Source organism: Harmonia axyridis, chromosome X (assembly GCF_914767665.1).
Source record: "Harmonia axyridis chromosome X, icHarAxyr1.1, whole genome shotgun sequence".
NCBI lineage: Eukaryota > Metazoa > Arthropoda > Insecta > Coleoptera > Coccinellidae > Harmonia > Harmonia axyridis.
This window is the reverse complement of record NC_059508.1, coordinates 675,313-746,634: the sequence shown is the minus strand read 5'-3', so window position 1 is coordinate 746,634 and position 71,322 is coordinate 675,313. Positions and strand designations below refer to the sequence as shown.

At 32.7% G+C, this 71,322-nt stretch overlaps 8 protein-coding genes across 12 annotated transcripts in view; 5 read left to right on the top strand and 3 right to left on the bottom strand.

Annotated features, from left to right (window-relative positions):
- Positions 1 to 32,414: 32,414 nt before the first annotated feature.
- LOC123685753 (transmembrane protein 199) lies at positions 32,415 to 33,715 on the bottom strand. Its single transcript, XM_045625611.1, has 2 exons — positions 33,163 to 33,715; positions 32,415 to 33,095 (listed from the first exon to the last, which is right to left on the bottom strand). Exons 1-2 carry the CDS (start codon positions 33,713 to 33,715, stop codon positions 32,851 to 32,853), a joined length of 798 nt encoding a protein of 265 aa, XP_045481567.1. The 3' UTR covers positions 32,415 to 32,850.
- LOC123685754 (biogenesis of lysosome-related organelles complex 1 subunit 5) lies at positions 33,461 to 34,471 on the bottom strand. Its single transcript, XM_045625613.1, has 4 exons — positions 34,320 to 34,471; positions 34,175 to 34,257; positions 33,935 to 34,123; positions 33,461 to 33,884 (listed from the first exon to the last, which is right to left on the bottom strand). Exons 1-4 carry the CDS (start codon positions 34,369 to 34,371, stop codon positions 33,723 to 33,725), a joined length of 486 nt encoding a protein of 161 aa, XP_045481569.1. The 5' UTR covers positions 34,372 to 34,471; the 3' UTR covers positions 33,461 to 33,722.
- Positions 34,472 to 34,630: 159 nt separating this feature from the next.
- LOC123685751 (trafficking protein particle complex subunit 8) lies at positions 34,631 to 41,870 on the top strand. Its single transcript, XM_045625606.1, has 10 exons — positions 34,631 to 34,938; positions 35,025 to 35,475; positions 35,534 to 35,813; positions 35,870 to 36,144; positions 36,209 to 36,457; positions 37,123 to 37,579; positions 37,648 to 38,352; positions 39,039 to 39,412; positions 40,518 to 41,315; positions 41,400 to 41,870. Exons 1-10 carry the CDS (start codon positions 34,782 to 34,784, stop codon positions 41,662 to 41,664), a joined length of 4,011 nt encoding a protein of 1,336 aa, XP_045481562.1. The 5' UTR covers positions 34,631 to 34,781; the 3' UTR covers positions 41,665 to 41,870.
- A 2,249-nt stretch (positions 41,871 to 44,119) lies between these two features.
- Positions 44,120 to 53,108, top strand: LOC123685752 (casein kinase II subunit alpha). Of its 4 annotated transcripts, XR_006748352.1 has the most exons (9): positions 44,120 to 44,273; positions 44,330 to 44,530; positions 45,210 to 45,481; positions 45,737 to 45,987; positions 46,174 to 46,533; positions 46,593 to 46,741; positions 49,604 to 49,708; positions 51,742 to 51,785; positions 51,964 to 53,108. XR_006748352.1 is itself a non-coding variant. In XM_045625610.1 (8 exons), exons 2-7 carry the CDS (start codon positions 44,458 to 44,460, stop codon positions 49,699 to 49,701), a joined length of 1,203 nt encoding a protein of 400 aa, XP_045481566.1. In that variant the 5' UTR covers positions 44,120 to 44,273; positions 44,330 to 44,457; the 3' UTR covers positions 49,702 to 49,708; positions 51,964 to 53,108. The 4 variants fall into 4 exon arrangements, 3 of the variants coding, with proteins under 3 accessions (XP_045481566.1, XP_045481564.1, XP_045481565.1); XM_045625610.1 differs by lacking the exon at positions 51,742 to 51,785; XM_045625608.1 differs by lacking the exons at positions 51,742 to 51,785; positions 51,964 to 53,108 and having other exon boundaries at positions 49,604 to 50,656.
- Positions 53,109 to 57,046: 3,938 nt separating this feature from the next.
- LOC123685750 lies at positions 57,047 to 60,616 on the top strand. The gene is made up of 4 exons (XM_045625605.1): positions 57,047 to 57,826; positions 57,883 to 58,219; positions 58,446 to 59,081; positions 59,994 to 60,616. Exons 1-4 carry the CDS (start codon positions 57,432 to 57,434, stop codon positions 60,105 to 60,107), a joined length of 1,482 nt encoding a protein of 493 aa, XP_045481561.1. The 5' UTR covers positions 57,047 to 57,431; the 3' UTR covers positions 60,108 to 60,616.
- Positions 60,617 to 61,410: 794 nt separating this feature from the next.
- On the top strand, positions 61,411 to 65,000 carry LOC123685749 (ankyrin repeat domain-containing protein 17-like). The gene is made up of 3 exons (XM_045625604.1): positions 61,411 to 61,837; positions 61,925 to 62,134; positions 63,763 to 65,000. Exons 1-3 carry the CDS (start codon positions 61,504 to 61,506, stop codon positions 64,710 to 64,712), a joined length of 1,494 nt encoding a protein of 497 aa, XP_045481560.1. The 5' UTR covers positions 61,411 to 61,503; the 3' UTR covers positions 64,713 to 65,000.
- Positions 65,001 to 66,966: 1,966 nt separating this feature from the next.
- LOC123686115 (lipoprotein lipase-like) lies at positions 66,967 to 68,533 on the top strand. Its single transcript, XM_045626097.1, has 4 exons — positions 66,967 to 67,120; positions 67,245 to 67,895; positions 67,955 to 68,204; positions 68,281 to 68,533. The coding sequence occupies exons 1-4, from the start codon at positions 67,066 to 67,068 to the stop codon at positions 68,357 to 68,359; spliced, it is 1,035 nt and encodes a 344-aa protein (XP_045482053.1). The 5' UTR covers positions 66,967 to 67,065; the 3' UTR covers positions 68,360 to 68,533.
- Positions 68,534 to 68,720: 187 nt separating this feature from the next.
- LOC123685959 overlaps positions 68,721 to 71,322 on the bottom strand; it is a 5,702-nt gene continuing 3,100 nt past the window's right edge. The window contains exons 1-3 of one of the 2 annotated variants that reach the window (XM_045625859.1): positions 69,309 to 71,188; positions 69,126 to 69,256; positions 68,721 to 68,952 (exon numbers count right to left, since the gene is read on the bottom strand). In XM_045625859.1, the coding sequence (XP_045481815.1) occupies positions 68,767 to 68,952; positions 69,126 to 69,256; positions 69,309 to 69,441 (450 nt within the window). In that variant the 5' untranslated portion in view covers positions 69,442 to 71,188 and the 3' untranslated portion in view covers positions 68,721 to 68,766. Of the gene's footprint in view, positions 68,953 to 69,125; positions 69,257 to 69,308; positions 71,189 to 71,322 lie in introns of those variants that run through there. The other variant, XM_045625860.1, reaches the window with a different exon arrangement.

Below are 71,322 nucleotides of genomic sequence, written 5' to 3'. Positions count from 1 at the left end.
AAAATGACCGAATGCAGTTTTTCAAAGAAAACACGCTGGAATGTGAAATTATCTGGTCTTTTTGATGCACGAGTGTAATTCAGGGGAATATTTCCCGAATAAACTGTTACATTACTTGTCAAACTAATGTAGAATGGAATTGCCATAGATTCGAACTGTGTAAGCTGCATAGAAACTATGCATCTATGAACAGAACATTTATCACAGTGCTGTTTAGCTTCCTACAATGCAATTATCGTAAGTAAGTGCACAAGTGCATCATAATTACCGATAATTTTGCATGACAGCGTGTTGTCATAAAAACTGCATGAGTTCATTTTCATGGGTGTCCGCTTCTTTCCCCCAAAACTATTTTTTGGTGAACCACTGGTAGTTTAGAAAAATGTAAGAAGAAACTCTGGTCCAGTACTACACTTTTTGGTTTTTTGTACTTTTTTCGTATCTGCTATCGATTTCGAGACAAAAAATTCAAACAGCTCTCTAGTAATCCACAGGAGAATGCAAATTATTATAAAAACCAGTAAGAACGCTGTGATGAACAGATTCATTATGAATTTTGGTACGTATTTACCCACTATGTAGCGAAGATTAGTAAAGATTCGATAAACTGATATAAGATTCACTAAAAACTACGACTAAAAGAAACGCCCTGTATCTCGTAAACAAAGCGTTTGCGGGCTCATGTTTATGGAAGTTTTTATTTTTAAAATTATCCCAGGAATATCTCAGTTTCCTTCGAAACACCAATTTAGGAACACCTAGTATAAAATGAGGTAAGAAGTACGAACAATCGAATTGGTAATAAAAATTTATTTCGAGTAATTTGGTAAATCCGCCACTGATCCTGCTAAAAAAAATGAAATATCTATTCGAATCTGATATTATCATTGTCGAACCGAATTCGTAAAACACGATACTGTTACTGTATTTGCAGGTGAAGCATTTTCCATAACGCTCGCTATATTCGTTCAAAATTAATGATGTTTCCAACAAATTCCAATGTGGAACTTCATATTGCAAATATGAGAATCTGGTTACACATATGCGAAAGTTAGGGTTGTTTTGATTGACAATTCGAAATGCAATACTATGGATATCCCATTTATGAAGACCAAATCAATGCGGCCATGAATCAGAGTCAGATTATTCATGACGAATAAATATAATTATCGACAGTTATCCATCAAATTCGACGTATGTGGTTAGAGATATTCAAAACACTGAACATTTCGTCGAAATACCGTCGGATAAACATAATCGTTATTACTGTCAAAATTTCAATATTCGTTCATCGACCGATTTTTCCGGATTGGACAAATTTCAATGAACCTGCATAATTTGATACCGATATTTATTGACATCTACCAATAAATTCGAACCTTTCAAGCATCATTCTAATAATATACTTCTTCTAAAAAAGTGATAAATGAAGTATTGAAAGTATGTATAATCTTCTATGTTTTCATGGAATGTATAGACTAGGAAGTATCCAATTAATTATAATAAAGTTTTATTGAATAAAAATCTACATGAAAAATACAATGAAAAAATAACTGGAATACGAATCTATTGTAGCTCGAAATTATGATCTATTAATCTTTCAAACACCATAAAGATATGCAGGATATATACAGGGTGTTTCAAATTAAGTGGCTAACTCCGTTATTATTGATGCTACGATATCGGTTAAATGGGCAAACTAATAGTATTTTTAGTGGTCTTCTCGATGCCGAAAACAACAAAAAATTGACAGTCGCGTTGTCATAATCATATTCCATGAAATGATATTTTTTTCGATGGACACCCTATATTTTTTTATGCATTTCGATTCGTAATAACATTGTCAACAACAAAGCTCATTTGCCTTTTTTTTCGTAAAGGTGAAAATAAGACAGTTGTATTAATAGGAAACATTTATAACAAACTGATTTGATAAAACGCTATAAAATATCGAGTAAATCGTCAAAAACACCGCCTTCTTGTTGAATACATATTTGGGTCCTTCTATCGACACTATTGATTCACAAAATGAATGCGGCTAGCGAAATGGCTATAAGATGGAAATGATCGTTTTTTATCAAATAGCTTAGTGATGTCAATTGAGTGATGCTACATGATGATCACGGGTTTCACGAGTTCACATCCCAGCGCACTTTTTTCTTTTTACTGTCTTATTTTGCTATTAGTAACAAAATATTGTCATTCGTATAAGTACAAAAAATGGTTGTTTGAACAATCATGAGGTTTATTCGCCAAAACAAATACATTTTTTGTACTAGTGAAAGAAATAAATATTTCAAAATAAGTCGCTCATTTTCCACTTTAGGAAGAAAGGTGATATGAGCTTTGTTGTTGAGAATGTTATTACGAATCGAAATGCATAAAAAAATATAGGAAATTCCATTGAAAGAAATATCATTTTATGAAATATCATGACAACGCGACTGTCAATTTTTTGTTTGTTTTCGGCATCGAGAAGACCACTAAAAATGCTACTAGTTTGCTCATTCAACCGACATCGTAGCATCAATAATAACGGAGTTAGGAATGGTGCCGACTTAATTTGAAACACCCTGTATATAGGTTTTCCTATAGGAATTATACAATTTGAAATGGTTATAATAGCGATATTGTGTGTTATTTTTTGACATTTGTTATGTCATTTGTGTTCAGAGGATTATACCATTCAATTGAGATACACGCTTCAACAAAGTCATACTTTATGTTCCTATTCAAATATCAGCTTTGCTGAAAATAAGTTTTCATTTAGGGAATGATTCCGAAGTTTCCGTGTTGCAATGAGAGACTCTTTTTATTATCGCTCATTTAATAACTCTGTGAAATAATATTTGAATCATAAAGCTCTGAATTTTCTCAAACCGTTTAAACAATATTGAATGAACGAATATTTTTCATTCTGAATGAGAATGAGACGATTTATTGTCAGTACTATTGAAAATTGCATTTAATGTACTCAGATTTAGAGTCGAAACAAATTTTCCATAGAAAATATCTTCATAATTCGATTAACAACATTACAATCATCAATAATTGTCAGCTCTTATTTGAGGTTGAATGGTTTAATGTAAAGAATTTCCACTTCCTGTTGAAACTGATAATGTATATAGCTTGCATCAGCTATTCACGTACAAGTTGTTCTCTTATCTTTATTCACTTTAGAATAATACATGAGAATTTTATGTTGATGTTGCTCAAAGAAATAACCGGTGAACGTCTTTTGTATTTCACTAAAAAACAAGTGGGTGTATACAGGGGGAGTCTTTGCCTTGTACCAATATTTCAAACGAAGATTCTTGAGGCCAAAAGAAACACTTTTTTCCTTAACTATTTCTTCCGATTCGATGTTTTTTCTCTCTTAGTACAGCGGGCATTCTGGAGTTGAACCGACTTTGATCAAATTTTATGTTCTGAAAAGATTCATCCCATCAATAAAACGAGATATAACTATAAATATTACTTTTTTTAGGTATTTTCAACCGCCTCTTTATTTTCAACCGAGCCGAATCAGAAAAAATGGTAAAGAAAAGAAGTGTTCCCTTTGATTGAAATATATATACAAATCAAAGACTCTCCCTGTATAATATACAGGGTCTCAACTTGTATAATATTCAGGGTGAGTCAAAAATGTATACCAAGCATTCTGGGGGTGATAGTACATTGAAAAATAAGTATAGTTTGATGAATAACCTTATGTCCCAAAGATAGATATATCCTTCGAGAGTTGATTGAATCGAAAAAAATTCTCCACATAACTTCTAAACGGTGAATGCCACCAGATTAAAATTTAGACGTGTTGATGTGTTTTCTATACATTTCTTTTGTGATTGTTTATAAAAATAAATATCAATTATCATTAAAAATATTATTATTGAAATATTCGTACATAAATGTATGTTGTAAACATAAATATTTTTAATACTCTTCTACATTTCTGGTATTGTTATTAATGGTGTTTTTAGAGGGACAGTCATGATTTTTTCAAGACAACTCCTTTCGTTGTATTCATTTTACTGAAAAAGTAGAAGCATTCGATGGTGCGAAGAAAATAACATGAAAAAGGTACTTCTATCCAAATACAGAAAATTGAAATGTTTTCGAGATATTTGAGTTTTTGTATTCACATGATGTCAGCAGATTCATTCGATAACCATAGAAGTTGTTCAAAAAAATCTTGACTCACCCTCTAAAAAACACCCTTTATAACAGAAATGAAGAAGTAATATAAAAATATGTATTATAACAACATTCATTTATGTACGAAATTTCAAACTGGTGGCATTCATCGTTTAGAAGTTATGCGAAGAAATTTTTTTAATGTTATCAACTTTGATAGGATATATTTCCCTTAATATGCATTGTGGGCCATAAGTTTATTCATCAAACTATACTTATTTTTCAATGCACTATCACCTCCAGAAAGCTCCGTACACATTTTTGATCAACCCTATATATCATTCATAATTTCCATTATGTTTGAATTCACCATTCAGAGACCACTATACTAGTGTTTTATCATTTCCAATAATAAACATTGTGGCAACAAATATTCAATCCCTCTGAAAATTCACAGTTTTGAAACGTGTAGAATTCAAAAATCGAATGAAAAATTTTATCATTCCTCTTCGAAAACATTGACCCTCCTAGCTTGAAAACACAATCCATACATTTTGAGGACAATTAATCAATTCATCAATAATTCTCATCATTCTATCCAGAAGTTCATGTAAATTACCGAGTATTGAAATATGTATTTGAGAACTCCAATTTCGATGGAATTTACCTACAAATAAATATTTTGAAAGTAATACGACAATACATTTGAATTTTAAATGTTTTCTTGTATTCTTTGCTCAGACTTAACTTAATAAGGGTCATATCATTGAAAATATGTAAAATGTTATCATCAATGATAAACATTCCCATTATTTCGAGCTATCTATTCTTCACTCTAAATATGAATGTAGAAACAAAAAAAAATCTCATATGAATCTATTTGTCAAATAAAATCATGTTCATACAATACAAACATAAATACCTACTGTTTGAAAAGCGAATAAAACCCATTCAGAGTAATAAACTGAATTGATTTCTAGTTTCCAATTTGAACGAAATTAAAATCAATCATTTATTCAGAGTTGAAAATAACTAGCGAATTCATTTACCTATCAGTTCTAAAATCAATATTTAAATACACAATTCGCGATATTGACTGAGCCTCTGATTGTTTCGTTTTCAATTAACAACTGGAATTTTACATTATTTCTAATGGAATGTTCATTGGCTACATTCGAAGGGAAGTCTCTATAAATATATTCGAAAATAAAATACATACAATATTAGCATTAGTAACATTTCAATGCGAATTCCAGCAGAAATAGAACCAGCTCTATTAAATCAGCTCGATAGAATCCAGAAAATTCTAATGTTCCAATGATTTTTACCTATGACTAGTGAGATAAGATAGGTGAAAAATAAGTTAGACTCTAGGTCCTGGCCCTTTACACAATAGATGACAAACTAAATCTTACTTAAATGATGTAATTGGGTTCGCAAGAAACTTTATGTCATAACAAAATCTCCAATAATTTTGTAATGAATCCAAGAAATTTCATTCGATATTGAAAATAAAAAACACCGGGTTCAAACCCAGATACAATCTTTTTTTACTTGGAGATATTTTTCGAATAGATCTCACGAATAAGATCTTACCCTATTTAAATTTCTAATCTATTTGATATATTAAATGATCGAAACTTGAATTCCCAATGAAGCAAAAAAAAATAGTTTCCTCGTACCTAACTAGAAAACGGGGAGTTCAGATTCAACATAAAAAGAACGAAGTCAAAAACAATAGATACTAGATCAGGAGTACCACAAGGACCTGCCATAGGTCCCTAGTATTATGTTTGTTTCAGTTATCTGAGAGCTACGTTTTAGGTTTGAGAAAATACGATAGGGGGATCAGTGATGGAATAAATGGGTTAGCGTGGCTCAGGGCCGAAAAAAATTTTTCGGCTTCAGATGAGTATTACTGTATATCGAATTTTGAGTACTGGTGTTCCTCCTTATTTGAAAGCCAGGTTGGTCTACAGGCGAGATGTTCACCTTGTTGCTTTAAGGCATGGGCAGAGGCTCATGCTGCCTCGATTTGGTTCAACCATGTTTCAGCACTCTTTCACCTTTAATGCGGTGAAATTGCATAATGAGATGCTAATTGCGTGTGGGGGTTCTTCTTTGAACTCATTGAGAGAAGAATTGAAGAATGTTTTATTTTTGAGCCAGTTACAGATTTTGTAGATAAGTTTAATTTTTGGTGATATTCATAATGTATATTATTTATGTTGTATTTCCTTTCATTAATTTTTATATTTGTTTTTTCTTCTTTATTTGTATTTTGTTGGGGGTTGAGTGGAGTAGCCTTAGCTAGACTTCGCCCCCAGAATTTGCCAAATAAAGACTCTATTATTATTATTATCATTACTTTACTGAAGTTGCTCAGACCATATTTTGTCATTTTTTTTCAAACAGGGCAGATTCTACCCTCTCTCCAAATTATAGGGAAACATTGCACAGAAAGAGATAATCTAAAAATAAGTGTCAAAGGTCCAGCCAGAATAATCTCGCAGTCTTTCAACAGGAAAGATGGAATATCATCTGGTCCCGAAGTCATATTTTCCTTACATCTTTTGTATATGTAAATTCGTTAGTATAAGCTCCAGCATTCTTCATCTACAGCAAAAGAAGAATACTGGAAATCTCGGTCAAAATTCGTACGAAACGGAAATAATCCAGAAAACACACAGTGGCTAAATAGGACAGGAGACAGGAGGAAGTATTTTTCGTGTAATTTGCAAAATGAGTTCCATCATTGGTTTTGCTTTCTAAAGCAGCTGAAGCTTCATGTTGATTTACAGGGCTCAATTCTGTTGTAATTGATAATTCATCAGGATGGTGAGATGTCAATCACCACAATCAGCATTCTGTGAAGACCAATCAATTACGTTCGAGGCAAACACAGGCAATTTCTACCACTATAATACATATAACATTGACCATTGTAATTGAATCGTTGTACTCCTGAAACGTCACACTGGCCCAATCTCCAATTAAATCATTCAACAATGATGTAATATATCAGTTCGTGTTGGTTGAATCTCTAAATGAATAAATGTATAAAGAAGTTCGAATTGAACTTCATTATTCACTGTTGAGATCCATAAATATAACACATATTTGAATTGTTTACTGGCTTTGATTCCACTACCTTTTAGAGTAGATTATGCCCTCAATGGGATTCGTTTTTCCAAGTTTAAGTTGGCAGATTTATTGCTGTATGATAAGAGGTCATGCTTTATTCGTACTGGTATAACTTGAAAGCACTAAGCATTTCGCAGATATACCTAATTGTGAACAGGTAGGACCTTTATGCATTATTGGCAAATATACGTTTCGATAGGCTAAATATCTAGAGCGAAGAACAAAGACTCGGGTCTTTCCTACTGTTGTCCAATTGGGAGAATTTTCTCCCTTCTGCATGTCACTTCTTTCTTCTATTTGCTTTTTTGAAAGAGGTTTTTCCTCTTATCCGTCTTTCTTATTGGAATTTGTATTATCTTTCATAATTCCCTATTCTCATGCTCTTTCATCGTCTCTATTGTCCTTTGTTTCTTTGTTTGTTAACTTTTTCCTCAATAGTTTCAATTTTCAATTCTTCTCTGATTTGTTGGTTGCTTATTGCATAGGGCGCCAACAGCTGTTCTGATTTCTGTATTTAATGTACATTGCAACTGATATTTCATTTTGTCTTTCGTATAATACCAGGTTACTCCTGCATAAGTATGCTTGGAATTAGCACTATTTTTATTATCTTCAACTTATTTTCTAAGTAAAGTTTACATTTTGGGTTGATTAGCGGGTAGTCTCCCGTGCAATTGTCTTCCCTTTTCTTTTTTTTTTGTTTCCTAAAGTTCATTCTTTCCATCTAGAATTACTCCGAGATATTTTGCTTCCTTTATCCATTATATCGTCTGATTTTCTATTTTGACGTTTCCTGCTTTCTCTTTCTTTACTGTTGTTCTTCAGAAGTAGATTGCAACTTTTTTCGTCGTATTCACTTTGAATCTCCATTTCTTGACATATTCCATCAGTTTATCTAGGTAAACTGTAACTGCCTAGTAATTGTTTTCTGCATTCTACAGTGATAGTAAATAGCAGTGTCATCTGCATCTATTCATTTTTGGTATGTCTGCCATGTATAAATTGAACAGCAGCGGTCCTATCACCAATACTTGGGGAACTTCGGCTTCAATTCCCCTAATCGTCAACCTAGTACTGTACTATCGATATTAACTCTAAATTTTCTATTTGTCAGGTACGATTGTATTAGTCTCGTAAGTTTGGTTGGAAATTTTATCAACTTCATTTTGTATATCAGACCTTGATTCCACAGTTTATCAAATGTCTTTTCTATGTCCAAAAATATTGCACATCTGCTCCTAAATATTTTCAGTTAGTCGTACCAGTTAGTGGATCCTCGAATACTCTTTGCGAAACACAAACTGGTGATCTGGAATTATTTTATTTTCTTCTACGAAATCTGTTAATCTTCTTTGAATTAATTCCTTTATCACTTTACTAATTGCCGATAATAGGCTTATGGGTCGTTAGTTCGTTGGGTCTTTTCTGTCTTTTTCTTTCTTCCAAATTAATATTGTTTCTGCCATTTGTTTGGATGATATCCTGTTTTTACTATGGATCTGGATATTTCAACGATTTTTTTCTCGAGTTTTTAATTGCTTGATTTTGTATTCCGTCTATTCCGGGTTTTTTTCTTATTTTCAATGTTGTGATTTCTTCAATTTCTTCTCATCACTTCTTTTGGATCTTCTTCCATTTCATTGTGATCATTTTCTGTTATATTTCCATGTATTTCAACTGATTGGTTAAATTGGTCATTGATTTTTGGATTCGGCTTAAATGGATTTTCTAGTGATTCTGCTAACATTTCTGCCTTTTCTTCATTTGTAATAACTACTTGTTTTCAGTTTTGGTATCTTCACTTTCGTTTTTCTTTCAGTTAGTGCTGTCGTCATTTTCCACAGTGATTGGTCTTCCTTGTCCCAGTCTTTATTCTCCTTTTTCTTCTCCTCTAACAATATTCTCACGTTTAAAGGAAGCGGACTCCCAGGTTAGAAGAAGTATTGCACCATGGTTTCATGAAAAGAAGATCATGTTCAACTTGCTCAATTATATTTTCGCAGTTTCGAATTTATGAGATATTTGATTTGAGTGGTCAGGTTGATGTTATATACATTGATTCGCAAAAGGGTTTCGATAGAATTAACTATTACTGTTTTTTTTTTTTTGAGTTTTGAATGCATCAACTGATCTTGTTGAATCCTATTTGAGTTATAGTCTGCAGTTTGTTCGAATCGAAAATTGTAGATCTAGACAAATTGCTGTTACTTCAGGAGTACCTCAGGGGTCTAACCTGGGACCGCTATTGTTCGTCAGTTTATTAATGACCTTATTCAGATAAACAAGAATTTAAGTTAGTTTATGCTTCCTATCCAGTCTAAACTTTGTTCAAAGGAATCCAGCTTCGAGTTATAATCTACGTCGTAGAAGCATCTGAAGTTACCTACCGCACTAGTAGACGAAACGTCAGATGAAACTAGATCACAACTAAAACGCTTGGAATTTTCCAATTCTATTATGTAGGATATTTTTTCTAATACATTTTTTTTTCGTCAGTTTTAATGATTGAACAAATTGCGCGAATGTTCCCCTTCATTTATGGTAAACACATCACAAATATTTGCACCTTTCAAACGGTTTTATTCTTCCCGAGATAACTGCCTGCTAAGATAACAACAATGATTCTGCTTTTCCTAATAAGGCAACTTAACATTTTCGTATGATAATTTCTATCGGCAGCCTTGATGAAAGCTAGCACTACCGCATGACTTCACTTTGACGCAGGACTTAACACTAGATACCAATAGTCAAAACATTTCGCAAGGTTTTCCGAAAAAGGATATAGATGAAAATAATTACACCAAAACGAGTTTTTCGATCTATGGTCAACGATTGGTTCAGAAAATCTTCACGCCATTAATGAGTCTACGTTATTTGGTAATATTGTTCTTGGGAAAGGTTCAAACCTACGTTGGTATAATGAATGTTAACTGAATGTAGTTAAGAAACCTACGCAACTCTTAATAATTTTGATTTATGAAGATTTAAACATCTAGATCATCAGGTAATGTTCAAGTTCCATCATATAACCATTCAAATCTAAAGAAGGTGGCCTATAGCATGCAATAAGGCTGTAAGACATTTCATTCAACGAAAATTCTACCTCCAGTAGTCTGGTATTAGTAAATTGGTATATGTTACTCGAATAATCGATCGATTTTCTCACATACACAACAACCCCGTCATTTTGATTGAAATGAGACTCATTATATAAAATATCAAAGTTGGGCAAACTGAAGTCAAGAACGTCCTCAATCTGCCACGTTTCCGTGAGAACAATTATATCCAAATCGTTTACATCCGCTGATTCTATGTATAGTAAAAATTCATTGAAGTTCTTTTTCAAACTTCTGATATTCATATGTAAAATATTACCTACCCCTTATTTTCAAGATACTCTCACTTAGACTCCCGCATACACCTGCCCCCCTCCTTACATCATCCTCAAAGTAATCAAAAAATTCCATAGTTATCAACAATAATAATCAATAGTAACAACAAAATAATATAATTAGTTATTCAATGAAGAACAATTATAGGTAGTTGCTCCTTGAAACTTTTTAATGCTATTGAAACAAACAAACATCAAGATTAAGTATTTACTACAGAATAAACACAAAAAGAACAATATTCCATACCATTGCACTTAAAAATATGAAACATATCACCCTTGTAACAAAATCGCAATATCAGTAGATGCATTTATACTTATATATTTTCCCTTGAGTTTGGTAAAAAACACTACCATTTAAAGTCCAGACGTTCTTGAATCCCAACATTTCCTTTGCTTCCATAAGTAATTTTCTTCTATACATGGTTAGATCTTCTGTAATGAACATCTTCAATCCCTTCAGCTTGTAACTGTTTTTCATAAGTTTTATTTTGATATCATTTTTCGCAAGTTTAATGATTATAGTTTTTGGTTTCGAGTTGAAACCGGATGATATTCCAACTCTGAAACACGATAACATTTCCTCAGCAGTCAAATCAATCTGTAGGTTGGACTTGATCAATTGAATTACACCATTTTTCAAGTCATCGAATTCTTCAGAGACTCCGTGTATACAAATATTATTTCTTCTTCGATCTTGTTGTAAACGATCATTGAATATTTCCATTTTCTTAATTTTTTTCAGAATTATCTCTTTCAACCTGTTGCAAATCCATAATAATACGCTCCTGAGATTTCAATATTTCATTCAATGTTGTTATTTTTTCTCCATCTGTTCCAGTTTTTGCTCCACCTTCATTGTTATCGACTTAGTTATTCTGTCTACGAATTCTTTATTTGAAAACAATTCATTAATTGTGTCTTTCACAATACATTGCAGATCTGGCTTATTTCTGGTATTAGCCATAATATGTTCGATATATATTTCAACTCGAAAAACTTCTCTAGATGAATGTAAACAATCTTTCTAACTGCGGAGCAACTCGGATCGTGCCTACTCATATGACTTCATGCGCAAGTTTCGAATAACGAATAACGAATATAACGATTTTTAAAGGCAAATTCAATTTTTCCCAAATTTCGATTCCAAATTTCCTCAAAACTGGGAGCTCTACGAAGAATCGGTGAGCGGTGCCATAATTGACGATCTCTGATTAGCCGAATTCCTATCTTACCTGAAAAATTTTTTGTCCGAAAATTTTCGTAAAATTTTCCATACCCCACCCTTAGAAAATTTGAAAAAAATAAAAGTTCCTTCATGGAAATATTGTATCATTTTATTAATCGATTCGACTATGTAGATCCCGAAAATGCTTGCGGTTGGCGATCATTACATTATTTCATAAATTATAGGCAAAAATCTAAAATTTTCAAAGAAAAAATTGATAATTTTCCCGAAGCTGCCACTTCTTCTGGACGTGGGCTACGCACTTGAAATCTCACTATGTTTTAGAGAGGAACTTGAAGTTTGAAAAACGTTCTTATTTGAGGGGTCTGTGACGAATAATTCAGGAGATATAACGATTTTTAAAGGCAAATTCAATTTTTCCCAAATTTCGAGTTCAAATTTCCTCAAAACCGGGAGCTCTACGAAGAATCGGTGAGCGATGCCATAATTGACGATCTCTGATTAGCCGAATTCCGATCTTACCTGAAAAATTTTTTGTCCGAAAATTTTCGTAAAATTTTCCATACCCCACCCTTAGAAAATTTGCTAAAAAATAAAAGTTCCTTCATGGGAATATTGTATCATTTTATTGATCGATTCGACTATGTAGATTACGAAAATGCTTGCGGTTGGGCGATCATTACATTATTTCATAAATTATAGGCAAAAATATGAAACTTTCAAAGAAAAAATTGATAATTTTCCCGAAGCTGCCACTTCTTCTGGCCATGGGCTACGCACTTGAAACTCCACTATGTTTTAGAGCGGAACTTGAAGTTTGAAAACGTTTTTATTTGAGGGATCTGTGACGAATAATTCAGGAGATATAACGATTTTTAGAGGCAAATTCAATTTTTTCCCAAATTTCGAGTTCAAATTCCCCCAAAACCGGGAGCTCTACGAAGAATCGGTGAGCGATGCCATAATTAACGATCTCTGATTAGCCGAATTTCGATCTCACCTGAAAAATTTTTTGTCCAAAAATTTTCGTAAAATTTTCTATACCTGACCCTTAAAAATTTTTTGAAAAATAAAAGTTCTTTCATGGGAATATTGTGTCATTTTATTGATTGATTCGACTATGTAGATTACGAAAATGCTTGCAGTTGTGCGGTCAGTACATTATTTCATAAATTATAGGCAAAAATATGAAACTTTCAAAGAAAAAATTGATAATTTTCTCGAAGCTGCCACTTCTTCTGGCCATGAGCTACGCACTTGAAACTCCACTATGTTTTAGAGCGGAACTTGAAGTTTGAAAACGTTTTTATTTGAGGGATCTGTGACGAATATTTCAGGAGATATAACGATTTTTAGAGGCAAATTCAATTTTTTCCCAAATTTCGAGTTCAAATTCCCCCAAAACCGGGAGCTCTACGAAGAATCGGTGAGCGATGCCATAATTTACGATCTCTGATTAGCCGAATTTCGATCTCACCTGAAAAATTTTTTGTCCAAAAATTTTCGTAAAATTTTCTATACCTGACCCTTAAAAATTTTTTGAAAAATAAAAGTTCTTTCATGTGAATATTGTGTCATTTTATTGATTGATTCGACTATGTAGATTACGAAAATGCTTGCAGTTGTGCGGCCAGTACATTATTTCATAAATTATAGGCAAAAATATGAAACTTTCAAAGAAAAAATTGATAATTTTCCCGAAGCTGCCACTTCTTCTGGCCATGGGCTACGCACTTGAAACTCCACTATGTTTTAGAGCGGAACTTGAAGTTTGAAAACGTTTTTATTTGAGGGATCTGTGACGAATAATTCAGGAGATATAACGATTTTTAGAGGCAAATTCAATTTTTTCCCAAATTTCGAGTTCAAATTCCCCCAAAACCGGGAGCTCTACGAAGAATCGGTGAGCGATGCCATAATTTACGATCTCTGATTAGCCGAATTTCGATCTCACCTGAAAAATTTTTCGTCCAAAAATTTTCGTAAAATTTTCTATACCTGACCCTTAAAAATTTTTTGAAAAATAAAAGTTCTTTCATGGGAATATTGTGTCATTTTATTGATTGATTCGACTATGTAGATTACGAAAATGCTTGCAGTTGTGCGGTCAGTACATTATTTCATAAATTATAGGCAAAAATATGAAACTTTCAAAGAAAAAATTGATAATTTTCCCGAAGCTGCCACTTCTTCTGGCCATGGGCTACGCACTTGAAACTCCACTATGTTTTAGAGCGGAACTTGAAGTTTGAAAACGTTTTTATTTGAGGGATCTGTGACGAATAATTCAGGAGATATAACGATTTTTAGAGGCAAATTCAATTTTTTCCCAAATTTCGAGTTCAAATTCCCCCAAAACCGGGAGCTCTACGAAGAATCGGTGAGCGATGCCATAATTTACGATCTCTGATTAGCCGAATTTCGATCTCACCTGAAAAATTTTTCGTCCAAAAATTTTCGTAAAATTTTCTATACCTGACCCTTAAAAATTTTTTGAAAAATAAAAGTTCTTTCATGGGAATATTGTGTCATTTTATTGATTGATTCGACTATGTAGATTACGAAAATGCTTGCAGTTGTGCGGTCAGTACATTATTTCATAAATTATAGGCAAAAATATGAAACTTTCAAAGAAAAAATTGATAATTTTCCCGAAGCTGCCACTTCTTCTGGCCATGAGCTACGCACTTGAAACTCCACTATGTTTTAGAGCGGAGCTTGAAGTTTGAAAACGTTTTTATTTGAGGGATCTGTGACGAATAATTCAGGAGATATAACGATTTTTAGAGGCAAATGCAATTTTTTCCCAAATTTCGTCTTCAAATTCCCCCAAAACCGGGAGCTCTACGAAGAATCGGTGAGCGATGCCATAATTTACGATCTCTGATTAGCCGAATTTCGATCTCACCTGAATAATTTTTCGTCCAAAAATTTTCGTAAAATTTTCTATACCTGACCCTTAAAAATTTTTTGAAAAATAAAAGTTCTTTCATGGGAATATTGTGTCATTTTATTGATTGATTCGACTATGTAGATTACGAAAATGCTTGCAGTTGTGCGGTCAGTACATTATTTCATAAATTATAGGCAAAAATATGAAACTTTCAAAGAAAAAATTGATAATTTTCCCGAAGCTGCCACTTCTTCTGGCCATGAGCTACGCACTTGAAACTCCACTATGTTTTAGAGCGGAACTTGAAGTTTGAAAGCGTTTTTATTTGAGGGATCTGTGACGAATAATTCAGGAGATATAACGATTTTTAGAGGCAAATTCAATTTTTTCCCAAATTTCGTCTTCAAATTCCCCCAAAACCGGGAGCTCTACGAAGAATCGGTGAGCGATGCCATAATTTACGATCTCTGATTAGCCGAATTTCGATCTCACCTGAAAAATTTTTTGTCCAAAAATTTTCGTAAAATTTTCTATACCTGACCCTCAAAAATTTTTTGAAAAATAAAAGTTCTTTCATGGGAATATTGTGTCATTTTATTGATTGATTCGACTATGTAGATTACGAAAATGCTTGCAGTTGTGCGGTAAGTACATTATTTCATAAATTATAGGCAAAAATATGAAACTTTCAAAGAAAAAATTGATAATTTTCCCGAAGCTGCCACTTCTTCTGGCCATTGGCTACGCACTTGAAACTCCACTAGGTTTTAGAGCGGAACTTGAAGTTTGAAAACGTTTTTATTTGAGGGATCTGTGACGAATAATTCAGGAGATATAACGATTTTAAGAGGCAAATTCAATTCTTTCCCAAATTTCGAGTTCAAATTCCCCCAAAACCGGGAGCTCTACGAAGAATCGGTGAGCGATGTCATAATTTACGATCTCTGATTAGCCGAATTTCGATCTCACCTGAAAAATTTTTTGTCCAAAAATTTTCGTAAAATTTTCTATACCTGACCCTTAAAAATTTTTTGAAAAATAAAAGTTCTTTCATGGGAATATTGTGTCATCTTATTGATTGATTCGACTATGTAGATTACGAAAATGCTTGCAGTTGTGCGGTCAGTACATTATTTCATAAATTATAGGCAAAAATATGAAACTTTGAAAGAAAAAATTGATAATTTTCCCGAAGCTGCCACTTCTTCTGGCCATGAGCTACGCACTTGAAACTCCACTATGTTTTAGAGCGGAACTTGAAGTTTGAAAACGTTTTTATTTGAGGGATCTGTGACGAATAATTCAGGAGATATAACGATTTTTAGAGGCAAATTCAATTTTTTCCCAAATTTCGAGTTCAAATTCCCCCAAAACCGGGAGCTCTACGAAGAATCGGTGAGCGATGCCATAATTTACGATCTCTGATTAGCCGAATTTCGATCTCACCTGAAAAATTTTTCGTCCAAAAATTTTCGTAAAATTTTCTATACCTGACCCTTAAAAATTTTTTGAAAAATAAAAGTTCTTTCATGGGAATATTGTGTCATTTTATTGATTGATTCGACTATGTAGATTACGAAAATGCTTGCAGTTGTGCGGTCAGTACATTATTTCATAAATTATAGGCAAAAATATGAAACTTTCAAAGAAAAAATTGATAATTTTCCCGAAGCTGCCACTTCTTCTGGCCATGAGCTACGCACTTGAAACTCCACTATGTTTTAGAGCGGAGCTTGAAGTTTGAAAACGTTTTTATTTGAGGGATCTGTGACGAATAATTCAGGAGATATAACGATTTTTAGAGGCAAATGCAATTTTTTCCCAAATTTCGTCTTCAAATTCCCCCAAAACCGGGAGCTCTACGAAGAATCGGTGAGCGATGCCATAATTTACGATCTCTGATTAGCCGAATTTCGATCTCACCTGAATAATTTTTCGTCCAAAAATTTTCGTAAAATTTTCTATACCTGACCCTTAAAAATTTTTTGAAAAATAAAAGTTCTTTCATGGGAATATTGTGTCATTTTATTGATTGATTCGACTATGTAGATTACGAAAATGCTTGCAGTTGTGCGGTCAGTACATTATTTCATAAATTATAGGCAAAAATATGAAACTTTCAAAGAAAAAATTGATAATTTTCCCGAAGCTGCCACTTCTTCTGGCCATGAGCTACGCACTTGAAACTCCACTATGTTTTAGAGCGGAACTTGAAGTTTGAAAGCGTTTTTATTTGAGGGATCTGTGACGAATAATTCAGGAGATATAACGATTTTTAGAGGCAAATTCAATTTTTTCCCAAATTTCGTCTTCAAATTCCCCCAAAACCGGGAGCTCTACGAAGAATCGGTGAGCGATGCCATAATTTACGATCTCTGATTAGCCGAATTTCGATCTCACCTGAAAAATTTTTTGTCCAAAAATTTTCGTAAAATTTTCTATACCTGACCCTCAAAAATTTTTTGAAAAATAAAAGTTCTTTCATGGGAATATTGTGTCATTTTATTGATTGATTCGACTATGTAGATTACGAAAATGCTTGCAGTTGTGCGGTTAGTACATTATTTCATAAATTATAGGCAAAAATATGAAACTTTCAAAGAAAAAATTGATAATTTTCCCGAAGCTGCCACTTCTTCTGGCCATTGGCTACGCACTTGAAACTCCACTAGGTTTTAGAGCGGAACTTGAAGTTTGAAAACGTTTTTATTTGAGGGATCTGTGACGAATAATTCAGGAGATATAACGATTTTAAGAGGCAAATTCAATTCTTTCCCAAATTTCGAGTTCAAATTCCCCCAAAACCGGGAGCTCTACGAAGAATCGGTGAGCGATGTCATAATTTACGATCTCTGATTAGCCGAATTTCGATCTCACCTGAAAAATTTTTTGTCCAAAAATTTTCGTAAAATTTTCTATACCTGACCCTTAAAAATTTTTTGAAAAATAAAAGTTCTTTCATGGGAATATTGTGTCATCTTATTGATTGATTCGACTATGTAGATTACGAAAATGCTTGCAGTTGTGCGGTCAGTACATTATTTCATAAATTATAGGCAAAAATATGAAACTTTGAAAGAAAAAATTGATAATTTTCCCGAAGCTGCCACTTCTTCTGGCCATGAGCTACGCACTTGAAACTCCACTATGTTTTAGAGCGGAACTTGAAGTTTGAAAAAGTTTTTATTTGAGGGATCTGTGACGAATAATTCAGGAGATATAACGATTTTCATATATTAGGCATTGGCCTATACTCATTCCCTCAAATTTTCATGAAGATCCATGCAGGCTAATATAGTTAGGACATATTTCGAGCACTGATTCAGACTCACCAAAATGTCCTGCATCTGCCCTGAAGGCCTGTACAATCATTCGTGAAACACCCTGTATATCAAGGAAAAAGAGAATAGTATCACAAAATTGTCTAGTTTTCATAATTACCCTACAGAAAGTGGGGAATTACTATTTATACCTACCAATACACAAAATAAGAAAATTAAATATGTCACATATCAGGACATAAAATTATTTAACCATTTACCTTCCCATATTCGATCTCTGATCTTGGAGAATTCAAGGCGAGTGTGAAAGCTTTATTGTTAAGAAATTGTTATTATACTGTTGGTGAATTTTTAAACGATACATTTGATAATTATTTGTGTTAACTTTTCTTTTTTTCTGACTTGTCTCACACATAATTTCATGTCTTATGAAATCAATGAATCTTTTATTTATTTATGGTCAGTGGTTAGCAATGAAACTTTTATGTGGATTGCCTAGGTTCGAATCCAACGTGTTCCGATGTAAACTCTAATAGGTAACTCGGGAATTATTGAAATTTTCTTGGAGATTGATTGAAATACACATTTGAAATCATCTTCCTTTCAATAAAATAAAAAATTGAACTGTTAACTTTTTTCCCAGAAGACCTATAGACCAACAAAGATAGTGTCAGCTGTGAGTAAATATCTTCTCAATTTCATGGAAGTACTTCGCTATCATTCACCTTATCGTCATTCTTTCCAGCTTCCAACTTACCAGCTTATGCGAACTTCTGTGTTGGTGTATCATTATTCAAGCGATAAATGTGTCAGGAATAGAAAATCTTACGTCTGCAGTTGTCAACGTGTTCTTAATTCAGGTTGATGTGAAATTCTTCTCGTACATCCATATCTTATGACGTGTTGTAGTTGGGGTTTACATTACGTAACTTGATATGCAAGATTGAGGAAGCTTTGAAAAGCATTTATCTTTGGATGGACGTGGTTACTTTGTGTTTCAATTATGATGTTTTTTACTTCACTTATGTGTTAAACTGGAATTTGATTCGGACATGCTATGAATATCCATTCCTTTCAAATCAACCTGCTTAGAAAGCCTTTTCTGTAATTTTATTTCAGTGAAAGTATATTATGAACTCATTTTCGTGGCAATTTCAAAAACGTCTTCATTGTACAGAAGGTTCTTGGAGTACCTAATAATCGAAATTACCACTATCTTTATCGAATTGACTTTGATCTCTAAAGATAATCTGGTGGTTGAATTTAATAACGAGTATTGACACAAGTGCAATTGCATTTTTTATGTATATAACATTACACCTTCAGTTGTTTGGTAAAATTTAGGTTTTCGTCGATTCGAAAATTCTTATCAGGTACTGAGTTGCTGGAAATTTGAATGTTTCCATTTATGATTTGAATTATCTCTAATTTATCAATATTTAAACAGATGAAGTTCAGATTGTTCTATTTGAAGAAGACACGATCAATTGATATTATTCTACTCTCATTACTTAGTGATATAACTAGCACACAAAACAATGACCCCAAAATAATTATTTTTAAGTTACGAAAAACCAATGTAAGCATGAAATTGTTGAAGTATACTCCAAAAAATATCACGAATCTTCAAATGAAGAAAATAAAGTACTTTGGTGAATTCGTTTGAGAAATTTATTCAATTCACATTTGTTAAGTTCATTCAGTTGAATGCCCAGTTGGTTTTACCACCAAAAAAAATGGTTTTGCTTTAAACTACCACCTTTGCTTTGCCTTCAAATACCATTTTAAGATAGTTGTTTGGAAAAACCATCCTAAAAATAAAATGACGAGTCATATTTCCACTTATAATGAAAAAATGTGAAAAGTACCTATACTAATGTGAAGTCAGAAGCTTTGAAGATCTTCAAATTTGAAATCATGAAAATTTTTCAAATAATTCCACATCAAATCAACAACCAAGTACATAGTAGATTTCTGCTAGAATTCTATAATTTTGTGAGCTATTGAGAAAATAAAATTTACGTAGTTATCAGATGAAGAGATCAACAATATAGATACTCAATTCGGTCTTCTGAACACAAATCTGAGAACAAACTTCCCGGAATGTCTTTGTTTTCATAATGTGTACCCCCAAGGTTCCATATTATTAGGATAATTTACAAGAATTTAACATGACATGGAAACATAGAATGATAAGATATTTCGCTTGATACTTATAGATGTTAGGAAATAACGGAACATCAAATTCAGAAAGTACCGAAATTGCACTAATATACATCATAACTTCATAAGTTTCAGTTTCACACGGCAAATCAACAAAGTAAACCAATTTTTGATAATCTGTGAATTTCAGATAATTAAAATATTCGGTGACCATCAACCTCTCCGGATTTAGCACTATCAGATTTGTTCAACCTTTGAACATTTTCAAATTGATGAATGTTGTTCTTTAAATGTGGCCTAAGTGAAGTTCACAGATTATGAAGAGATAGGCTCTTGGTTGAAACTGATACTTTTGAAGTTTTTTACTTTTATTGAATTTGTTTCTAATTTATATATCGTGTTATATATTTTTAAAGGGAAAATGCCGATTTTATTTGTTATAGAAAACTTTTATAGTTTACATTTTCATTCATACCTGATTGGACATATAAATGCTCATGATTTTCTATGTTTATTTTCATTTTCTTTTCCTGAGTTATTTAATGTACCTACCTCTCATAGAACAATTTTAAGAATATTATTGATTTAATATCGCGCACTGGTTGTATTGTATTATATACCTCAGCGATGTAATTAGTTTATTAGGCAAAAATAAATCAGAACCAATGGAAAAAAAATCATTAAACCAATGGATTCTATACTGAAAAAAGTGCCTGTAGAATGTTTTTCTTTCATGTTTATAAAATTTGGGACACCTGAGACACGGCGGAAGGATGGATAGTATTCATTTTGAGCTCAAATCCAATAATTTTAAATTATGCTCGATTCAAAATTAGGAACTTCAGATATCCGGGCAGATTAGAACAAACACGCAAAAATTTAAACGTACGCAGATGTGAATCAATTATTAATTAATTAGTGTTTGTAGTTTTATTACAGAAACATAATGTAAATACAGGGTGATTCACCGGGATGGACTATTAGACTTTTATGGAAAACTAGTCATAATTTTGAGTTGAAAATTTGCATATTGGGGTTTGAGACAATGATCTTTCTCTCTAAAATATTTTTAGATCTCTACAACATCCGGTTATACCGGAAACAGACTACTACTTCTTTTTTTCAAATGGCATACCCAGTATATTAGTGCAACAATAGATAGCTTTTTGACGACAATTTCGGCAATATGCCATACCTTGGGTAAAAACTCAACGGTTCATGAGTTAATGGGATTCTTATGAAAAAAATGGTGGCAATGAGGACACATTTTTTCGAATTTTTCACCAAAAAATTTTTTTTTCTTTTTCGATTCTGCAAATACGTAGTATTATAAGATTTTTTGCAGTTTGGAACAAGAATATACAGGGTCTTCATGAGAAAATCATGACTTGGACAACTGAAATTCATCGAAACTCAAGATTTTCAAATTAGAACCTATTCTTTTTATTATTTCAGTCGATTGTACGTCCTAAAATAGTGGAGGTTACTTAAGCAAAGAGAAAGAACTTTAAATGAGAAAAAACCGCAATTTATAACTGTGTGGAGTTGTTTGTGACTTCCGGAAAACAAAACATCGAAGTTCGGATAACTCAATTGGACATTTCTAGAATTATAGTTAATTTTTCGTTGGGATTGTTAAGAAATCCATCAACCAATACAATTTTCAATTACGAATTCATTACATTTTTTGAGTGTCAAATTTAGTTATGGAAAAATTAAATTTTAGTTTCTTTCTGTGTTTTCCGGAAAGTCACAGACACACTCCACACAGTTATAAATTGTGGTTTTTCCTCATTTGAATTTCTTCCTCGATATCTCTCAAAGTATTTATTTTAGGTATAGAGTTTGCTTAAGTAACCCCCACTATACAGTGTTATTACTACGTATTTCGAAAATCAAGAAAGAAAAATTTTTTTCGCAATAAGCTTTTTCTGCCGAAATATTGAAAAAAAATGTGAGTCCTAACCGACACAATTTTTTCTTAAGAATCCCATTAACTCATGAACCGTAAAAGTTTTCAACCAAGGTATGGCTCATGGCCGAAATTGTCGTGAAAAAAAAAACTATCTAATGATGCAATAATATACTGGGTGTGTCAGTTGACATAAGGAAGTAGTAGTTTGTTTCCGGTATAACCGGAAGTTGTGGAGATCTGAAAATTTTTTAGGGAGAAAGATCATTGTCTCAAACTCCAATATGCAAACTTTCAGCTCTAAATTATGATTAGTTTTTCATAAACTTCTAATAGGCCATACCGGTGAATCACCCTGTATAATGACTAATAGTAGAGTTCACTACCTTGATTTCTCTCAGTGCCCATTTAATCTTCCCTTTATACAATTTCAATGAATTGGAAACATATTAAATCCGAGTTTTCAATACAAGTGGCCGATTAGAATATATAAACATTATGAATGCAATAAATGAATTGATGCCTGGTGTAAAAGTTCGAAGAACACATGTTAGTGCATGCATACCGTCTAGAGTTCATTGCCTTCATTCTGCATTAGTCACTTTTTTATTACAATTACTGGATAGTCGGAAATATGCATTAACTGCCGTCTATAAGGCTTCAAATAAATTCGTCACAAAGAAATGACCACACCATTTTATTCCTCGGCGGCGAATAAGTCTTGCGATATTATTCAGGATAATTCATAATTTTCCTAATAATCCCCCCAAATTAGTTGGTTTTATTCCTGAACAATTGTAAAGTCCGCTTTCCTCTGAAATCAGAATACCTAATCGAATAAAATCTAAAATTCTAAAATACTCGTCTGGTGATTTTGCACTCGTCAATCATGCCCCTATTTGTTGAAGATCACAAGCATATACAGGGTGATTCACAGGAAATGCCTATTAGATGTTTATGGAAAACTAATCATAATTTTGAGCTGACAATTTGCACATTAGGGTTATAGGGTTTGAGGCGATGATCTTTCTCCCTAAAATATTTTCAGATCTCTACAATTTCCGGTTATACTGGAAACAGACTTCTACTTCGTTATTTCAAATGGCACACCCTGTATATTATCGCATCATTAGATAGCTTTTTTGACGATAATTTCGGCAATATGCCATACCTTTGGTAAAAAATCAAAGGTTCATAAGTTAATGGGATTCTTATGGAAAAAATGGTGGCAATGAGGACTCATATTTTTCGGAATTTTTCGGCAGAAAGAACTTTTTTCGAAAATATTTTTTTGCGATTCGGCAAATACGTAGTATTATAGGACTGTTTGCGGTTTGGACCAAAAATGTACAATCTGTTCATGAACTTGGACAACTCATATTCATCAAAACTCAAAATTTTCATATTAGAACATATATTTTTCATTATTTCAGTCGATTCTACGTAAAAAAATCGTGGGGGTTACTTATGCAAGCCCTATACCTGAAATGAATACTTTAAGAGCTATCGAGGAAGAACCTTAAATGAGGAAAAACCGCAATTTATAACTGTGTGGAGTGTGTCTGTGAAAACCCAGAAAGAAACTAAAAACAAAATTCTCATATTGGGGTTTGAGACAATGATCTTTATTCCTTAAATATTTTCAGATCTCTACAACTTCCGGTTACACTGGAATCTTACCACTTTCTTATTTCAAATGGCTTATCCTGTATATTATTGCATCATTAGATAGCTTATTTGATGACAATTTTAGCAACATGATCACATATAATTTGGGTAAAAATTCAACGAGTCATAAGTTATTGAGATTATTATGGAAAAAAATTAATGAAATTGTGGTTCTCTCAAAAATTGAGCCCGAAAATGTGCCATTCATTTTTTCCTAGCTCAAAAGGATTCTAAGATCCCCCACTAGACAACGAATTTGGGACACCCGATACAGTGTTTTGACTTGAGTTCATAATGAAAACGAGGAGGCGAAAATAATTACAATATAATAATTCACAAAAATTGTAAAATTTGAAATATGCCAAGAAGAGTATCATTCTTAGAACAATTCCAAAGGTTCATCATTTGATACAATGGATTAGAAGGGAAGGAAGGAGTTTATAATATAGCGAAATTCGTGAAAAATTATTAATAAACAGAAGTTAATGAAGCTTTCATTTCCATCGTAAGATCTAAAACAGACTGTTGAATTTCTTAATCATATTCTGTCAATTCGTCAATGTAAACGACATCATCTGCAAATGAGATGTGACGAAGAGAAAGCAAAAGAATATTAATGAGAAAATATACAACAGGCATCAAATTAACAATGGCCTCCTTCAATAATGTACAGTGCATCCCATTTTGGGTGAGACAGCCAGGTTTCTCGCTTGTTATTTAAGATAGAGCCTTGCGGTTTTCACGTTCCTGTCCTACTTTTTCGTGAAACTCAAGTTGGTCTAATCAGATTCTGCATAACTGTTTCCGTTCAAAAGATACAGGGTGATTTTGGAAATTGATACTTTTCGGACCCCTTCTTTATCTCCGAAGTTATTAGAAATAATGCTGAGGTAAAACACTACGTCTGAATCAGAATTCTGCGTAGAATCCAGTGGCGTACTCGATTTTTTTTTTCGGGGTATGTTGTTGAAGATTCAACACAAACTTATGTTTTTTTAATGGAACACCATGTGTATCATTACTTTGTTGCATTCGTTATTTTTTTCCCTTCAAAATGATATATGACACTATGTAGGTAGGAGGTTCAGAAATGTTAAAAAAACACTAAAACATCAAATAATGATGATTTTTTGTTGATGGGCAATGGATTTCCCATAGAAAAGAAGAATCAATAATGATAACAATAATTTATAGCGATGACAGCTAGATCAGATTGGTTTTTTCCCTCCAATGCCTACTTGATAAAACAATGCTCCCAAATGCATAGTAGCCATAATAACAACAAGGATGTTTGTGTCATCAATGACCTACTACTTTTAAAAATCGAAAGTAATAATCCTCTTATTGAAACATAGAAAATTCATGGCCTATTTACAAAAAAATCATCATTATTTGACGTTTTAGTGTTTTTTTAACATTTCTGAACCTCCTACCTACATAGTGTCATATATCATTTTGAAGGGAAAAAAATAACGAATTCAACGAAGTAATGATACACATGGTGTTCCATTGAAAAAAACATAAGTTTGTGTTGAATCTTCAACACCATACCCCGAAAAAAAAAATCGAGTACGCCACTGGATTCTACGCAGAATTCTGATTCAGACGTAGTTTTTACCTCAGCATTATTTCTAATAACTTCGGAGATAAAGAAGGGGTCCGAAAAGTATCAATTTCCAAAATCACCCTGTATCTTTTGAACGGAAACAGTTATGTAGAATCTGATTAGACCAACTTGAGTTTCACGAAAAAGTAGGACAGGAACGTGAAAACCGCAAGGCTCTATCTTAAATAACCAGCGAGAAACCTGGCTGTCTCACCCAAAATGGGATGCACTGTACGGTGCATCCCATGAATTTTTGTATTATTTATTTGTTGCTATTAGGTAGGTACCTACGTTTTGTTTTTCATGTTAGTGATGAGTGTATTATCTTTGTTTGCTTACTCTACTATTTATAAAATTAACAAATTAAAATTTTCAAATTGAACTTTTTTTTCATATGGGAAATCCATTGCTCATTAACAAAAAATCATCATTATTTGATATTTTAGTGTTTTTTAAACATTTCTGACCATCCTACCTATATAGTGTCATGTATCATTTTGAAGGGAAAAAAATAACGAATTTAACGAAGTAATGATTTATAGGGTGTTCCATTAAAAAAAAATATAGGTTTGTGTTGAATCTTCAAAACCATACCCCGAAAAAAATATTGAGTACGCCACTGGATTCTACACAGAATTCTGATTCAGACGTAGTTTTTACCTCAGCATTATTTCTAATAACTTCGGAGATAAAGGAGGGGTCCGAAAAGTATCAATTTCTAAAATCACCCTGTATCTCTTGAACGGAAACAGTTATGCAAAATCTGATAAGACCAACTTGAGTTTCACAAAAAAGTAGGACAGGAACGTGAAAACCGCAAGGCTCTATCTAAAATAACAAGCGAGAAACCTGGCAGTCTCACCCAAAATGGGATGCACTGTACATTATTGAAGGAGGCCATTATTAAATTGATGCATTTTATTTCGGTAGATCAACGGAGAGCGTAAACCTAAAAATAATTATGGAGGGAAAAATATTTCGGATAGGAACAACGACAATTATGATCGAAACAACTCTTGATCATTTTTCGACGTATTCCACACAAAGTTTATACAGGGTGGGTCAAAAATATGTACCGAGCTTTCTGGGGGTGATAGTACATTGAAATATAAGTATAGTTTTATGAATAAACTTAAGCACAAAACGCATATTATGTGAGATATATCCTTCCAAAGTCGAGTCTAGCTACGCAAATTTGAAGGTATACAGGGTGTAACATGAGTGACTGTCCATAGCTAAGTGCTGAATGCAGGTCATCCAGGCCTTTCAGAAAAGTAGCTTGTTTTGTATCCTAAGACTGTTAATTTCGGAGATACAGGGTGATTTATTCAAATTGGCCTAAATTTCTGATCACCCTGTATCTCCGAAACTAACAGTCTTAAGATACAAAACAAGTTACTTTTCTGAAAGGCCTGAATGACCTGTATTCACCACTAGGCTATGGCCAGTCACTCATGTTACACCCTGTATACCCTCAATGCGAACTCTAAAAAGTTTGGTGCGTAAAACAGATATATTTTGACGAACAATCGGTCTTTCTCAGGACCACCACCCTGAAGACGGCAGGCGAATGCTTGCCGAAACGTCGGTATATATAACAACTAACCGCACAGATGATAGAGACAGCCCAAATAACTATCTAAAAAATATGTTATTTATTACTGAATTGAATATTATTTTAACTCAACGTGGATAAATATGAATAATGTTTATTAATTATTATCAAATGAAAACTATTAGAATATAACAGAAAAGTCAATACTAACTAGCTTCATTGATATTTTTCCAGGGAATAAATTATTTATTGAATGGAGTGCTCCAAATTGAACTATTCATTAATTATTACATACTCAATAATTTATTAACCCTCAGCTATTATTAATTTCAATCGATTACATATTTATTCAGTATTATTGAATGAAATTATTCCTAAATAAATGAAGTGAATGATGATTATTGGTGAAAATTCATATAAATTCTGTATATCCAATAAAAAATATCTGCTTGTCCATATGGTCAATAAATGATTCATTAATTATAATGCTACTGCGATAATATCAAGAAAATTTGGAACATTTCCGATACCAAATTCGAAAATTAAAAGAATTGTAATGAAAGATATGGCAATCTGTTCGAAGAACTATAGCCTTGAAAAAATACATGGATACGGAATTGCAAAACCCGGAAAAAGCTCCTGACTCAAACCAGTGTTTTTATCATTTTTCGATTATGTTATTAGGTGTACAACTTTGCTTCCGCCGTTTTGCAATAGATGGCTGTATCAGTCAATGGTAGTCGAAATAAATGAATCGTAAATGTCACACAATAAGCTTAGGTATTTGTTAACATAACGCCATCGTTGGTTGATTTGTATCTGCACCATAAAGTTATTCTCGATGAAACATGTCAGCTTACGAGCCAAATTCTCGTCATTTGCGGGAGGTTTTAATTTTCTGCTTAAATATAAAGAAATATGCGGCTGAGGCTCATAGAATGCTCTCAAATAGCTATGGTGAGGACACTATTAGTGAAAGAAAGTGCCGAGAGTGGTTTCAACGCTTCAAAAACGGTGATTTTGACGTCGAAAACCAGTTGGTGAGAAGGTTTTCGAAGATGCAGAATTGGAGGCATTACTTGATCGAGACTCGTGTCAAACGCAACAAGAATTGGCAGGATCATTGAGAGTGACGCATTTATAAACGCCTGAAAGATATGAAAATGATTCAGAAACAAGGAAACTGAACTGTGTTTGTTTGCTTGTAAACAGCTGCTTGCAAGGCAAAGACGGAAGGGATTTCTGCATCGCATTGTGACTGGACACGAAAAATGGGTTCACGACGATAATCCCAAGCGCAGGAAATCATAGGGATATCGCGGCCATGCTTCCACGTCGACGGCCAATCGTCGACGGAATAATCATGGTTTCATGCTCAGTATTTGGTGGGACCAGCCCGGGGTAGTGTATTATGAGATGTGGAAACCGACTGAAACAATCACAGGCAATCGTTATCGAACGCAATTAATGCGTTTCAGCATAGCATTGAAAGACAAACGGTTGCAATACAACGAGAAACATGATAAAGTGATTTTAAAGCATGACAATACTCGGCCCTATGTTGCGAAAGTGGTCAAGACATACTTGGAAACGTTGAAATGAGAAGTCCTACCCCACCCACCGTATTCTCCAGACGTTGTTCCCTCGAACTATCACTTGTTTCGATCAATGGCACACGACCTGGGTGACCAGCACTTCCGGTCTTATGAAGAAGTAAAAAATTGTACCGATTCGTGGATCGCTTTAAAAGATGACCAGTTTTTTCAACGCGGTATTCGTACGCTGCCCGAAAGATGGGAAAAAGTAGTGGCCAGCGTTGGACAATACTTTGAATCTGAAAAGTTTAATCAGTTTTTTACAATAAAGCCTCGAATTTCGGAAGAAAACGGTAGAAGCAAAGGTGTACGCCTATGTATAAATGTGACTTTACTTTAACATTTAAGTTGTTGAACATATTCATAGACATTGATTTAATAACTTTAATTTATCACCAGAAACGAACTGACGTTAATGTTTTTCTGTTATTTTTCAATTGCACGATCAGAGAAAATCGGAAACAGTTAATATTATATTGTAAATCTAGCGTGGAGGAAAAACTAATTCGATAACGCTCATCCACTAATCAGTCTCTGATTAAAATTGAACAACGTCAAACAAGCCGATTATTGTCGGGTGTTTCAAAAGGTTTTCGAGGAAATTAGGGTGGGTATATGCCACATATTCCATAATATTGATTCAATTGTCAATCAGTGTACCTAATGGCACATACGGATGACCGATTCTTTCGGTACGGTTACTTTAACAATGAAATATTTGATTGAACACTCGATTAACTATCGTTTACCACATTACATATATGGATGACATCAGAGACCATTAAAATAATCCTTTTTATACTGAAAAAATACACTGATTTCATTCAATTCTGATTTAAGCCTCAAGGCGTAGATCTCTTTTTTTCTTGAGGGGGGTAATCAAAAAAAATTTTTTGACGACAATGTTTACTAATATCTGTAATGTGATAAAAAAAAGTTTGATAATGAAGTTTGAACCAAATTACTCAAAATAATTTTTTTATTACCAATTCGGTTGTTCTTACCTTATACTGGATGTTCCTAAATTAGAGTTACGGAGGAAAATGAGAGATTTCTAAGATAATTTTAGGAATAGAAAATCCCGTGAATATAATCCCGCATACGCTTTGTTTTCGATAAACGGGGTGTTTCTAGTGTGTCGTAATTTTTAGCGATGCTTATATGCTTATATCAGTTGATCAAATCTTTATTAATCTTCGATACAGAGTGGGTAAATAAGTACCAAAACTTTTAATTAATTAATTCATTACAGCTTACTTGCTGGATCTTTATAATAATCTGAGGATTACGGAGAGTTGATTGAAATATTTTTCTCGAAATCGAAAGCAGATACGTTAAAAAAAGTATAACATAAAAAGTGTAGTATTGGACCTGAGTTTTTTTACATATTTTTAACTACCAGCAGTTCACCAGAAAATAGTTCTGAAGGAAAGAATCAGGCACCCTTCCAGACAAAATATCACCCTGTGGATTTGCATTCAAAATTAGCATATAACATGATGAAAACTGAAATTGGAATATCTATGGTTAATTCAAATTAATTATCTTGTGAAGGATGTGTTCTATGAGTAAAAAACTTGAACTTTAACAACTGTATCTCGAAAACAATGTGTTTGGGGACTCATATGTTATAGACATTTTTTTAAATGATCCAAGAAATATATCATTTTCATTTGTACCTCCAATTTAGGAACACCGTGTAGATATAGTCAATTCAAAACTGATGTCTTCACAAATAAATTGCAATTTGAATGAAACACGAAATGGTACAACACATCCCATACAATTTTTCTATGCGAATTACTCAGTTCAGTTCTTTGATAACTACACTATTGATATTTTGTGACCAGAATGATACAAAAAACCGAAAACAACAGGTAAGTGTATACCGATGACGGATGCAAAAATATCAGATGGCAAATAAGAGGCCGAGAAAGCGGATAGATAAAGGAAAATAATAAACCTCGAACAAAAACGTATCTGTAGTGCAATTAAAGTACTCATCTTGAAAGCGATAATAAACTCCTAAACCGTAAAAGGGTCCAATTTCTTACTGCCGTGTTGATTTTGAAGAAAAGTAAAATGATTATTGGTTCATCTTATGGAAAAATTTCCGTTCTTCGTCTTCGCGAGAATTCGCGATATGGTAATTTGGAAATCTTGGGGGGGTAATTACCCCCAGTAACCCCCATTTTTACACCCTTCATTGCAGATACGACAAAATTACAACAAAACCAAAAGTGTAGTTGCTAGATCAATTTTATTATAAACTATGCATTGTTAATAATGAATCTTCAACTCTATATTTAATTCAAAGATTATTTTTTGAAGACTTTTATGAATAAACTCTTTTATCATTCTTATGATGGAGCAAACTTTGTGATCATAGGATATAAAGATCCTAGATAGGTAGCTGTGAAAAATGAATTAATTATGAGTTTTGGTACTTATTTACCAACTCTGTAGCGAAGATTAATAAAGATTCGATAAACTGATATATGCATCACAAAAAGTAGGACTACAAGAAACGCCCTATATCTCGAAAACAAAGCGTTTACGGGCTCATTTTTATGGGCCATTTCATTTTTTAAATTACCCAAGAAATCTCTCATTTTGCTTCGTAACTCCAATTCAGGAACACCCAGTATATATAAGATAAGAACAATCGAATTAGTAATAAAAAAAATTATTTCGAGTAATTTGGTTCAAACTTCGTTATCAAACCTCTTTTTCTCACATTATAGATATGAGTAAACAATGTCGTAAAAAAATTTTTTTTCGATTATCCCTCCCAAGAAAAAAAAAGATCTACGTCCTTGCATTGTCCTAACGAAGTAGAGTTATTATTCCCAAATAAAAAGATAAATAAGTATAAATATTAAAACGAAAGATTCATTATTGTAAAGTTTACAAGATTTATATAAATCTTTTTATGTTTCTCAATATCCATCGAATGTAGATAGATAGGTACCTATACTGAATGGAAATTTTAGAACTGGAATTGAAATTCCATTGAAGTAGATTTAGGTACCTGGCAATGCCTATGGTTTTGTCTATTTCTACCTAACCGAGTTTTGTATACGTTATTGGGTTTTTGTGATCAAATTTGTGCTAAAATATTATAACATATATTCTTCATATAAAAAATCATATCAAAGTAGAATCAATTCCTACTTTACCAATAATTAATTTAAGTGCCAACTTATACAATTTTTATACTTGTGACACGCTCTTTTTCATTCCGAAATGGAAGATATCCTTGCAAAACGAAAATGTAGATTTTTTTTCCATTCCATTCAGACGCAGATGTACATTATCCAAGTTTTCTTTTGTATTTTCAAGTTGAAACACACTTTGTGAAGGTACCTGTATTGAAAATATCGAGCTTACAGAGCCATCTAGTCTATATATACGGAAGCTAAAAAATAATAATTACTTAGAGGAAACTATGCGCAACTGGAGTACTTATTTTTTGGAAAGCCACTGAATTAATTATTTCCCTTGATTGAGTTCGACTAGAGAATTTTTGGTTTCTTGAAAAACAATTACTTCACTTTTAAGAAGCATTAAATTCCAGATTTCTATTTAATGATTCATGATTTTTTAGAAATCTTCCCAATGAAAAAAATCTTCTATTTCTTCTATTAGTATTTCAAAAAATATCTAAATTAATTCTCAAAAATCATTTATTACTCAACCCCACCCAAAAATTCAGCACATTAATCCCTTCAGATGAATTTCTTGAATTACAAAGATCAATAAGTGATTTTTTTTAAATGAAATATATGATAGCTTTCACATCCCGAGGCAAACACTTTACAGTGGTAATACTTTTTTTATTCATTGACTTTCAACAAGTTAATACCGGAAATGAAATGATAGCCAAATGTATAATATATATTATATCAATTAAGACAAAAAATTACATTCCAAGTCATAAAATTCAATATGATGAGAAATACAAAACAATTGTGTGTATAAAAATTATTCCATATTATAATGAGAATTAAAATTTCCACTTTGTAACAAATCATGATCATATACAATAATAAACAAAAACCATCAACAAAAAAATCACAATAGTAATGAATTAATCATAAAATCATGTATGGGTGACTGAAATTACTTTGGAATTTAGGAATTAAGGATAAAATACTAATCGCTAAATAATTTTGATTGATACTAAATTTCCAGATTATATATCTAAAGATACATATATAATATTGAAAGAATTTCAAATGGCCAAATTTTAAATTGATATAAAACTAATTACTACTATTCTATGAGATAGAATCAATTACATATTTCCACTTCCAACATTAATCTATTTTAGTTTTTCCTTTATGAATATCTGGTTCCTTATAATCCTCACTCAATTTTTTAGCCAGAAAATATAGTTCCGCCAATGCAATAATAAGTGCAAATATAATTCCCAATAAAAGCTTGAATCCGAAATCCAAAGGACCCACTAAAACTTCAACTCCAATGAAACCAAATGCAAAACCAGCAGCTACAGAGACTATGAACTGAAATATTGCTATTAGCTGTTTGTTCATCTCTTTCACTGAAAAAACATTATTTATTAACAATCGAATCAGTAATGAGAAATAGAGCCAAATGAAAATACTCACTTTGATAACTAAGTGTGTCTTCGGGCAATCTTTTCCTGGAAGAGTCCACATTCTTTGTCATGTTCCTATACCTTTCATTCTCTTGTTCTATTCTCAATTTTTGACATCTTTTTTCTAATTCAGGGTTTCTTGGAATTTGTGCATTTGGAGGCAATAATAGTTCTGATCCCTCTAATAGTTCATGAAGATATACCTTTTTTGTGTTTTTCTTGTTCTCTTCTACACAGTGGTCATACAGCCACTTCAAATCTGGAACTGTCAAAATCTTTTCGACTACTTTTGTTTTTTCAGCCTTAGGTGAAGAACTCGTTAAATGATTATCTATTTTCTTCTCTAAATTATTCATTTTTTCTATGTCATCAGAAACCAAAATATGTGTATTCGTATCATCAGTTTTAGACAAACCTGTTACCTTATTTTTAGTAACTAATGCATAAATACCTGATGGAAGATCTTCTACAGGTATTTTCAACTTAGTAATGTATTTATAAAGTTTTTCTGAAGGTTTGAACTTTAGTGTTGGATCAATGATTGGTCCCTTATGTGAGGTCATTTTCAAATCAATAATTAATTTGTTTTGCTAGCGATATATAATGGTTTCTCAACTCTGCCTCTTTCTGGTCAAAAGTACTATTTATTTCCGAATATTTTTCTGTTATGTCATCCATAAACAGTTCCCAAACAACCTTACGTTCTTTTTTACAATCTTCTATAGTTGTATCCTAAAACATTTAAATTTTCAAATGATATTTTTAAGATAATTATGACAAACCTCTTTATATTTTGTTTCCAAATCAAGCACTTTCTGTGATAATGAGAGGGAGTGAGTTAATTTCTGATTGAGTTCATCTAAGTTATCATCTAAGGCCTTGCTCAGTTTATTTACCCCCGTGTCCCTTAGGTCTGTTATACTTTCAACAATTGAGAATAGGGTAGTGACTTCGGTATCTTCGCGTTTCAACTAAAAAAAATTGAATAGTACAACAGCACTTTGTCCTCAATTCAAACTCACTTCAAACTCATTGAGAATATAAGATATTTCTCCATTCAGGAAATGCGTATGATCAAATAATCTTTTCCAGATATTTCCGACATCTAGAAACAAGAATAAAATCAAGTTTCATCGACCTGCAGGTAATTCCCTGTTTTTCACTCACCTCTAGTAATAATTGAAAATTTTTGATCTCGTGCTTGATCAACAGCTGACATTTTTGAAGTAAAACATCTGTTATTACACCTATTTGAAAGGAATATATTATTTCTATGATATGAACAATGTCATTGTATTTATTTGTATTATAAAAAAAGTATGCCTTGTCGAAAAGTATTTCGTCGAAATATTGTTCCTTCCCACATATGATTATTTCAGATCACAAAATTGTTCAACAATATCTAATAAGAGTAAACATTCATTTTCATTGTATTCGTCGAAATTCTGTGACTCATTTACTACTTCAAAAATGACAGGATACTTATTACAAGTTGACTTTCCTGTCGTAGGTAGAGCCCTAGAACTCATTTCAAATCAGAAATTTTCATCATGGAAAGTTGTTTTACTATCAACTGATGAAAATTCCTTATACCTTAAAAAGCTCTGTAAATTCTTCACCTTCTGAACAATGGCCACCTGCAAGCAAACACCTCAAGAATTTATTAAAAATGCGTTTACTCCCCAAATTGCTGTGACTTGCTCTTCAAAAGCAGAACAATGTTGTGAAAAGAATAACTTAACTTTTGTAGAATTACTTCAACCTTTCTGTAGATTGAATAGCGAAAGTAAGTTCCACTGCTATATATCAATTTGAGCTCCGTTAACTTTAATGCAGGCTGTCACCTTACAAAAACATTTAATTTATTTTTAGTACATTACAAGGATCATAATGGGGTAATGTCAACAGTGAAAAATTTGAAATTATCTTTTCTTGATGTTAATCATAGACCTCCACAAACAATGCTTGCCAGGAAACATCTCAACTTAGCAGTTAGCGAAGCTTGTCAACCAAAAACTGAATTACTGCCTACTGGAAATTACAATTTAGAAATCCCTGTATCAACACCTTGGTTTGAAGAGTGGAGGGAAACATTTCTTCAAGTCCAATATCCTTCTGATCATGAATATACAAAACACTTTTTAGCTTGCATTTTGGTTGTATCCTCTACTGATACTAATCCAGCAGAAAGTATGATTCAGTTAGCTCAGAACTTAAATCAGATGTACAGTAGTACTCCAGGAAAATTACCCAAATGGTTCAGCTCTAACATTTTGAAATTTTATGTTATTATTCATGATGTAGTAGATGGCAATACTAATGTGTGAGTATTTGAGGTTCTTTTGTTGTGAAATATATAACTGATACTTTTATCGATCCAGAGCAACAGCAGCCTATGATAGTATAAAATCTGCATATGGATCTACAAACTCTTTCTTACTGAGAATGAATTCAAGACCTCCTGGTAATAATGGAGTCACAGAGCATGTAGCTGATCCCTGGACTCAGTTTATTTGTAATAATATCAAATCCACTTCGGAAACCTCTAACACTACTGAAAATGTTTATGAATTAGCTGAAGAAGCCAATGAAGTTAAATCCATTGTTACAGAAACACAGAATTATCATCCTCTTAGTCCTGATCATGAAGATTTAAATCTGGTTGGTGTTTATCCATTTTTATTTGTTTTTTGTTGTGAAATTATTTTTTATTTCAGAATTATAAACTAAATCCGAAAGATGAAGTTATAAGTAAACAAAATGGTTCTAAAGTACATGGCCTTTGTTTGATAGCTGAAGATTTGGAAAATATCAAAACACTTATTGTGGATTTCACTAAAAACAACTTGATACCATATGTTGAGAGACAGATTCAAATGTTAAGTGAGAATATTTCTAATAAAAAAGGAGTTAGTAGGTCATTCCTCAGTGCTACTAAAAGGTGGTTCAATCCTAACAAACCAGGGGTCAGTTCTGCAACAAATAATCTGATGTATGTAAAGGAAATATCAAAATCATTAGTTCTAACATAATGTTGAAATTTTGATTTCCTTTAGGTATGCATCTGATTCGCCAGAACTTCATGTTCGAAAATTAGGTGATTTATACTTCATGTTTGGAAGTTACAGTGCTGCATTTCAAGCTTATCATCTAGCTAAGAGAGATTTTAACGCAGATCAAGCTTGGCTTTATTATGCTGGTGCATTAGAAATGGCAGCCCTCTCAGCTTTCATGGCTAATGAATCCAATCGAAAGTCTCATGATTATCTTGAAGAAAGTATTACAACATATTTGAATACATGCAAGTAAGTTGTCAATGAAAGCTTCTAAGTCATAATATTCACCATTCAAATATCTAACTGTTTAGAATACTTTCCATTAATTATTTTCAATTCTTCTTTCAACCTTCAGAATTGTTTTAAGTGTACGTTTTTGTAAAGCTTCAAATTATCATAAGCGCCTAGCTAATAAATATGTTATAATGTGAAAAACTTATAATTTCTTTTCTTTTCAATAAAATTACAGGTTTTTCACATTACAACATGCTCATTAGGGAGGCACTCATAATAATTTAAGGCATAACAAAAAAATTCACTTACATAATTATTGAAAATAATAAATGAATAATGAATTTCTACTCAAACTGGTACTATTTGAAGGTGACAACATTATTGTCGAAATAAACAAAGATTTCCTGGATAAGAATGTGGGTATGTCCAGTGTGTACTCGAAATAGTTCAATTGAGGTTTCCTATGTGACTATTGGGCAGTTTAAACTAAGATGATAGTCGTTTCTATCAACTTACTTCAAATGGATCTCTGTTAGGAGTACTTTCATTTTGCAAATATATTCATTGGCCTAATTTCAATTACACTTTGGTCTGAGAATTCAATGTATTATAATAATTTAATTTTAGATGTGCCTTACTCTGTAATGAGCTCCCCCGTAAGTGATTGAATGATTTTTCAGATTGCCTCAATTTGCTACTAGAGCAACACTATTAGGTTCAGAATGTTTGAAGAACAAGTCACTCTATGGAGAAGCAGCTTTACAATTAATAAGGATGACAAGTGAAGAGTCACACTTGCGATCAGCTCTTTTATTAGAGCAGGCATCTTATTGCTTCCTCAAATCGAAAATGGTTCGAAAGTACGCTTTCCATATGGTTTTAGCAGGACATCGATATTCTAAAGCTGCTCAAAGAAAGCACTCCTTGAGAAGTTATAAGCAAGCATATCAGGTGTTCAAAGATAATGGGTGGAATTTAGCTTGTGATCACATTTTGTATACGATTGGGAGACAAGCAAATAATTTGAATTGTTTTGATGAGGCTGTGGATTCATTCTCGAAGTTGCTACTTGGAGAAAGTAAACAAACTGCACAACAACAAATTACTTTCCTCAAAGAGTACTTGACTATTTTAGATGTAAGTATTGCCACAAGTTTGTGTATATGCATTTTATAAAAGTGGATTTTGAAATATGTTTCTTCCAGAATAAAATGAAACATTATTCAGATGGCAGCCTACCATTGTTACCTTTACCTAATCTGGATATTGCATCATCATTGAAAATTCTTCTTCAGCCACTTTCCCCTCTTAAAACACCAGGAAGAGTTCCGGCTATGGGATTCAGTTTTGAGAAGATTGTAGATGATAGCATGGAACAAAAATGGATAAAATTAGAAGAAATGCTAGTGCAAGAAGCTCAAGGATCCCTACCCTTGCTCTTCAAACCGATGATTACTCTCTTCAATAACAAAAAACTTCTAACAAACACTCCTAACGCTATTGTTAACGAGCCTATACAATTATCTATCCAAATCTTCAATCAGCTCCAAATGGTATTGAATTTGAAGGATGTATATTTACTTTGGACATTCAGAACTGACGAAAAAGAATTTTCCAATGAGAATTCGGCAGAAAATAACATCGAGAAATACATAAAGACACATGTAACGAGTTCAGTCATTTTAGAAATAAGTGCAAAAGCTGATGTTATACTAATGTTAACACCTCTGCATGTAGGCGACTTAACCATTACTGGAATTAGTTACACATTGAGCACTGGAAATAGCTCCAATGATACAATTTCAGTAAAAGGCAAACAACTGATAAATTTGAAAGGAAAAGTTATGGATGGTTTTATTACACAAAAAAACTTAACGATCAAAGTAGTTCCACCTGCACCTTGCTTGCAAGTAAGTGAAAAATATGGAAAATATTTTTTCTTCAATTCTGTGGCGAATCTGTTCATTCTACCATTCCTTGTAGGAACAATTAACCTTTTTAATTCCTTCTTTTGGCAATTCCTTCAGAATTTTTTTCTGTTATTTTATCTAGGCCTGAAGATTAGTTTTTGTTTAGTCGACGTATTTCTCTCTCAACTGTTCATTGTATTTGAACAATTATAAGGACTCACTTTCAAGACTGTCATCCACATGTCCTTGGAAATCCTGACAGGTTGGGATGTCGTGTGGGACGAAATTTTCAGTAAGGTGCTTTCTCGTTTGTTTCCTAATTGATGGATCTGTTTTAATTGACTCCAATTTCGATTTTATAGGTCATATCGAATTTTTGTAGCGATGGAGGTTCAGTATGTAGTTCTGTATTGCATTGGTTTCTCCTATTTAAATTTTTTTTCAAAGTAAATTTCATGCGTAAGGGTCTTATATCTTCCAAACGGTGAACGGACTTTTGGAGAATACACATTCCAAAATGTGAATTGTATAAAATTTCAAGGGAAATCGAAAATGTATCTTAATCTAATAATTCGGAAGATTTATTATGGGTAATAGTGAAACAAAATAGAAACTATATCTAGTGAAAATTTCTGATACCAAGTCTTGCTTTGGAAAGTTTATTTCTACCTCAATTGTTTTTTCAGGTAACTTTCTCTGAAATAAATACCGATTTCCTGTGTGACGAGATGCAGAAAGTAACTGTCAATTTTCAAAATACTGGCAGTGTACCACTTCACAAAGTTTATTTAGCCTCTACAATGCCCCGCATGGTCAGTAACTGTGAATTCAACAAAACCGAAGATATCGTTATGGACTTTAGTGATATTGAAACAATACAAGTTAGGGAAAAATTAGCAAGGAAAAATCATATCACTTTTGTACCTTTGCCAGACGGTGTACTGAAGTCCGGAGAAACTACCAGTATTGTCATTTGGCTTAAAGCACCATCTTTAAAAGGACCATATTCTATACACCTTCTTATCTATTATGAAAATATAGACAGTAAAAGTATCCCTAGGTAAGTTCATTTGATTTCAAATTAACAGAGAAAAGTGGTATCTTTGGTTCAATCAAAAAGTGGTACGGTGTTGCATGATCTTCTTTAATTTAGTTGGTATTGTTCAGTTTTTGCGTCAGACGGCTAGACTTTAAACATAAATAAACACTTCGTGAATAAGACGTTACTTCAACCTGAGTATAATACTGTGCCCACTGTGAACTGCATTGCGATATAACATTAAAAAAGAAGACTTCAGTTACTTCCTCTCAACATTGGTCCCCAAATTCATAAGAGAAGGAGATTTCAACTGAAACATACTTCATTTGGTTCACGGATAACAACTAGAAAAAGAAGGGAAATAGCAATCCTTATTCAATAAAATGGATACAAGTTCTTATCAACGAGTACTCCTTCCTATTGTTGATAGACCCCAATAAGATTCCAGATCTTTTAGCTTCCGATAGACTATTTCAAGCTCTTGAGATCCCACCTTGATACATGAAAATTCAAAGTAAGGGTAAACAACAAAAATCGCAGTCAATTTTCCCATAACATCTGGAGTACCACAAGGAAGCGTTCTTGGCCCCTTAGTGTATCTCTTGTACCTGAAACTCTTACAGTGAAATATCTGGGAATTCTTATGGACAAAAGACTTACTTGGAAAGTTGAGATATTACATCGGCTCATTGGTGGGAAATCTAAACTCTCTTTGTAAAATAAATTACAAAACCATGATAAAGCCACCAGTCTAATATTAAAATTATTCAAAGAAAGCCAGTCCAGTATCCTAATAAAGATAACGAATACACCCTGGTAGTTACTTTTCAAATAGAACCGTACATGAAGTTTTAAAAATGCTTCATGTGAAGGATGTGATCAACGAAAGAGGAGATAAACACCACACAAGGCTCCAGATCCATAAGAACATTTTAATCTACCCACCAACTGAAACGCACATCGATCAACGATTAAAACGAAAATGGCCAGCAAATAGCTTACAGAATATATGAGTTATTCTGATTGCTTGTAATTGTTTTCTAAAATATAAAAAACTGTGAACTCGTAATATTTCATATCTCATATTTGACTTATCTTGACAATAAATGTATTTCTGCATTTGCAGGTATAGATTGGTGAGGCAAAGCTGGAATCTGTCTGTTCGAGAGTCCATTGAAATAAACATAAGTCCTCTGGATAGTGGTAATTCAAAGACAGTAGAAGAAATAAGTATAGGTGTAAAGGCAACTAATCTAAACAAGACGTATGACTCTGTGTTGACTGAACTTACTCTAACAAATATTGGTTTATTGAGTCGACACTGGGCTTTCATAGGTAATATTGTAACTCCTCAGAATATTATATTGCATTCTCAAGAAGCGGCCCATATTCTTTTGAGAACTAGAAGAAAAATCCTTGAGAGAAGTGAATACTCTAGCATTCCCCTTAAACATGAAACAACATCAATAGCTAGTCAATTAGCGTATTTAGCATTCGCTAAAAAGACTGAACAGCGAACTATAAATATTTTCGATGATTCGGAATTCGAAAATTTCAAAGAGAACAGAAACGGTGTTCTACTCATTCAGTGGCAGGCTCTAGTGAAAGACGTTAAAAGCACTCGAAATGCAAATGGTCAGAGTTTTGTGCCGATTAAATTCGAAAGAATAAAAAAACATCCGTTGGAATTAGAATTCCCATTGGTAGAATTACCCATTTCTTTGGAAGAAAATGAAAAGAAGGAGAAGCAACATCAAATGGAACTATTGAAAACTCAGGTTACTTACAACATTATCTGTCCTGCAATTGTTCAACACAACTTTGAAAGAAATAGGCTATGTGTGGTTCCAATTGAGCTGCTCCTACACAGTGTCGTGGATGATGATGTTATTCAAGTGATGGTTAAAACTCACAATCCTGTGAGGTATGAAGGTTTTTTTATTAATTTGTCCATATCAATCCTAAGATATTTTCATTACATTCTTGACGAACATCTGTTCTTTTGTAGGATACCAAATACAACTAATAGCCCAAATTTTCTTCCAACTGCTTCTAATCATTTCACGTGGCTGGGGTCCAGTATAATCATTCAAGAAATGAGGCCATTGTCAACGGAGGTACTTCGAATGTCTTTGGCCACTTATACTGCTGGAACTTTTGATTTAGGGGCCAATATTGAAGTTTACTGCAGCAAATTGGATCAACTGAAAGCAACGACCCTTCAAAATTGCCAAATACACTCTACACTTATTGTTACCAATGGCAATAGTTAACAAATTTGTTCAAAAGAATGTTGATAAATCGTAGTGTAAAATATTACTTTTACAGATTTTGTACCTACATATATTAAATATAGTGATATAATAATATATTGTTATTTAACATGTTACATAATACTGAGATATTGAAATACTTGTTTTTAAATTGTGTCAATTTATAAAACATCGTACTTAGAGTATAAAAACAGGTTTTTGAATAATATATTTGTTTTATTTTGTATGCATTTGATGGAGTATTCAGTGGTGTTTATGTCCTATTTCTAATAATATTAATTTTTTGGAACGAAGGTCAAGCTTTTTTTATGTAAATAATATTTTACTCTAATGTCTTTAATCTTAAGATGTTGAGGCAAGTGTGGTTATTGGGTTTCACTAACTGATGAACAATTACAAGTTAAAATCAATTCTTGAATGAAATGTACTAGACTTGAAATTTTTTGGGTTGTTTAGTCTCCAAATATATCGGTTGAGTTCTTCAATGGTTCTGGAGTCAAGTTTCCTCAATAAATGAAAATTTATTCATTCAATCGAATTGAAATTTGGACCTTAGTTACAAAATAGTGAAACAATTGTGAGAATTGTATCATTGGGAATTGATATTGGAAAAATCGAACCTTCTAAGAATGCATTTATTATTTTTATATTCATTGTTCCACAAATAGGAGGTAAATTAAATTATGTTGAAAGTGTCAGGTCATTTTTAAAGCATGTTACTGACCAGGAAGTTTTTACATCAGAAGCCTGAATTAAGTATATTGAAGCAGAAATCTACATGAAAATTTACTTGAAAAATTAAATGAATTTGAACAAGTGGACAAAAGTTCCTAGCGTCAGTGTCTTTTGTCTAATTTTTTTTGTTTATGACATTGTTGAAAGATATAATTATACCATTTTTTTTTTCAAAGCAAAAAAAGAGCTTTTCAGAAAATAGTTTTTTTATGAAACATACTATGGGATTTTAGACAGCTTCAAATTAGCATCTATTCAAACGTTGTATAAGGCGAGTCAATAGTGCTCGATCGATCGATAACTCTTGAAAATTTTGGGCTAGGAGAATGATTCAAATTTTGACGGAATCGACGTTACTCAGCGCATAAGTTTAAATTATTTGTGATTTCACAGGTTTGTCCGAAAGTGGTGAAACACGATACCACTCTATCTATTTAAACGAGAATAATAATCTTATATTATACTCATATTCTCCATGAAATTCTGATTTCGAAAAACCCCGCTTGTCATCATTTATTTGTGGTACCTTTTGACATATTCGAAAAATTTCAAGGATATAATTGGAGATAATTGTATAATGTTTTTCATTATTATCCGACAGCCAAAAAAAATTAAGGGCATGCCATTTCAATCAATGGACTTATTGACATTTATTAAAGGTCATCTGTAGAGTGATAAGTAAATTTGCAGAAGACTTGAAAACTTTTCGGGAATTCAATAAAAAAACGAACGACAGATTTTATAGATATTATCTTCAGTTTAAAGCTGTATCATGAAATTTGTCGAAAATTGTGGCCTGCGTCAAAAAGTTGGTACCACAAATAAATTATGACAAGTGGGGTAATTCAAAATCAGAATTTCATGGAGAATTATACGATAATTGGGCATTCTCGTTTTGAAAAATCAGGGTGGTATAGTGTTTCACCACTTTCGGACCAGTCTGTAGAAAATAAAATGAATTAAACTTATGCGCTGATACGATTCCGTCAAAATTTGAATCATTCTCCTAGCGTCCTACTTCAAAATTTCCAAGATTTATCGATCCTCTGTATAGGTATTCCATAATAACTTATAAGTATTCAAGAATTAAGAAAAAATTATGATATGAAGTCATTTTTTTAACATATTCTGAAAAATGATCTACTTGGTTTCTCATTCAATCTAGACTAAAAATAATAATAATTGAAATTTATTTGATTTGAATTGGACTAAAATCCAGGATATTTTGACTACCCTTATATTTTATATATAGCAGCATTTGTCAGCAAATGAATAAACTAATTTTATACACCGCCCTCTTCAAATTATCTTCCATCTATTCCAACCAATATCGCCCTGCTCAAGAAGAGTCAATTTTTGAAATTGTTGTCAAATTTATAATTCATGTATATTTCTGGTAAAATTGCCCCCTGTTGATATTTATACGAACCTACCCGCTCTGATGATGTAGCTTCCTGTAAAATTCGTAAAGCAAGAGCGCCGAAGATAGGAGGGTCTTGAATCATTTTAATTTTACTAAAAACAAATATTAAAAACTAAAATTCACCTAATTACTCCCTTTCGAATTATAACAATGAAAATTGAAATTTAATTAATCAAATTTCCCTAACATAAGAAGAAATAAGATACCTGATGACCACACATGTCTCATAGTACTTATTATCTACGCCACTGACAAGTCCAATGTAGTTTTAGAGGGGTACGCAATATACTGAAATAAGTAATACAAATATCCTCCAATTCAGTCCTTCCATTTTGGATCTCAGTTTCGAGTAAGAAGCCCCAAGCCGGCTCGTGAAAAAGAAGTAAAAATACAAGAATTATCCAAAGAACGAAGTTATAGCTGATCGAGATGTGCTCATGAAATTATATTGGTGATCCCTGCTAAAATATTTGCATCGGAATGAAATAGGTATGATGTATTTTTTAGGCATTATTACACATTTCTGAGTCCTAGTATGTTCAACGGAATGGCGTGCGCCTATCTATACAAGGCTATTCAATGTATTGCTAATCAAAAATTTGAGGAATAGGATGATATGTAGTTATGCGGATTGAATGTTGAAATTAGCAAAAGTTTGCTTTAACCCTAGAATACTACTGGTGAATGAGAAATACGTTAATGTCCAAGGTTCGTAAATTACTTCTTCTGTTTAATTTTAACAGATCTTGCTCTTTATTTAACGTAGCTTTGATTTTCGAATAACACTTTCCATCGGTCATTTTATCATTTAATTTGTATCCTTTTACTTTTCATTTTCGGAGTGGGCGTTTTTTAAATTGCTGAACACATGCTTTTTATGCTATAATTTCCTAATTAGATATTTGGTATTTTAATATATTTTAAGGCATGCTCTCAATGTTCTGATGGCATTTTGCACTGTTTATGGGTAGGCTGATGCTAATGATGAATTATTCTTCTCAAATATGTATTTTTAACAGCATACACTTCTTAGTAGTTCAGGACAACTTATTTTGTTTGCATCTTATTTGCAATTCAAGAAGTTCAATTCATTAACTGATCAATCGATTATCTCAACACTATCAATCTTGTAATATGTGCTTTATAATCGTTACATCATCTATGGTTATTTATAATCTTTTATGAACTCAATTTTTGGTTTGCTAGAATGTAAATATCTAGTAGTACTCTGGGGTGCAATTTTATTGTTTTATATGATGTTATTTACTTATACCATCTTTCGGGACTGAAGACTGATTGATACTCACAGTAACTGATAATAATTCTAACATGTTTGGAATTTGTTGTCTTGTTAAAATGTATATGAAAGTATGTTATTCTGTTTCAGCGGTAGCCAATTTAAATCGTGTATATGTTCGTAATTTAGTGAGTAGCCTAGTCCTTTTCAAAAATATGGCCTTACCAAGTCGAGCCAGAATATATGCCGATGTAAACTGTCACAAACCTAGAGATTACTGGGATTATGAAAGTTACGTGGTAGACTGGGGACAACAAGATGATTACCAGTTGGTTAGGAAGCTAGGTAGAGGAAAATACAGTGAAGTTTTTGAAGCAATTAATGTTACAAATAATGAGAAATGTGTAGTAAAAGTATTGAAGGTAATTTCAAATTCATTCATTATTTCAAATATTTTTGTATTTTAAGTTTACTGTTTTCAAAATTTTTTACCATCATTTTCCCCCAGTAATATGTTAGAAGTTATTTTCAGAAAATATATTAGGTCTTATCTAACCATGTGTTTCTAATAATATGGGTTGCATCTTGAATATATCGTCATTCCCAAATAGATTCTTCTCAATATTAAGTGTCTTCATTTTTATTGAACATTATGTTAAAAGAATTTTATTTTTTAGCCTGTGAAGAAGAAGAAAATTAAACGAGAAATAAAAATTTTAGAGAACCTAAGGGGTGGTACAAATATAATTACATTAGAGTCAGTTGTAAAGGATCCTGTATCAAGAACACCAGCATTAATATTCGAACATGTAAACAATACAGATTTCAAGCAGCTTTACCAAACGCTTACAGATTTTGATATTCGATACTACTTATATGAGTTGCTCAAAGCATTGGATTACTGTCATAGTATGGGCATTATGCATCGGTGAGTATCTCATAATTTCTATTAATGTATAAGGATTACAAATAATTTTCCACATGATGTCTTTATACCATCTTTCGGGACTGAGTTATCTGTTGATGATAATTTTCTTACTACTGATTGAATATGGTAGTCTGCGGAAAATTAAATTTTAGAGTTTCCTGAATTATATCTGGTTTTTATTTACAGAGATGTGAAGCCCCATAATGTAATGATAGATCATGAAAATAGGAAATTAAGATTAATTGATTGGGGTTTAGCTGAGTTTTACCACCCTGGGCAGGAATACAATGTGAGAGTGGCCTCCAGATACTTCAAGGGTCCTGAATTACTTGTTGATTACCAGATGTATGATTATTCCTTAGATATGTGGTCTCTGGGATGTATGTTAGCAAGCATGATATTCAGAAAAGAACCGTTTTTCCATGGTCACGACAACTATGACCAATTAGTCCGTATTGCCAAAGTACTTGGTACCGAAGAACTTTTTGAATACCTTGATAGATATCATATAGAGTTAGACCCTAGATTCAATGAAATTTTAGGAAGGTAATAACATCCTGCGATTGGAAAAAAGAAATTCGCCCAATCTACTTCTGTCATTTTAGGCATTCTCGAAAAAGGTGGGAACGTTTTGTGCATAGTGAAAATCAACATTTAGTTTCTCCCGAGGCATTAGACTTTCTGGATAAATTGTTACGTTATGACCATATGGAACGTTTGACTGCCCGGGATGCTATGGAACACTCTTACTTCTGTAAGTTTTACTCAAAATTTCAACTAACCATTTCTAGATACTTGTTTAATTTCTTTGTTTCTTTTGTTTTTTGTTAATATTTAATATACTGTTATTTAATCCTAAGGAAATTGATAGGAGATTATACAGGATGTCCCAAATTCGATGCTCACTGAAAGCATCTCTAAAACTATAAGACTTGAAGAAAACTCTTCAAGAATCCCAAGCTCTTCTTTAGAAATAATAAAATATCAGAAAGCAGATCATAGATATCTTGATTCGTTCTCTATTTCCAGGGCGTTTCTGAAAGATGACTGTTTTGAATATTTCTCTTAAAATTACTGAATACTGAAAAAACAAAATGAGAAATCTCAAATTAAAATTTTAGATAGAGGGCGTCCCGTCAAAAATTGAGTCAAAAAATCGATAACAGAATGCTTTCTACAAATCTGTGGACAAAATACTGCTTTGAAAAATATAGGGTGTCGCATATTATGGTTGTGACAGAAGGTTTTTTGTCTTTACTCCATATTTCCCCCATTCAATTCAATTTCTCGGAAACCTGTGAAAATATTCAATAAAATAAACGATGAATCCCTTCTCGTCTTCTTACCTATGAAATATCACGTCCAACCCTTTTTTTGGTTATAACAACACAATTATAAGCTACACACTAAGCAGAGATACTTGAAATTGTTTATTAGTACTAAAATAAGCACCACAAGAAAACACATACAGTAGAACCTCGATCATCCGGCCTAATGGAGGGAAAACGGTTCCCGGATAATCGAAAAACACGGACAATCGGAATTCCTCAAAATACGCACAACAACTATGAAAATTAGAGAAATGTATGGGGTACAATTATTTATTAAGCAGTAAAATCAATAGTATCATAATATCATATAAAAATATACAAATGAAAAACAAATCATTGCATTGGTACCTATAATACATCGAATGTACATATTTTAGTTGACAAAGTATGTCTTTTTTTATTATTAATCTTGAGACATATGTGAGCCCGAATTTTCCTCAAGTGGAGGACAGTAAGTACTTACTTACTTACTTACTTACATCAATATAATCCGTATCATTTTCCTGCTCTAAATAGTGCATCAGACCATTTGCAAATCTCAACTTGTCTTCGGCAGAAACAGTGTTTCTCTAATTCTGTGGTTATTCCGTTCATTCTTCCACATCTTGTAGAAGAAAATCGTGCGAAAATATATCTGAAACGCACACTTTTCATGGTTATATTTTATTATTATATGTTGGTACTCCGAACTTTCCGCCACGGCTTTATCTATCGATTCATCAATTTGCCTTGAAGAAATCAGTTCACCCAACCAACATTTTTCAATGCAAAAATCACTAAAAGATATTTATGGAAATATTTCATTAATTTCAATAAAAATGCAATGAATTAGAGAAAATAATGTATAATACTCTTACAGAAGGCTCATTCCACCACTCGTCCATTCAAAAACTCGCCACTTCGTGGCTCGTTTTTGAATTTTGAACTCGTGGAAGAATATCAATGCCTTCTGCACTTGTATTATGAATAACTATTTTCTGCGTGGAAAATTCTTCAACACTTAATTCGACAATCGTCTGTATCCATACAGTGGTTAGGTTGGGAAAATTTTGATGCGACTTCTGAATCATCCAGTATCTGATAACCGGGTTCATTTAAATCCGAATTTAGCCATTCCTCAACATCATCGACTAAAACATTTTCAAATTATACCAAATTATTACTATGGCGCATGCGTAATGAATTGAATCCCGGATAATCGAGTGGATGTCTGCTCGTGGGAACGGATGAGTGAAAATGTCGACGAGCACGGATTACAGAGTAAAACGGATAATAGGAGAACGGATAATCGAGGTTTTACTGTACAATCAGTTCAGAAAACCAATGTTTTGCCTTTAAAGCTTCCATCCTTGTCATAATACACAGATATCAATGGTCTCTCTCTCTAACGCCCAGTCCATGTTATTATAGGTCTATGTTAAATACTAACAAGTTTACCACTTGCAGATCAATAATCTTCACAAAATGAAAAGTTGATTCCAATATTGTAACACAAACGCCTCTTTGGGTATGGCCCGTATATCACATTGGTTACTATGGTTAGTAAGTTGGTGGTCCGTATATGTCAAATTCCTCAAACTTCGGTGAGTCTGTCACCAGAGCAACTGTACTTTTATTCTTGTAAGGTTCGGTAACCACGCCCACTCGGATTGGCAGTCATTTTAATTTTCAGATTAATGTAAATACAAAGCAGGTTACCTGAAACATTGAAAACCATAGTAACCGCTCTTGAAATCCTCGGCGACATACGGACAATACTCTCTTTATATGACACTTAATATTTACTTTAGATTTCACTGTTTTTGATTGCTATGGAATATCTCTCAATCTTTAGTTATTTATAATGCAAATGCAGAAGGCATTGATATTCTTCCAGGAGTTTGAAATTGAAAAACGAGCCACTTTGGTTGTTTTTGAATGAACTAGTGTTAGAATGAGCCATCTCTACTACGAGTATTACACATTATTTTTTCTAATTCAATAAATTTTTATCAAAATTGATGAAATATTTCCATGAATATTATTTAGTGATTTTCTCATTGAAAAATGTTGGTTGCCCGAATTGTTTTCTATATCACAAATTTGACATATAATAAATAAATCCATGACAGGAGAGTTCAGAGTACCAACATATAATGATCTTCCCGCACGATTTTATTCTACTAAGTATGGCAGAGTGAACAGAGTTGCTGAGCAGGTCTACTCCTACATTCCTGTGAATCTTATAAATAAGTAAATGAAAACTATTTGTGAATGATCTCATCAGGTATTTTTTTTTGTTGCAGACCCTGTAATTAAAGATCAGTGCCGAATGATGTCAACAGTTTCATCTTCCCCTACTCCGCTGACAGGCAATCTGTCTGTGGTGGGAGTAGGTGAGTAGCCCCCAGGTAATGCACTTTGTCATCTCTCATCTGTCAACAACCAAGTCCTGCTTGTTCTAATCGATGTTTAGTTAATTTATTTTCTTAGAATTCTCATTTCTTTTCCCTGTTATTATAATGGAGGTTCTGGATTGGCAGAAACAGGTGATAAAAAATTGTTGTAAATTATAAAAAGTATTTCTGAATTTTAACTGAATTCTGTTGATACTTGATTGATATGGGCTTCCAAACTACATGCCCAAATTTACACATGGAACCAATCCAAAACATCCCATAAATACGCAGAAATCCTGTTGAAATGGCAAGTTGAGTTGAGTTACGGGTTGAATGTTGGTCTCAGACAGTGCTATTAGTTAACATTCTGCTGTTCGATATCGATCAAAGTTATCGAGGCTACTTCTGACTGGAGTTTGTAGCTTTATGTAGATTTTGAATTGGATTTTGTCCAATGTATTTTAATGTGATTTAATATATATATATATATTTATATATGTCGGAATAGTTGTTTTCGAATTTATTTAATTTGATTTTCATAACTTATTCAAAAAATGTATTCAGGGAAAAACTTCAGATCGAATTTTAACTTTTGATTCTCATATATTTTAATAATTTTATCATTTAATAGTTCCCCACAGGGTATATTTGAATTTTCGGGTAATTCAATTGACGTAGAATTGCTAAAATAATTAATTTGCTGTTCAAATTAGAATTTATCTCATTAAATCAGGAAATAAAGACCAATGTTGATCTGATAATTCATTTCAAATAAAAAAGGATTACCTATCGTACAAATATTTTGAAGCAAAAATGTATAATTACCATCATATTTGTTCGATAACATTTTGTATATTCTGGCAATTAATACTGAAACTTTGTAATCAAAAAATTAACATTAAATCATTGTTCAACTTTGGTCATTTTGTTGTAAATTTTCCAATAAACTTATAAAAACTGTTTTTAAAAAATTTGTTATTATTCTTGAACCTATGAGAGCAAATTGAAATTTTAGTGTTACCAAAAGTAATTTCTATATGATTTGGCTCCTGATGAATTATTAAGGGTTTCTATATCATAAGGAATCATTTATAAAAATTTAACTCTGAACCTATTTAATTTAAAATTTTTATATTTGGGCTGTCCTGAAAATTTTGGTATGTAGAGGTTTCTGTTGATAACACAGTAGTCTGAATAACTTAATTCTCGAGATTAATTTCGCTTTGCAGGAGGAATATCATTTCCTCCAAATTTCATATTTGAGAGTATTCATTGAACAGGACTTGGTTCCAGGAATAATAAATTGGAAAAAGATACATAACATTTTTTTATAATTTAATAAGGGATTTTCAAAACCTCAACGGTTTTTCTTGTTTTCCTTCACATGATTACAGACACTGAAATTTAATGGATTTTTTCTTCATTATTGAAATTTTATCTAACATCAGAATCTAAAATAATTCAATAGTTGAAAAAAATTTATTAGTTGAAGAAAATATTTTGTGGAGAATGCTCACAAAACTTCCTCCTGCAAGAATAAATGGATCCCTTCAGCCAGTTAACAATTGTGGTAGCTTTCATGTTAGACTTGAAGCTGAATGTTGTAAAAATTGTTCAGTCATAGATTTCATGTGTTACTAATGTCTAATTAATTGTATGTTCCATATGGTTAGATATTAATTCCTTTTATATTATTTTGGAGCAATTCATTAAAATATTAATCATAATTAATTCATTATAACTTGCCTAGCTTATCGCGAACATAATTTACAGTTGAAACCGGCTATATATAATTTGGTTTATTTAGAATTCAAAAAATGTTTAACTCGGCTAGTGATTTGCTCTTCAAACCCCTTTTATGGTAGTATCTACCAATATTTCGAATTCGGTATTCGCAGCCAAACCTATATAGAAGAAGAAATGATAATCGGAATTTCGTTCTTCAATACAATTGTTAGCGAATAACGGAATTCGAAATATTGGTAAAACCCACTGTAAGAATCATTCATACACTTCACCTTCTGACAAATAGTAATGCCTTTCAGGTTTCTGGTTCGATACAAAGCACACAAAGTAATAATAATATGATGTAAGTATCTCAAATGTATCGTAATGTCTAATCGTTGTGGTATGTTGAAGTACTCCAAATTTTTAAAAAAACTCGTACTGCATGATACCATTGTTATAATCGGTTTCGACTGTCAATTGTGTTACTTGCTGGTTGCTATTCTCATTGTGTTTTCTAAAGTATAATGATGTTATTCCAGATGATTCTCCTTCAGCTGCAGAATCTCTATCCGATTTGGTGGATTCTCATCCGGTCATTTTTATGACGCATGCTAAGGTTGTTATCAATCATTGTTCATCATCCACGTCAACCTGAAATGGATTTGTTTTCGATATATATGAGGCGTTGAGATTGCTTAATGACATATCATTGAGTGCACTTTTCCAGTTTATTTATTATGCAAGAGAGGAGAAGTCTGTCCCCATATGTTGAGCGTTGTCGAAATATCCTTCTTCTGAAGCGTTTAGTTAACCAATTTGGAAATGTGTTCAGCTTGATCAGGATAGTTGTGTTGTTTCGAATGTTGATTTAGTGATTCAAGAAGCATTCCGTTATTCTACTGTTGAAGGAAAGAGTCATTTTCAACTACTGCTTGATACTTCGATACAAAGCAGTAGTAGCTGAATCACTTATTCAATTATATCTTGAAAGTGAATAATTGCAGTTTAGGCCATTTTACTCATTGTGCATATTTGATTATTTGAGTTAACATTAACCTTTTCATAAGAAAAATGCTTACATTCCTCTTAACACTATAAAGAACATACTAATTTCACATTCCTGTTTTGATATAACGATGACTCAATGAAAACTTGACTAAGAAAGAGACTTTAAAGTGACAAGATTTATAGATTTTGGTGCAAATGTAAAATATTTTTCTCAGTATATACTGAAACAAATATTTTACAGATGTACTAAATACTATGGATTTGTCACTGTAGTCACAGTTTAATCTTTGAGTAGAAGAAAATGAGTATTCTGTAATTTTTAATGTAATCAAGTTAATATTCACTATCGCAATAAATGAATAGTTAATATTTCAAAATGAATTTTCATCAGATTCATTGAAAATTCGATTGATGAGAACAAGGGACATGTTCAGGTATACACACAAAAAAGTAGTCCGCATGAAACTATCAAATATAACAAATAATATTTCACAATTGCACCGAAAATTATTAATTTGTTACTTCTTCAGAGCTTGATCTTGGTGGTGAAGCAAATTAGTCATCTGGTTTTGCAATAATTTATGATTCGAAGTTTTAAGGAAGCAGTTGTCATTTTTGATTTTCGAAAGGGACTAATCGGGAATTAAATAATTATGTTTGGTAATATGAAATAGCACTTTGTTCCAAAAAAGTTAATATTTTATTCATCATGTTTACAGGGTATTTCCAAATTGAACGTTAATATTGAAGGAGGTGTAAGTATCTCTCATTTGCTGCCGATTGAGCCATGTTTATTGATAACAGAAAATTAACAGTTTCCGAGATAATTGAGTTCTTGTGTTTTTCAAAAAATTTCTCACACAACTATTTTTCCTCAATTTTATTGACGTTGATCGACTTTGATTTGAATTTTAGATTTTCAAAGATCCAAAGAATAGTAAATTTTTAATATGAATTTGCCTGTAACTTTCGAATTCCACAATTTATGAATTACAAAATCATTTTAGAAACTTGCCAAATTCCTTCTTTATTTCCTAAAAAAGTTTTCGTTGGAATGCATGCTCTAGTTTTGTTTCAGCAGATTTTGATTTGAAAGGGGAAATAAGCAAAAAAAGGAAAGTAATATTAAATATTTTTTTATAGCAATCAAACTAGAAATTTCAGTAGAAAATGTATTCATATGTTTGAAATGACCTCCACCATTTCTTATACAAGCACGTGCCCTTTGTCTTATTTCTTCAGTTGTTATTTCCGCCTAAAATTTACTCTCAATCCTCTCACTGCTTCGTCTATTCTAACAGTGTTAGATCCGGATTTTTCGGTGGCCACAAAAATAATCCAAAATTATAATAAAATTGGTCAACGTAAACAAATTTACGAAAAATGAAGGCAGGAAATCACAAGAACTCAAATATCTCCTAAACTGTTGATTTTTGGTAATCACTAAATATGGCTCAAACGACAGCAAATGTGTCATAGTAATACGTCCTCCAAGGATCACGTCTAATTTCGAAACACCCTGTATATTTATACAGATATGGCGGTTTAGCTATGCATCTATTTCTTGAGGTACCTACTCTTAAACGTTGAAAGTGGATGAGTGCCCTTCTTCCAATTGCAGCTCATTTTAACACTTTACTCGCACTCCTTCAGTCATTAAGTTGTTGTATATCCAAAGTCACTTGGAGGAAGATGAATATTTCGATTATACAAGATTCGTACAAGTTTCCAGAAATTCCTTGGGGATCAGTGAATTTATTGTCTAACAACACTTTCAAATAAACCCCGGTATTTAACAGATCGCGGTATCTACTTCAAAGGGACATCTATGGCCAAGCTTTTTATGGAGTAGTTCAAGTGACTTTGGATATACTATACCGATATGGGCGGATTCACCAGGCTTCTGAAAAGATTAGGAGTTAAAAGGCAATAGTAGGATTTTTTTAATGCCCAATATAACAAACTTGAACTAAACCTAGTCAGAAGGAAGTTCATCTTCGGTCGCCCATTTTATACAACTCCTTCGGAACTGAAGTCGAAATATCAATGAGAACAATCAGAATATGTGAGAATTACCAAATATTCGTAAAAAAGATAATCGTAACAGGACTGAATTGAAAATGCGATAGCTTTAATGCTTCTACTTTGTGCTGGCTGAAACAACAAAAACCACATATATTACCTATTGCAATTTATTCTGTGTGTGCAATACTCGCCAGAACGGCACCGCTTAACATATTCATTAACCCAACTAACTATCATAGTTAAATTTTTGTATCGGAACATTTCAGGTCGAAAATATCTCGCCAAGTCCAGACCGGGGCGATCGGTCGTATCTGACACCGTCCGCTTGGGTATAACATCGTCTTGGATGTGAACATTTTTTCTTATAAAAATTGAAATCGACCATGGTTATTAATTCTGATTGTTGATTATCGTTTTTAATACACATTTGGAGGCAACTAAATGAAATTTGAGGAAATTCCGAAATCAGATAATATTTTTCTAAAAAAAAATCCGAGAACACCTCGGTCATCGCAAGTTATTGCCCATATTCTTTTCCACAATCAACGTACAACCCAACTGATCAGTGTCGAATCCAGAAAATTTTCTTCAAGGGGGGTAATTTCCCCCATATAGAAAGAAATGTAAAATTAATCATTTAATAGTCACTATATAGTGCAAGGAGGAATTTTCATATTATAATATCAATGAATAAACAAATATGTACAAAGAAAAAATGGCCCAAACCTGATTAATTTATTTTATTATTATCTTTCATATTTAATTGGACACGTGATTCAACTTCTATTGCTATTAAGCGGTTGTTGAAAATAACATTTATTTCATATATATGAATGTTAACTGAATGTACACCTGGACATGTCCCTTGTTCTTCTCAATCGAATTTTCAATGAATCTGATGAAAATTTATTTTGAAATATTAACTATTCATTTATTGCGATAGTGGATATTAATTTAATTATATTAAAAATTTCAAAAGCTTATTTTGAGTTTATTTAACATTGTTGGCCTTGAAGTTGACATAATTTTGATATCAACAGATCAATTAGATATGTAAAATAAGAAATACTGTTATGCTATTTGAATTATCTACTGATAATCGGAAATAAAATTTCTTGTGTGAATAACAAACCAATTGTAAATAATTGATAATAGAAAAACATGTAATCAGTCTAGGTATATAATTATGAACTATACACCAAATAATGAACTAAAATCTCTGCGCTTCATGTTTTGAAATCATTTCAGCGTAAACTGCCTAGTTTTTGTGTCGAAAGTGTCCCATTATTTAAAAAGACTTCAATATATTATGCTAGATACATACTATTTGAAATGTGTAAAGTAATGTAAAGTTTTATAAGATGAGTAACTGTGATTATAGTAGCGAATGGATATTATTTGTTAAAAATATTATATTCAAACTCTAAGATTAATTTCTTACAATAAACAGTTGGAGTTTGATTTTGAAACATTTTCAACGACCCTGGAAGTTGAACTTTTGGATTCGAATTAAATAGGGACTTGATGCTATTCCGTTGAAGGAATATCTTTTTTCCCTTTCAATAAAAATCTTTTTTCACAAAATGTTTCTAAATTTTGTTCTAAGATCCTTGAAATTAGGGCTCATTTTCACGGTGATAGTACTTTCACGATAGTGAGATAGTAACTATCGAAGCAACTACCACTATGAAAACTACTCGATAGTTCCTATAGTGATATTGCGAGAGTGCTGTCGCACTATCACGACAGTACTATCGCGGTAGTAACTATCACCGTGAAAATGAGCCTTTAATATAACAAAATCAAACAACTTAACAAATTTGAAGTGAACGAATTGTTCAAAACTCCTTTTCGGAATCAATTAAGATCTTGAATAATATTCAAGAAAATTTTTTTAAATAGCACTGATCATCCAGAGAGTTCATGTGTATTTTCTGATCAATTGTATGCGCGATATGGGTGGACACTTATTACTCTATTCATTTCATTTTGGAACAATTCTTTTCACATATCATTAATCCTAATTGATTTAGAGCACAAATGATAGATAGCACATCAATTATCTCAATTTATCTTTGAAATTCCTAAAATTCATTTTAGTAGAGAATTTGCTTGTAAGCCATCTATACAAAACTTACTAAACTTATCATTGCCATAGGAAAACTACGTCTAGAATCCTGTAAGGTTACGTCATAATCAAATCCTTGTTTGACCTACTTTTCCTAGATGTCGCTATAAAGTCGAATCTTAGAAGTAAATAGCGTATTATATGTTTTTTATTAGATCAGCGTTAAAATTTGATATAACCATAGACCTAATAACAAATATTGTGATATTAGGTCTATGTGTCGCATCCAAGAACAAGCGATCGCAGCGCCAAATTTTCAGTTCATTTTGTCTTTTAAAAAGACTGAACTAACGTAAGAATTGCCTACTAAATTGAAGCCTTAAGAATTTCATGGGTCTAGACCTAGGAAATCTCTCTAACTTTTTAAACTGGTTTTCTGTGGTGGATTTCGATATTATTAATGTTCTAAGATCTATATTCTAAGTAAGAAAGATGTTAAGTTAACCCTACTCACAGATAACAGAGTAGACCCATAGACCTAATATTAGTTCTACTCTGTTATCTGTGTATTAGGTCTATGAGTAGACCACAGATTACGGATAATCTGTGGAGTAGACCCTACTTTACTGACTCAACAAGTGTCAGTCCATTTCCATTATGATTTTGTTTGTTTATCATTTCGGTAATATGTAGGTCAGTTTTGTACATGTTTCAATCCTGATTTGGTATTACTAAGTGTGCTCGGATTTGCTAGCTGACCATCAATTGAATGAGAACAATCAACAATGCGCTGCTGTTGCAAACTTGGAATTTTAAATGATTCTAACTGTACCACAGCTGCATATTAAATGGGTGTGACTTGAGTAACGTTAGTTTCTTCTCATATTCCTTATCTGATTTTTAAACATGTCAGACGACCAAGGAAGACGAACTTGTACTATCCAGATACAATCTTGCTGGGAAGATTGCTTTTCTTGTTTGAGAAAGAATCATGCTGTACATCCTGTGGATACAATAACACCGGAATTTTCTGAATTTGTGGAGATAAACTCAAAAATAAGACTGCGATGTATACATATCCTTCCAGACTCATTAAGAAAATCAAAAGTATTGAATTTCTATAATGAACAAGGAAGAAGTAATCGAAGTTCATTATCGGAAGAGTACTGGTTTTCCAAATGGAATAAGCCCTACAAACCTCAAAGGGTTGGTAGCTGTAACTGTTCTTTCAGAAAATCTCTGAGACTCTCTACATTATCTAGTCAAGATATGATTATTATCGATAAACCTCCAGTAGCAAGGTGCAAAACCAAAAGAATAGACAAGATAGACTTCTTTAAGATAGTTTTATTTTTAGGGCAGCTCTACAAGAAAAGATAGATCCAAGACAAACAAACTTAGAAATCTACGTTGAACGATTACTGAAGAATACAATTCTTGATGCATTTCAGGAGTATTACATGATGGAATCTCTCAAAAAAAATCAAACTGGTTTTGTCAATTTAGCCTTTACGCTGAATGAAGATAGTACACAACAGGAGGAGCAGACTCAAAGAATTGAGACTGAAAACTCATATAATGTTGCATTTAAATTGGAGCACTCAAAAAAGGAGAAAATTTCCACTCAAAAAGATGAAGCAGAAGTGAACAATACCGTAGATTTCAGAAGATGTAGACACAATGAGAAAATAAAGGTAAATATGGTATTCACTTTCACACATTGATCTTATCAGTCTTCATATTGATATCATTGAAAAAAAAAAACATTTTCATCTAGGATTTTTTTTGCTAAAATTACATAACGACATTTTAAATACCAGATGTTGTGTTCTTAGAACAACCATTGTTTGTTAAGAGAACAGGCCTTATTTATTATTGAAAATAAGTTGAGATATTCTGAAAATGTGCATTTTGTTTCAGAAACCTATGATTTTTCTTTTTCATGGCATCGGAACATCAGCTGATATATGGTGGGTTGTGATAAAAAGCTTAGTCAATAGTGGATACGAAGTTGTAGCTCCAGATATGTTAGGCCATGGCTACAGCTCTGCTCCAGATAAAAAAGAGTTTTATGCATTCCAAAATCTACTATTACATGCCCTCACGATATTTGATAACTATGCAAATTCTGCAGAAAACAGAAAATACATACTTATTGGACATTCTTATGGATGTAGCTTGGTAACTGCTCTGTATCATCACAGAGCTTCATTTATATCTAAAATGATACTGATAAGCGGAGGAGGACCGACACCATTAGCACCACCTGTCAAAGAAGATGAATTAACACATTCAGAATGCTTCCAAGCTTTGATTGAACCTCTTATTTGTTGCGGTGTCAACAGGAGCATATTTTATCCACCCAGGGGTAAATTTTTCGATATTTGCGAAGGATATGAAGGAGCTCCAAGCCATATATTAAAATTCATTCGAATGGGTCAGAGTTGGCCTGGCGGGGATGCAGCATTCCATAGAAGGATATTTGTTCCAACTTTATTAGTACATGGGCTCCTAGACAAATTGGTGACTTTAGTTCAGGAGTGTGAAATGGAAAGAGTAAGTTGGAACTTCAGATTTCCAGAAACCTAATCTAAATTTAACTAACTTATCCCAACTTAACAGGCCAATTGAAAAGTCCCCGGTCCACCATGGTAAAACACATTTTTTTGGCAAAATTCATTTTTATCATTCAACATAGTTGCTTTCGAGGGCGATACAGCGATTAAAGCGATCTTCCAACTTTTCGATACCATTTTTGTAGTATGATTTGTCTTTAGCTTCAAAATAGGCCTCAGTTTCGCCTATTATTTCTTCGTTGGCGCTAAATATCTTTCCAGCAAGCATTCTTTTGAGGTCTGAGAACAGGAAAAAGTCGCTGGGGACCAGATCTGGCGAATGCGGTGGATGCAGAAGCAATTCGAAGGCCAATTCATGCAATTTTGCCATTGTTTTCAATAGTTTATGACACGGCGCATTGTCTTGATGAAACAGCACCTTTTTTTCTTCAAATGGGGCCGTTTTTCAACGATTTCATCCTTTAAACAATCCGATAATGCTGGTTGATTTTCCTGGTGCAGACCCCGGAAACTCTTCATCAAGCCAAGATTTTGCTCCAACTGTATTTTTTCCCTTCAAAAAGCAATATTTTATCAGCACACGAAATTCTTCTTTTTTCCATCTTTTTTCAAATAACAAAAGTAGCTACACTCACAACGCAATATTTCACAAACTAATGGTAAGACTGCTTCCAAATTTTGACATGTATCGTTTGAAGATTGGTTGCTAACTAAAAATCATATGGATTTAATAGTAGCACCGCCATCTGTGCATCAAACCGGGGACTTTTCAATTGGCCTAATAACCTGTGGAGGTATTTTTATAAAACTTACTTTTCACCTATGATGTTGTACTAAATTCAATTCAATCGACTGGTTATTGTTTTTCATTACATTTATCCCATAATTTCAGACTATACCTAGATCTTTCCTGGAATTGATACCAACTGCTGGTCACATGCCCATGATTGAGACACCAGACCAGTTGACTCATATGATTCTTTGTTTCTTCGATTGTTGGCCTTGAGGTTGATTTTAATATAAAATATTTTATGACTGAACATTTTTATATCGTATTATCTCACTTAGATAGTAAATGAATAGTATTACGAATCATTCATATGTACTCATGAATATTTTTGTAACTTATTGTCATTATATCATGTCCAGTAACTTGTGAAGTTGTGATGTTGATATGAATGTTGAAAATTTTATTGGATAATGCACTTTTACATTCCCCAACATTGCCACCAAATCATATTTTATTCTGATATTTAAATACTTTATGCGAAGCACAAAAAACATTCGTAAGACTGTGATAAGATCATTGAGAAAATAATAATCTTAAGTACAAAATGTCAAATACGTATTATTTTGTGAGTTCCACTAAAGAACTGAAAAATTTTGATATGCTGTGAATTTATAAATGTATTAAAAGAAGATCTGAATTTTTCAATACTTATATTGTTACATGTTTAATATTTACTGATATTCTTTTAAAGAGTAATATCAATAAATTATTTGATTAGTGAGTAATAGTAGTTTTTTATTCTCAATACCTACAGAAACTTTTTGAAAGAATATAAAAAATATCTATTTTTCAAAGTTTACAAAATTTCCTAGGGTTAGATAAGGTTAGGTTCGAAAATTCCAAAAATGGAAAGTTTAAGAGATAGTAAAAAATATTTTTGGTTTAAGCGTGAGTGGGATTTTTTTTGGCATTTTTTTTTATATCTGCTCACATAATGATTATACAATTTGTAACAATTCGACCCTGAAAAAAAAAAATAATCGGTCATTTGAGAGAGAATTCTGGAAATAGATTGCAAGATAAGAAATCATCCGATTGAGGAAGCATAATCGTTTTTTTTAAAACCTCTTCAAATTTTATCGCACGTATGGTGCGGCATCCTTTGGTGCTGACGCAAAAAACTTCATCAATATTAATTAATCGAAATTGGTTTGTATATGTCCTTCAATTATTGCTAAACAATAGAGCATGAGTTTGCTACAATACCCTTGCTTCCCTAGGTAATTACAGATAGATCATGAAAATATTATATAATAAGATTTCATTGAAGGAGATTTTGGAAAAATGGTTTATAGGTAGCTACTGAGGATTCTTTCAAAGTGAAGTCTCTATAACTTACAAAAAATTATATTTGTATGAGATGAAAACCATTTTTATGATGGTTAGATCTAACTTTTTTCTAGTTATTCAAGAATATGGAATAAAATCAAATTGCAGGATTAATTATTGTAAATAATTTAACAAAATTCTATGTATCCAATATTCTCCTTCATATTTTATGTTCTGTTATCTCTAGCATACAAAAAAAGTTACACGTTTCGCAGTTTTTTGATTACGATCATTCAAGACGAATTATGAAATTATTATTGTGTACGAATTAGACTGAATTACAATGGCAGAAGTTACATCGACAGGACAACAGTCAATAGAGAATTTTCTTGACGAACGTGGTGAGGAACTTGAACAAGTAATCAGTGATGAAGAACCTGAGGAAGATGTCACGGAGCTGGGTATTAGCATGGATAAAAACACAAATCTACATTTCTCAGCTGCCCATGGTATGATAGACAATATGAAAGACGATTTGGAGTCTCCACAACAACTAATTGACGCTGAGAACTTCATGGGTTGGACCCCCTTGATGATGGCAGTTAGAAATGGCCATATAGAGGCTGTAAAATTTTTGTTAGAAAAAGGAGCTGACGTCACGAAGAAAAACAAACTTGGTGAGCTAATTTGTCCTTCTTTCATCGTAGAATATAGCGTTTATGTAGTCTCACCGCTGGAGAAGGATTATTTTCAACTTTTTTTAGGTGTCAACATTTTTAACATGAGTATAACGAACGGCAATCTTGAATTGATGGAAATAGTTCTTAAACATATGCTCAAAGGAGGAATTTCAAGAAATCGCATCCAAGAAAACCTTTCACCAATATCGTTAGCGATTATTTTCAAAAGGACACACTTGCTACGATTTTTGATGTCCCAAGGATTTGACCTTAACGCTACTACTTGGAAAACTGGTGAGTATATCGCTTTTTGTATTAAGGTAGCTGTACCCAATATGGCCTAATCACAAGATCTCAATATGTACGTGATGGATCTCCTCTAAATCCAACTAAAAGTATGCAGACGATCTTCGAAGTAAATGACCTGTATATGAATTTGCAACAACCTTGGCCACTAAATAAACTTCATCAGAAGCATCATTTGAAAAACTCTTAAATTGTTTACCAGTAAAAATCTTAGCTTTCTTGGGGGACTAATTTCTCCCAATTTGGTTCAGAAATGGGAATATTTTGATATGTCCACATTATTTTCGTGTAACATAGATTCAATCATCGAATAATTCGACCATTCTGTTTTTTTTTTGTTGTATCAGAGTTACGAAAAATAAGCCAATAACTTGTGTCTGAGAATGAACTGCATGTATTTTTCATCTTTCATTTAGTGAATCTTGAATACGCGTTTTCGTAAATTTTCCTCGATTTAGCTGCTAATAATCCTTGAGAAGGTACCTACTTTCGCTGCTTCTACTTACCTACATTGGTGGAGAGAGGGAAAACTTGGAATCAGATATATTTCAACTTTATAGTATAGGTATACTCATCAAAATAACTAGATCGCAATTTTTGAATCGAACATTACAGAATCAAATTGACATTATATCACTGTTTGCTTCAAAGGTTTCCTTAGCAACGCATGTCTACAGCCTACCATTTTAAAAATTCATATTTCACATCGATAATTTTCTGATTTCAATATATCGTAATGAAATGATTTCTCAAAATTAGATTGTCGTTTTTCCTGTCACAGAAAAAAATAGTGTATTACCTTCACAAGGAAAAATTTTAGATTTTAGCTTTCGGTTTTTTGTCAACACAACCTACAGCTAAAATGTGATACCTACTTTTGTTTTGGTTTTGTATTATAACTAACTATTTTTATTAAATCCATTCCTTGGCAAGAACGACTTGATTTTAATGTACTCTGAAGTGCTTTGATGTGAATGCCGACATTACGAATATTAAAAAAAAACAAAACAGTATAGTTGAACCATTTTGGTGCTTTTTAATTTTATCAATTTCTCTTGTGGGTTGTGGTCCTTGTACTGTGACTATCAAGTAGTTCACGGCCGAGAACAATTTAGGGAAATAAAAGAACGGGATAAAACACTTATTCAATTTATTTCAATCCACTAAAAAAGTGTGAAGAAGATGATATTTAGATCTAATCGTTTTTAAGGGTCGCTGGGTCGTTGCAAGGCTCAGTCGCAGGTACTTTTTCGCCGGTCTTGGGAACAGATGTGAAAATCTTTACTCTTCTCGTTGTCGGTGAAAGTGTTGCACATATGTCGTAGATGTAGACTGGACTTAACAATTGAATTATTCGCCCTGAAATGCCGAGTTTTATGGGTATTCAGGCTGTTTTCCATTGGACCGTTAGCAAAGCCTTTCTACGGATCCCTTAGGGGTGTGGCTTTGATCATTCCAAGTTGTTACACCGAGTTCTTCTATTTTTAGCATTTTGGTTCGAAATTTAACTCAACTCGAATATTTTCGAAGGAATCGCTAGATTCCCTACACCCTTATAGTTGTTCTAAAAAAATGTAGAAAAGATTTCTGTTAATGCATTATTCGCTGTGTTTCAGGTTTAACACCACTGATGTTCGCAGCAGCAGTGTCTGCAGAGAAAATAATTCCAGTGTTGGAAGTCAAGGGCGCCGATACGAAAGCTAGAAACTATATGGGTGTGAACCACCAGGAAATCATTCAGTGGCGGCGCCATGGTTTAGAGAATATGAAGGGAGTAGTTAAACCTAAACCAAAATTCTCCCTTCCTACGATATCTGTAAAAACCGTGAACGAAGTGAGCCAAGAGACACCACCAGCTGCAGTAGTAACAACTAAACCAATTGTGTCGAGTGTGGAGAAAATGGCTAGTCCAATTCCTCCGGAAACCAATAAAAAGATGGACGACAATATGGAAGCCGCTGGTGAAACGGTTACTTTACCTGAACCAAAGATTTTCATAAAACAGGAAGTGATTGCAAGATCTAGTAATGTGGACAACCAAGAAATTCATTTCAATGATGAAAACGACCAGAATCAGATGAACCAAATGATGACGAATCCGAATTTGATGGTCCAGGCGAAAGCAAGAAAGGATAAGAGAGTTGTTCAGCCATCTCTGAGGAATGACAGTCCAATTATTCAACATGCGTTCAACTTTCAGTCTCCGTACAACGGTCTTCCTTGTCCACTATACTTCCCGGTGCTGAATTCACCATACGGAGCACCGGTGCCTAGTCCAGTCACACCTATGATGATACATTCGCCGTTCCCAAATATGATGGCTGCAATTGGCGATATGCCTCAAAACACGCCATTGAACGTGAATGGTCAGAACCCATTTCAATTTCCTTCAGGTCCACCGGTATTTTTCCCAGGTCCGGTGCCTAGGCCAGACATGAACTACGCCTATGATTCTACCACGGCGACTCCTAATCCCGGTGGGTATCCGGGATCACCATTTTTTTATACAGTTTATCCTCCTATGCCAAATGTTTATCCAGTACCTGGACCAGGACCAAACCCGTAATTTCAACATTTTCTTTTGTATTTACCACTGTGCGTGTTTTTGACTTTGTTATCATATTGTTTTAAAGGTTGATTTTAATATTGAATATTTTATGACTGACATTTTATATCGTATATTACTTACTTAGATAGTAAATGAATAGTATTACGAACTAAAGAAGAACTGAAAATGTTTAATATGCTGTGAATTTATCAACGTATCAAAAGAAGAACTGAATTTATCAATACCTATATTATTACATGTTCAACATTCAGTGATATTCTTAATAAATCATTCGACTAGTAAGAAGTAGTAGTTTATTTTTCCCTCCATACTTGCAGAAACTTTTGAGAGTATATAAAAAATACATATTTTTCTACTTGGTCGTTTCCGTCATTTTAAATATAATTTTTACGTTTCATGTGATGAACTTCAAGAGACATCACGCGTGTCTATTGAAAATGGAATCTTTCATATAAATATTTTGTTTCTCGCACAAAAATATCTGATATACTAATGTGAAGTTTCACAACATGACAGATACAAGTTATCTATAGGTACATATTTCGAATTCTTCAATGAAACTACGAAGGTTCAATAATTTAATAATAACTAAAAATGTCTTCACATGCCACCTGATAAGATCTATTCAATCTGATTTCTTCACAGGAGCGTACTTGACATCTTATCTCGCGAAATTCTATCGACTTTATCAAAAATATGAGATTATAATCACATGAACCACATCAGTAGCATCTCGAAATTGTTTTGATAACCAAAATATATCAAAAATCATTGACGTAGGAAGGTGTGTCCCAATCTCATTGAAAACTTGATTTGGTACTTCGAATAAATTTATTCTGGGATTCCTTTTTCCAAGAATAGAATTTTCAACAAAAAAAGACCACTATACTTAATTGTATATCTACCTGAAGATAATTATCTGATCCTAGACAACTTTGTCTAGTGTTTTAACAGTTTTCATTTTGGTATAATGTGCAAAGCTTTCATACCTTGGATTTTTCATTTTTCATACACCATAATCAATCATTGCTAACTTCCAACTGTACTATATTAATGAAGGCTTTCACTATCATATTGTATGTTGAAATTGTAAGAATAGAAAGAAGCCTGATTCAAAAACGATGAACAATAGGCGTTATGATAATTTGAAGAGGTTCACAATTTTCTATTTTTTAACAACGTACATATATGTATATATATATTTTTTTTTTAACAACCACCATTTAGGGTATGCGAGATCAAGCCGAGCCAGTAGCCAAGGCAAAATCAAGCGCAATGTAGAAACCGTCTGACTATGCGTGTAGTTGACCTCCCTTTGGGCGTCAGAGATGAGTGAGCTTTCCAGTTGTATATATATATATATATATATTGAAAGTGTAATTTTCTTGGGTTTAGAGCACATTAAAATTCAAATATTTATATTTATATATATATATATATATATATATATATATATATATATATATATATATATATATATATATCTGTCAACAAACTACTGAGCATAGTTACTGAGTACTGACACACATAATATAAGAAAGAAGGTTTACCAACCAACTTACATACTAACAGAAATAAGAAGGTTTCAATTTTTTTTGGAAGTGGTCTACTAGGTTTCGTTTACCTAGGAAGGCAGCTTAAGAGGTGTGTTTGTCGAAAGTTTTTCATTTGTGGATAGGCCAGTTTTTATTCGAGCAGCTGTATAAATGAGCAAAATTTTATGTTCTAGTTAGAAAAAATCTATGTGCATAAAACCAATTCCTTATAAGTGATATTAGCTCAGGAAATGTTGAAGAAACCAATAATGGTTTTCAGAAATAGGCTCGATCAAAAAGGTCAATGCTTAAAACATTTATTGTCGATAAAAAATGAAAAAAATTCAGTTCAACTATGAATGCAATATTCTTTTCTCTGTGAAATTATTGAATTGGAGCATTAAACTCAATTAAAGCTTAAAATAACACAAAAATGAATTCTATCGATAGATTAAAGTGTCCCATGATATGTAGATGAGATACTAATTCTTAAAAGATTAATTTTAAATTCGATAGGGTTAATCCTTATTATCCTAAGGATGTTGTTCCAGAATATTCAATGCTATTCAAAATTAAGATACAAATCTAGTAATGCAATTCACAATTAATTCGGATTAGGCTTCCAAGATATTTTTTAAACAAAAGGTTTTGCAACAGCAACATTATCTCCTATTATCTACTGATAAAATCGATATTTTGAAAATCGAGCTACTGATATTTCGTTTTTCCAAACTATTTAAAAGGAAATTAGAAGACGGAACATCATCAGTTGAAGTCAATATCTAATCGAAACAATATCTCAGAAATATTAAAACATGAAATTGTTCATCTTATTCTTGGCCTTTACGGCTTTAGAATGCATTCCCATTGGTAAGTTTGGTTTAGCTTCTTGATTACACCAGTATTTTATAATTGCACAACATTGTTTTCCCAAATTTTAATTGATCAGCTCCAATCATGTTGAGCTTTTTGAAGATTTATTGTTATTTTGCAGGTGATAAAAATATTCGTGTTGATGAACATCTTCCAGATCAGAGAGATGTTTTGCTAACCCAAAATGAAAAGGGCGAATACAGAGTGATGGATTTGAAAGATGTGAGACTTCAGAAGAGTGCATCTGTTGCAGATATATATTACTACGTGTACACTCAGAAAAACAAAGAGACACCTTACGTTGTTGGCAACAACGACGTTTCAGAACTAGAATTTTCAGACTTCAACCCTAAAAAAAGGACAGTCTTCATTATCCACGGTTGGGAAAATGATCATACAAGCTTGGTGAACAGTCTTGTGAAAGAGGCTTTACTGGATACTGTTGATGTGAATGTCATCGTTGTGGATTGGGGTTCTTTGGCTAACAGAAACTACTTCACAGCTAGATTTTCAGTTAGGAGTATCGGGCAATTCGTTGGACACTTCATAAATGATATAACCAAGAAGTACAAAACATCTTTCAAAAACATCGTTATGGTTGGTCATAGTTTGGGTGCTCATGTTGCTGGGGCAGCTGGAGCTAATACAGAACAAAAAGTTGATTACATCGTTGGACTTGACCCAGCTGCGCCTCTGTTCACTTTGCACAACATCGATGATCGTTTGGACACAACAGATGCCGATTTTGTCGAAGTAATCCACACAAGTGCAGGTATAATAGTTAAATTTTCACAATCTTGAACCAGGGTCTTATTTCAATCGGATTTTTAGGTCGACTTGGTTTTTCAAGTCCCATTGGCCATGCTGATTACTATCCTAATGGTGGTGCATCTCAACCTGGATGCATTTTGGATATTACCGCTTCCTGTGCACACTCTAGATCCTACATGTATTTTGCAGAGTCTATAAAAGATAAGGTCAGGGAATTCAAAGCCTACAAATGCGACAGCTATGCACACTACAAGGAGGGAAAATGTAACGGCAGTGTGTCTCCAATGGGAGAATTCACCGTCAACAAAAAGTGAGTCAAATTTTTTTAGTTAATATTTAGTGAAGTAGAGTAAAATTTGTTACTAACATGAGACTGATTTTTGCAGTGCTAGTGGGACTTACTACTTGAAAACAAAAGCGAAGCTACCATATGCTGAAGACTACAAAAACGCTGCTAGACAGTGATTACCTATCTTACTATTATGACTGAACGCTTTTGATATTTGCCGCCCTTGTGATATATTTTATACTTTTGAAATTGATATGCAATGCAATTAAATGAAAATCGTAAAAATATTTGTATTGTTATAAATACGAAAACATGAATTATTTTATACTTTTAATAAATGTTTTATCTTATTGATGTGTTTGCCAATTTTTTTTCCATATTTTTTCTATTCTGGAATTGGTGTAGACGCTAATACCACAATTCTTAGAGAATTAGAAAGATGTGATTCAAATCTTCAAAGCCCAAAAGAATCCAAGTTATACTACTACTTTCAACATCTCAAAAAGTTATGAACTGGTTGTTAATGAAAAAAAAGCGTTTCATGAACAGTAGTTTATTCAGGAACAAAAATAAATGAGATGATTTATATGGTTGAAATGCCGAAAATTTGGACGAAGAAATGAAAGCCTCGACCATACTGTGTCTTAACGTTGAACGCCACGTAGTTTTGTCCAACTCCACCTCCTGCATAGCTTGGATATGCATTTTCCTCCTCCATTTCGTCTAAAACTGATACACATGTTATATTTACTGGCCCATCGATGTTTATCTGAAAAAATTTTTTTACGGAATATTTAAATGAGAATTCAACTAAGATATACTAGAAGATGGCCACAATTTTAATTTAGAATACGAGAATAAGTACAGGAGGAAGGGTATAAGTGCCATAGCTCTAGGATAGATATGTAAAATTGAAATTTATCTCAAGCAAAACAAACTCACTCTGATATTGGCATTGACATGGCTTCTGCCATCATTCTTTACAACGATATGTTCCTGGTGTAAAACTTCGTAGTGGGGAAAACATCTTCCAATGAACAGATGATGGGGTTTCTTCAAAATCCTGTAATCAACTGAAACATGAAATTGTCTTCACAATTTAATTCTATTCTTATTTCAACTTACTTGTGGCATCTCCTGCAGTAACATTTTGTTTTGTTATAACAGTCTTTCCATTATTAACCAATGTGTCATTTGCACATTTGAACCTTTTAATAGCAAACAAAAATATGAATGTTAAGAGCAAGAAACACTTCATTGCTACTTGGATAATCTGATTCAATCATTCATTGACTAGTTGATGATTTGAAATAACTGGTACTGGATGTAGAGGTCATCACCCTTGATTGATAAATGTCGCCTATTTTGATTTATGTGTACTGTGACAACGGCATAAAATAGAATTATTTCAGAATAACAATACAGGATGCCCTGCCGAACAACCTACCACTCTATTGAATATTCAAAAAGGCCTATGTGCATTTGGGGTCTGTTGAATCTCATTAATTTTGATGATGTAGAGAAATGTTCGATATACTATTCAATTATGTAATATTTTTCTCACTTATTCACAACGAATAGCTTCGGAGAGGGATTTGTGATGTTAATTATCATTTCAATTTTCGGTCTTAAGTTTTTTTTTTGCTTTTGTACTACCTCATTTACTTCTCCTTAAAGAAATGTTTGAAAACCGCTTTAATATCGGAAATTATGTAATCTTGAATAATTGTATCAATATCAATAGCGTAATATTGAAAGTTGTTTCAAGTAATAAAAATTTTCAATTTCCTTCATGTGCCCATTCCATAAGTAAACAGAAATGGAAAATACACATTTCGCTTTTGTTATAATTGTTCCTAAGGCATGGCATTGTCTAAAATTCATGTCATCTCTTAATTAAGGACAAGTATTTGCACCTTCCAAGAGTTCCAACTATGAGTTACCATCAAATGAAAGTTCGTACTTGACTGATGTTGAAGTACAATAACAGTGCATTGATCTTGAAGAGGATGCCTATGACATTCACATCTCGCTTGAATATCGACGTTTAGGTACTTTCTTCACTGATTGAGCGAAGAGCGAATCTAAGAACTTCAATTGCTAGTAGAAAATTATGCGCTAAATACGTTTAAGTATCTACTTTCACCTGGATAAACGGCTAATACAATACAATGTGACTATCTTCGTACAGAAGCTATGTACTCATAGCGACTTTTCCACCTATCAACAAATTTTCCTCTCTGAAAATCACAAAAATTTGATCTCTCGAATTTTATAACTCCTTTTCCTCACTTTGAGTTTCGTGAGAAAAAATAAATTCATAAAATTAACTCGAAATCATAAATGCTGAAATACACGTTTTTTTAATTTTTTTTCCAGTTCTCGTTTGAAATAATGAATGATGTGTAATTACGCATGATATTAATAATTAAAAGTGTCCAGGAATTGGAAAAATATTCGTCACCTTCACTCAGTTTGTGTCAATATGTAATAACGAGAATAATATACATATTGAGGTGAGTTAGGAAATGTTAAGAATAATGATTTTTATTAAACAATTAATCTGGATGTACCAGATAAAAATATTTGATAACAATACTCAATATTAATCGTGTTCTCCTAAAATTGAGATACATTTTTTATTCATTTCAGGAAGAAATAAAGGATACAACTTTATAGATGAAACTGATTTCATATTTCACAGTTTACATCAAAAATATCTGACTACAACACAGAAAATCATTCTGGTTATTATCACAAAATGAATTCGATTTAATTTCGTGCGTAGTAATGAAAATTTGAATATAATGGAATAAATACATCTTATGAATTTTTTGAAAGAGAAATGAAATGGTTTTGATCACACAGGCATATTATAGAAACTGTATAAATTCACCCTAAACTTGTTTTGATGATTTGGATGGCAAATTTTTTCCGCCAAAAAGGCATTTCCTAATAAATCTAATATACAGGGTGTCCCGTAAAGACCACGTCAAACCAAGGGAGAATGTAGATCAAAGGATAACCCACCTGCTAACACGAAATTCCCATTATAAAAGTCTTACCGTTTTCGAGATATTTTTTTTTTGTTGAAAATAATGAATTTTTGCCCCTTTCAATAGTTTTGCCCTTACGGTTG

Coding starts and splice junctions, on each gene's coding strand:
- LOC123686115 (XM_045626097.1), top strand. CDS start 67,066: ATGAAATTGTTCATCTTATTCTTGGCCTTTACGGCTTTAGAATGCATT. Junction 67,896..67,954: donor AGTAATCCACACAAGTGCAG/GTATAATAGTTA, acceptor TCGGATTTTTAG/GTCGACTTGGTTTTTCAAGT. Junction 68,205..68,280: donor GAATTCACCGTCAACAAAAA/GTGAGTCAAATT, acceptor TGATTTTTGCAG/TGCTAGTGGGACTTACTACT.
- LOC123685751 (XM_045625606.1), top strand. CDS start 34,782: ATGGCCACCTGCAAGCAAACACCTCAAGAATTTATTAAAAATGCGTTT. Junction 35,476..35,533: donor GTAGATGGCAATACTAATGT/GTGAGTATTTGA, acceptor TTATCGATCCAG/AGCAACAGCAGCCTATGATA. Junction 41,316..41,399: donor AAAACTCACAATCCTGTGAG/GTATGAAGGTTT, acceptor GTTCTTTTGTAG/GATACCAAATACAACTAATA.
- LOC123685750 (XM_045625605.1), top strand. CDS start 57,432: ATGTCAGACGACCAAGGAAGACGAACTTGTACTATCCAGATACAATCT. Junction 58,220..58,445: donor GACACAATGAGAAAATAAAG/GTAAATATGGTA, acceptor ATTTTGTTTCAG/AAACCTATGATTTTTCTTTT. Junction 59,082..59,993: donor AGGAGTGTGAAATGGAAAGA/GTAAGTTGGAAC, acceptor CCATAATTTCAG/ACTATACCTAGATCTTTCCT.
- LOC123685754 (XM_045625613.1), bottom strand. CDS start 34,371: ATGTCAGCTGTTGATCAAGCACGAGATCAAAAATTTTCAATTATTACT. Junction 34,258..34,319: donor ATTTTCAATTATTACTAGAG/GTGAGTGAAAAA, acceptor TCTTGTTTCTAG/ATGTCGGAAATATCTGGAAA. Junction 33,885..33,934: donor TGGAAACAAAATATAAAGAG/GTTTGTCATAAT, acceptor TAAATGTTTTAG/GATACAACTATAGAAGATTG.
- LOC123685752 (XM_045625610.1), top strand. CDS start 44,458: ATGTTGAAATTAGCAAAAGTTTGCTTTAACCCTAGAATACTACTGGTG. Junction 44,531..45,209: donor GAAATACGTTAATGTCCAAG/GTTCGTAAATTA, acceptor ATTCTGTTTCAG/CGGTAGCCAATTTAAATCGT. Junction 46,742..49,603: donor TATGGAACACTCTTACTTCT/GTAAGTTTTACT, acceptor TTTTTGTTGCAG/ACCCTGTAATTAAAGATCAG.
- LOC123685749 (XM_045625604.1), top strand. CDS start 61,504: ATGGCAGAAGTTACATCGACAGGACAACAGTCAATAGAGAATTTTCTT. Junction 61,838..61,924: donor CACGAAGAAAAACAAACTTG/GTGAGCTAATTT, acceptor AACTTTTTTTAG/GTGTCAACATTTTTAACATG. Junction 62,135..63,762: donor CGCTACTACTTGGAAAACTG/GTGAGTATATCG, acceptor GCTGTGTTTCAG/GTTTAACACCACTGATGTTC.
- LOC123685753 (XM_045625611.1), bottom strand. CDS start 33,715: ATGACCTCACATAAGGGACCAATCATTGATCCAACACTAAAGTTCAAA. Junction 33,096..33,162: donor AGACACACTTAGTTATCAAA/GTGAGTATTTTC, acceptor ATGTTTTTTCAG/TGAAAGAGATGAACAAACAG.